We start from the raw sequence: 65,000 nt of genomic DNA on the forward strand, positions 1-65,000 counted from the left end.
ACATCGTTAAACAGAAGTGCGCATTGAGATTCGTTTGTGCGCCTTGTTGCTTTACGTGGGACGAAAGATGTGATTTATTCCCTCGTGACAAGCGGAGACGTTTGAAATAACGGGAAGGTGATTTGTTGTTTTAATCTTGGTAATTAGAGAGTGATTTAATGAATTGAGATATGTTACGGTTACTTACGTTTTGATAATCTACTCAACACAACTTTTTAAAGTCACAGTGTGCAATAATTTAAGTGGGTTTAATTAAAATAATATATTATACCCCTGAATACCCGATCACAGATCCAAAAATAGAGCTATATTGTAGATACCTTTAAGTGGTTATAACTATTTTACCCTATCATAGCCGAAAGACTAACTATTATGTAGCCTACATGTATACATATACATATAGGCCTATACAAGAGGTTTGGTGAGGCTGCATTCTCATTTTATGCACCCAGATTGTGGAATACTGCCAGTTTACATTAGGGATAGAACCTCAGCAAATATATTCAAGTCAAGATTAAAAACCCATCTTTTTAATATTGCCTTTAAATGACTAAATAATTAAATGATGATTATATAATGATTGGAGCACTTTGAGCTGCAACGTTTGCAGGAAAAGCGCTATACAAATAAAGTTATTATTATTAATATTATTATTATTATTATACTTTTGATGTCAGAGTACTTCTTCTGTTCTTTTTAGTTGTAGATAGGAGGCAACTTAATGCATGTGTGTGTGTGTGTGTGTGTGTGTGTGTGTGTGTGTGTGTGTGTGTGTGTGTGTGTGCGCGCGCGTGTGTGTACACGCGCGTCAGTCTGTGTGTGTGCGCGCGTTATGTACTGTCACTCATTTTATGAAAACCAAGTGCTATGTAGGCCAACCCACGCTGCTGCTCGTTTCTATGGAAACCATTGCCCTGGCACAGGCTGAGTGGGCTGATGGATACATGTGTGTTGAAGTGTGTGTGTGTGTGTGTGTGTATGTGTGTGTGTATGTGTGTGTGTATATGAGGTGAAAGAAAGCTACAAATAGTTCCCCAAAAACGTACGCCATGGTCTCTTTAGACTCTGAATAAAACAATACACACTCTCTCTCTCCCTCTCTCTTTCTCTCTTTCTCTTTCCCTTCCTCTCTCTCTCTCTCCCTCTCTCTCTCTCTCTCTCTCTCTCTCCCTCTCTCTCTCTCTCTCCCTCTCTCTTTCTCTCTTTCTCTTTCCCATCCTCTCTCTCTCTCTCTCCCTCTCCCTCTCTCTCTCTCTCTCTCCTTCTCTCTCTCTCTCTCTCTCTCTCTCCCACCCTCTCTCTCCCTCTCTCTCTCCCTCTCTCTCTCTCTTTCTCTCCCCCCCCCCTCTCTCTCCCCCTCTATCTCTCTCTCAGATGGCCTTCAGCCCCGCCATCCTCTTCCTCCTCTCCCTGATCGGCTACGGCCAGTCCCGGGACGGCGGCGACATCGGCGACAGCGGCGACGACGCCGTCGCCTTCGCCGTGGAAGCCCCCTTCCCCCCCCACCACCCCCACTACCGCCCTCCCCCGCGGGGCTGCGGCCCCGACGTGCACCCCCTCTACCGGGTCCTGTGCGACCTGGAGTCCGTGTGGGGGGTGGTGCTGGAGGCCGTGGCCTGCGGCGGCGCCCTGACCTCCCTGGTCCTCGCCTCCGTCCTGGTGGCCCGGCTGCGCCACGTGCTGGACCCCGACCGGCGCTCGGGCGTGGGGCCCCTGCTCCTCCTCCTGGCCTCCCTGCTGGGCCTCTTCGCCCTCTCCCTGGCCTTCCTGGTGGGGCGCACCGAGGCCCTGTGCCTGGCCCGCCGCGCCCTGTGGGCCCCGCTCTTCGCCCTGTGCTTCTCCTCCCTCCTGGTCCAGGCGGTGAGGCTGAGGAGGCTGGCGTCGGGCCGCGGTAGCCCAGGGGGGGCCACCCTGGCCGGGCTGGGCCTGGTGCTCGCCCTGGTGCAGGGGATCATCTCCGGGGAGTGGCTGCTGCTGACGGTGGTGAGGGAGGGCCACGGGGCGTGCGACTACCCGCCGCTGGACTTCGCCCTGGCCTGCCTCTACACCCTGGGCCTGCTGCTGATCGCCATGGGGCTGTCGCTGGGCGTGGTGCTCTGCGACGGCGACGGCGAGGGGGGGGATTGGGAGGCGGACGGGGGCGGGGGGGGCGGGGGCGGGGGCGGGGGGGAGGGAGACGGCGGCGGCGGCACGCGGAGGTGGCGGTGTAACGGCGTGTGGCTGTTCCTGTCGTGTCTGGCGTCCGCCCTGCTGTGGGTGGCCTGGCTGGGGTTCTACCTCTTCGGCGAGGAGGCGCTGATGAAGGGGGGGGCCGGTAGGCGGGCCGGGGGAGGGGGTGGGGGGGGGCGGAGGGTCCAGGACGACTGGGACGAGCCGGCGTTGGCGGTGGCCCTGGTGTCGCAGGGCTGGCTCCTCCTGCTCTTCCACGCTATCCCAGAGGCCCACCTGTGTCTGCGGGACCCCCCCCCCAACGCAGCCGCCGCCGCCGCGCACGACTACTTCGACACCAGCCGGCCCCCGCTGCCGCGCTTCGGAGAGGACCTGCCCCCCCCCCACCCCCTCAGGGCCTACGCAGAGAACCAGGCCTTCTCTATCGAGGAGCACAGCGCAGGTGTGTGTGTGTGTGTGTGTGTCTGTGTGTGTGTGTGTGTGTATCAGTGTGTGTGTATGTATCTGTCTGTCTGTTTGTGTGGGTGTATGTATCTGTGTGTGTGTGTGTGTGTGTGTATCTGTGTGTGTGTCTGTGTGTGTGTGTGTGTGTGTTGTGTCTGTGTGTGTGTCTGTGTGTGTGTGTATCTGTGTGTGTGTGTGTCTGTCTGTGTGTGTGTGTGTGTGTGTGTGTGTGTGTGTGTGTGTGCGTGCGTGTGTGTGTGTGTGTGTGTGTGTGTGTGTGCGTGCGTGTGTGTGTGTGTGTGCGCACTAGCCCCTTAGCACGCGCACACACACAGACATACACACAGATGTGCACACACTCGCACACACCCACACACACACACACGTCTGTGTTCTCTCCTTCATGTGTGTGTTCTCTCCTTCATGTGTGTGTTCTCTCCTGCCTGTCGGTCCTCAGCACTGCGGGGCGGGGCGTACCATAATGGCGGCGGGGGGGTGCGGCCGGGGATCCCCTTCCGCGGTCACATGTACCAGCCCACTGAGATGGCCCTGGTGATGAACGGGGGGACGGTAAGTGTAGACAGACACACGCACACACACACACACACACACACAGACAGGCGCACGCAGATGTGCACACACACACAGGCATACACACAGGCGCACAGACACACACACAGACACACACAGGTGCACAGACACACACACACAGACAGGCGCATAGACAGGCGCACGCAGATGTGCACACACACACAGACATAGACACAGACGCACAGACACACACACACTCACAGGCGCACAGACACACACACAGGCGCACAGACACACACACACAGACAGGCGCACAGACACACACACACACACACACAGACAGGCGCACAGACACACACACACACACACACACACAGACGCGCACACACACACACACACACACACACACACACACACACACTAACCCCTTGCATGCGTCACACAGATTCCCACGGCTCCTATCAACTACACAGGCAGACAGCTGTGGTGAGGCAGCGGAACCTTGGGCCGGTCTCCACGACGACAAAGACCAACGGAAAAAACTAAAAAGGACACGCTTGTCTCCAAGACAACAGGACAGACAGCAGACAGACACATGGAAACATCCGGAACGTAGCGAATGTCAGCTGAAGGCCTTCACTACCTCCTCCTCCACCACCACCACGGCAGCAGAAAGACAGACCGGAGAGAGAGATTCTAAGCGAGAGGATGTTGTGGTCCAGAGGCACGGATCTAGGTTCCACACCCCCCTTCCCCAACAGGACGCGCGCCCCACGGGGAGGTAGAGGCTGGGGGGGGGGGGGGGGGGGGGGGAGCTGGGAGGAAGGGGGGACCACCTCTCACATTCATAGACGGAGCTACGAGCTAAGACTGAGCCTCCCGTCAGAGAGATCACAATGACAATATTTATAATATTTATATGAATATAAAGGTTTTAACCACGTGTTTGTACGCAGCTGTCCAGTGTTTACAATGACATTGTTCCCAGGCGACGGAGGAAAATGAGCTCATGCTGCTTATATTCGAGACGAGGGCGTATTAACGGATTAAATTCCTAATCTGACCTCCGTACCTCCATGGCCGCCTAATTACCCCTGATTACTAATTGGCTCCGTGATTCAGTCCTCGCCTCACCGCTGACAGAGCCGTAATGGCCGCTGTTGCGTCACTCACAAGTGGCGGCCTTGGTGATGTGAGGTCCCACAATGTAAAGCAGTTTTGGGTGTCTCGAAAAGGCGCTATATAAATGCAATCAATGATTATTATTATTGTGGTTGTTATTATTCTGAGGGGGTGTGACAGTTGAACTCGGCGTTTAGAAGTTATATTCTTCAAGAATCGACGGTTGCATAACTGTATCAAACATTTTTTTTAATCGAACCCAAATTGCCCCTTTAATAGCAACCTCTTACAGTGGATAGGGTTCAAAAAGGGGTTCAGGGACGATGGACGTGGCTCCGGTCCATGCAGCCTGGACGATGCCTCCTGTGATGATGTTGACGTTAAAGCTTGCTCTGTGAAAATGTCATTCTGTGTTTTGATATTCTTCGCTGCGGTACATTTCGTGATTGCTTTGAAAAGTTAGCAAGTTGGCTCCCAGACACACACACACACACACACACACACACACACACACACACACACACACGTATGAGACAGGCCACAGGAGGCGGTTATATTTATGTAAATTGCATCCATCCAACCCACGCATGTTCTCTACACACATGATGAGATTTTGTGCGATCAATAAGCAGAACTATTTATATAAGACTATATATATATAACGATTATATATTGACTGCAGTTTTTATACTGGTGGTGGTCAAGGATGTATTTTTTGAGGCTTAATCTATTTTTTGGTCAGGTAGAGTTGTTGTGATTCGCACTTCATGAACAAATGCCCTAGTCCAAGTATTATCCCACTGTATGTAAAGTGTGTTATATTTTAAAGATGGCTGCATTTTGAAGTTGATTATTTGAACTCAATGTTGTCACAAATGACTGCTGTATTTTTGTAGTAGTTATATTAGTATGTTTGGTGTGTGTTAACTTATGCCTTTGGACACTATTTAAATGGTTTCATTCAGTGTCAGTGTTGTTATGTATTACACATAAACTTTGCTGGCCTGATTTGCACAATCTATGATACATAATATTGTATTATATTGTATTTTCTTTGCTCTTTACCTGTAATATGTTCCTCACACTTGAACAGGCGCCCTTTTGTCCATGAATGGACTTTCCATCTGCCTCTTAACCAGTGGCGGACTCAGGCTGTTTGAAGGGCAGGGGCGAAAAGAAAAAAAGGGCACCTACTGCACAACATGGGACCCCATCAGTGCACATGGTCAAGTTTAGACAATTGGAGGGGCACCAATAGGGCACATCCTCTCATTTTTTAAACTCAAAAGGGCACTTAAGCGAGACGTTTTTCAACCGTGGGGGCACCAGGAGGGGCGGTCGCCCCCCTTGCCCCCCCCCCCCTGAGTCCGCCAGTGCTCTTAACCCCTATGGTGCTCTAACCTAGGACTAACCTAGGACTAACCTAGGACTAACCCATGTAGGGTAACTGATAGGGTCATTGGTATTAGTGACTTTGCTGTGACAGAGCATGCGGGTGTATTTGTGTGTTTGCTGTTTGGAAGCACATTTCTCACACAAATAATTCAATGAAATAAAATATCTTTGTAGTTTTCACAGTTCAAAGGGTTTGTTTTTGCTAGTGAAAAATGACATCTCGTTTGCATTTTGATCTAGGCTATTATTGGAGACAATGGAGTTAATATGTGTATCACATCGAGAGGTCACACATCAGACTTCTGGTATGAAGTTTCAAAACATTAATCTTAGGTACCGGTCATTGATGAAAATTATTGAAAATTATTGTTTTGAGTGACGTATGAGTGTTCTTGTCTGCTGCACGCAGGCAGCTATATCTCTCTCTGTCTGGGTGATCATGTGACATACAGTAACCAATCAACAATAACGGTAACATAAACAACAACAACAGGGAAAGCCATCCATGGTGGACTGTCTCACAATATGCACATATTTTGCTACCAGGGTTGCCAGACGGAATTGACAATTTCCAGCCCAACCAGTCTAAAAGCTGCCGAATCCACCCGTCCAGTGTGACCAAAAGTAGCCGAATCTGGCAACACTGCTTGCTCCGACTTTACATGCAGCTTGCGTGAAGCTGTATTGGTTCAAAACGGGACGCATCTTTTAACTGTCAGATACTAACGGACAAGAACTGGAGAGATGAAGAACTGCGACTGAAACTGAACTGAGACTGAAAAAGTGAGTTTTCCATAATATCACCCCTTTATATCTTAGCTATGTTTTCTCTTTAGATCCTAGCTAGTTACTAGCCTTTATAATTCAGAGTTTTTCTACGATTCTGTTTCATTTGACATGTAGCAACATTCAAATAAGCATATCTTCTTCAACTATTTTCAACTGATTTCAATAGGCTATATGACACATCATCAAGGCTTACAATTTGCACTTTCATAAACTATAAACAACTACAACAACAACAACAAAAACGACTTGGGGACCAAAACACATCAGACTTGTCCCATATTATCTCAATATGATTGATATCTGGCTAAGCTTGACTTAAGAGGTGTGTTGCTGTGCAGGGCTGGACTGGGACAAAAATTAGGCCCTGGCATTTTTGGCCCAGACAGGCCCACCCCAATCGGTCGGACCACACCCACCAGCACAAAAATACTTGCCTTATATACTCGTCTTATATACTGTGCTGTACAGTCATATGACAAACTGTAGTATTCCCCCAAACCACTACAAAGACGACTACATACAGTAAGCAATGGTACCAGTGCAAGTAGACCAGTGTACTCAGTGATCAGATTCCAGAGCGAATTTACGAACGCAGCCTTGTTGTTCTAGATTTTTTTTCCCATTATCAACCTATCATTGCGCTTTAGAGTAAAACAAAGCACGCAACTGTCGCGTCTATCTATTCATGGCAACTCTACATTGTGATTTACAAGGGATATTAACTAATATTAAGTAATATTATTACTTGGTTACATTTTGCAATTGATCCGCGGTACACATGCGTGCCGAACCGTGGGGGGCGATCCGTTACACCCCTAACAGCTACCTATATTTTCCTTACCGGGTCAACGGTTACAGGCTGACTCGGCCCGCTTCTTCTGTATCCTCTCTATCCTCTGTATCTGTCCCCTGCTCCCGCTCCTCCCTGCTAGCCTCCTCTTCAACCCTAACCCTAAACCTCTGTATCTGTACCCTGCTCCCGCTCCTCCCTGCCAGCCTCCTCTTCAACCTGTTGCTGTTGCTGCTGTGGTAAACTTGAGGGTGCAGCAAACATGTCCCTAATGTTTACACATTTGGCAGCATCTGCCTCGAGTTTCTTTTTGTTTTTCTCCCTAAGTTTTTCCCAGCCTCCCTTCCGTTTTAGTGTGCTTTTGCGCTCCATCTCTCTCAGTATCCACTATCCAGGCTAACTAAATTTATTTTGCCGGCCGGCTCTGCCCAAAACTACCGCGAAACTGAGACGGAGGTCTGGTGCTGCGTGCGTGCGTGACCCCTGACCCCCCCCCCCTTCTCTCTGTTGATTGGGCCAGCCCAGTGTCTGTATAGAAAATTGACCAATGGGCCGCTGTCCCTGATTTATGGGCCGTTCAATGGTAGCTTTCGATTTATGGGCCGTTCGATGGTAGCTTTCGGCCAGGCCGGCTGGTAAAATTTTTTTTTTTTTTTTTTTTTTTTTTTTTTTTGCTGGTCGGCTCGGCCCAAAACTACCGCGGCCCACCGGGCAAATGCCCGGTATGCCAGATGGCCAGTCCAGCCCTGTTGCTGTGGGAACAAGTCAGTAAGTGTCTTAAGTGTCTGTTGGAAAAGTGGTTCAATGCAAAACAACTGACTAAGCCTGCAAATAAACGCATTCATTGCTTATAATTTAGCTACTATTAACGTTACTCGTAGCTGGCAAGCCCATGGTTTATGGAGCAGTTTGGTTTTGTTTGTCAAGTAGCTAGCTAGATAGCCCCATGGTTAAAGCTTGGTGTCAGTTATGGGGCTAGTAGCTAGCTAACACTGTAACGGTGCGGTTAACTACTTCACTGGTTAAAACTGCTATTCAATATACTTTTCTTCACATTATATTCCTCCAATATACATACGTTTTCAGCAGAAGAAAATGTAGTTTATCTCTCATATCCTCTGACGCTAGGTGTAACTGTTTCGGCTGTCATGTTTTTTCAAGTGTCTTATTTTACCGAGAAAGCATTGCGTGACGGGCTATTTAAGTTGCCAAAAGTCGCCAAGTTGGCAACACTGCCTGTAGCCTAACCACAATTTTGTCTGTAAGCTGCATTCCATTATGTTTTGTGAGATGGAGCCTTTGTATTTTATTAATTACTAACTAAAACATTTCAACATTTTTAAAATAACACCACACAGGCATTAACTTCGTATTGACGTATTGACTTATTTAGCATTATAGCTTTAGTTGAGCTTTCACATAAAGCCAGTGATACGGTTGATTGCTTTTTTATCAGACGTGTATAAAGCATTTCAGCATTTCCAACGCGTATTATTTATTTCAAACATGAAGACACTGCTTTTTAGGGATTAGTCATAATTTAGTGTTGCGGGCAGGGCTGCCAAATTTCACCAAAAGTTTGGAGTGAGATTTTGTGACCCAAAACCGCGGCCCCTTTCTCCCACCCAATTATTTGTGCTAGTTATCTGCAATTTGACATACTTAACCACAACATTCACACCTCCCACCCAGTGGCGTACCGCAAAATCCCGAGGCCCCCCCGCAAGGTGGCGGCGGGGGCCCTTTCGCAACGGAGGTTGTTTTTTTTGTTGCGTTTTTTAGAGTCCGATGCGCGAAATTTCGCAATATGCACTCTACATTCTAAATGCTTGACTTAGCAAAAGGTACAAACAAGTGAGAGCAATAGCCTATAACTAAAACCAAATGGTAGACTACATCAGTAGAATGTATTATAAGTAGAAAAGTACAAGCTTTATTTCTTTTAACAAAGTGTGGTGTGCACAGCAGTGCGATATCTGTAAACATCTGTAGACTCTCCGCTAAGGGTTGCCAGATGGGATTGAGAATTTCCAACCTAACCAATCTAAAAACTGCTAAATCCACCAAAAACCAGCCAATCTGGCAACCCTGTCTCCGCTGCATCAGAGTCTACTTGTTGCGCAAAATAGGCCAGGGTTTTGTCAAATCCTTTGTTGGACATCTCGTTTCTTAAGTCCTGGTATATTGTGGCATTTCTTTACTGTTTGCCATCTGGAATACCCAGGGAGACGCAGACAGCAGAAGTAGAATAGAATAGTAGAATAGAAAAAGAAACCGCTATAACCAGCTGCCCTTCTGCCTGAGTTTGAGTATGATGCTGCCCAAATGAATGTTATTGTTTAGTGATGCTGCCCAAATGAATGTTATTGTTTAGTGATGCTGCCCAAATGAATGTTATTGTTTAGTGATGCTGCCCAAAGAAATGTTATTGTTTAGTGCCGTACGCTTTCGTGGTATTATATTGTGTGAATTATCATCTGTATGTTGTTTTCTTTCACTCGACTAACCGCCGAGATAATACTTGAGACATGTACTTCCGTAAGCATTAATCCAACTGTCCTGCAGTTCTAATTTGACGATGCGTCCCTCTACCATGGCGGAGTGGTCAATAACAACTCTCAAAAGGCTTTTGACGGACGCGAAAAACGCAGAAAATCGAACCTGTTCCGATTTTTTTGGGGACGGACGAATATTACGGATTCGGTGTGCAAGCGTGATTGACACAACATGAGTTCTAATTTATTTTTTTAACGGACGTAAAAAACGCACGTGAAAAACGCATTGGTGTGCAAGGGCCAGAAGCTGCATTGGGTAAAAGAAAAGATGAAATTTTTCCAAGTTTCACTGAATTTTGTTCCTTTTTATAGGAAAGTTCCCGTTTTTGCGCACCGCTGAGGTATTTTCGCTTGCTCATTTTCGTGTGACGTCAAAGTCATGTTGCTATTGGATACGGCTAACTATGTTTATATTTTTTTTATTAAAAAAAACAAAAAACGTTTGTATCCGATGTTAGGGGGCCCCCTAGTGGCTGGGGCCCCCCCGCGGTGCGTCGCTTGCGGGCCCGTCCGCTACGCCACTGCTCCCACCCTAACCTAAGTATAACAACCATGTCACAGTTGGTGATGAGGGTGTTGGCCACTTCTCTTAAAAATACATACATCGCGTGTATGTGAGTCGAAGAAATTGCAGCTCACAGACAAGTTTATTTCGTGCAAAAAACCTTGTGATATTAATAATCAACTTGCGGTTTGAAAGTACCAGTAGGCTACCAGATACGATGTTGTATGCACATACTGGCTACGTTCTTACATGCAGCTCGCGTGAACACAGATTCTTCCATCAGCGCCTCCCGCTTCGATTGCAGACTCAAGTTAACGCACGTGCAGAAAGATGCCCGTTTCCAGTCAGATGAATTTTTATTTTTTTAACCCCAAATATATATATATATATATTTTAACCCAGTGGCGGCTGGCCGATAGAGGGCGCTGGGGCGCCGCCCCCACCTTCACTTCCTAGTTGCGATTTGTAAAAGTTTTTTTTTTTAAATAAACATTGTTTATTCACAAAATGCGGCTGATATTCTGTCGGCGCCTATCAGCATTCATTAAAAATCCTCCAATACAATAAACATTTTTATCTGTGTGTGTGTAAAATTCACTGTTCAAATACATAGGGGGAGGACGCGGGGCGCCGGTCAATGCAAGTCTATGGCACTGCAAATACTTTTGGCTTACACGTGAGCTGTAGCAGCGCTCCAATTGGCTGTGTCTATTTCTTGGCCGGGGCGCAAAAATGTGCGTCCTGAATATCCGGTTGTATATCCAGCATAAGATGTGGTGTGTGGTGTTTGCCATCTTTCATTTGTCTTCCACTTCCTACTTCCGGTGGCGCTGCTCTGTAGCGACTCGGGCCGGTGATACTGCTGGTTTGCTTCAAGTGTTTTTATTTGTTTTGTTCGTTTTGTGTTTTGTGTAATACACACAAACACAGATCACGGTATCCAACGGTATTTAATCTCACAGTGGGGAAAGCAATTTCGTCTAAACCCATAAATCCTTTCACGTCAGATGGCTCGGATTTTCTCCTATGGATCGATTGGACTATAGCGTTTTCCCGTTTTCCGTCGGTAAAGAGCAGATTCATTCGCACAAGGTAAGATACAGACAACAGGCTGTTCACATAAATTAGAGTTTACTGTTCATCTTCTACACATATTTACGCAACTAGACACGATGCCCAAGAGAAGCTGATAGTGTGGCGGGCATTATTGTTGCATTAATAATCTATGCGCCTAATCATATTTCTGTTGTTAATTCATTCGTTTTAGGCATTTATAAAGAGATTATGTTTTAAGCTTCAGAGAGCCCACGTGAGAGTGTTTTAAGGCTTCAAGCTGTTTTTATATTTTTTGGTTTAAATTAGGCTACATTTTACAATTTAGCAGATGCTTTATCTAAAACGACGGACAATTAGAGATTAGCCTACAGGGACAGTCTCCCTGGCGTAATTGAGGGCTAAGTGCCTATAATCGTAACACAGACGGGGTGAATTTCATGAATGAAAGTGAAAGTTCTGTCACAAAACGCCGTTACGTATCCTCACACATGTTTAAGTGGGTATTGCGTGGGTAAAGTGAAATTACGCGCTGCGCGCGCGAAAGAGGACCCCCCGCCACTAATGTGAAAAATCCTGGAGGAAACACTGCTGTGCCCCACCCAAATTTTTTTGCACCAGCCGCCACTGTTTTAACCCAAATCAACATAACAGGGGGTAATTTCCGTATGACATTTTCTCTTATCTTTTTGACTCCAAGACCCAAGATAATGAATGTGATATGATGTTCAAAATTGGTGAAGTGTCCCTTTAACCAAACTGTTACGACGGTCCAGATGAGTTGATTAGTTAGTTTAATTAAGCTCATTTTTAGTAATTAATAATTAATAAGAATTTAGCTTGTCCCCGCCCAGCTCCCCCCCCCTTTTTTCTCTCTGATTTCGTTTATTGTTTTCTTGCCATTTGCCTAAAACACATGTTGTGTGTCCAAGTAATGATGCCGTAGTTCAGTTGGCGGTTTTTGATGTGTGTGTGTGTGTGTGTGTGTGTGTGTGTGTGTGTGTGTGTGTGTGTGCCTCGCGCGAGGGTCGAGATACGTTGAGATGTGAGTGAGCTGAGGAGAGAGAAGAGAGCAGCGAGTGAATGTGAGAAAATAGTAACCAACGTTTGTGGTTACTATAATATATAGTTTGGACTGTCAGCTGCCTTGCGTGCAGCGAAGAGACGGGGAGGCGTTAGCTAGCTACTAACGGAGCTTCCAACAGTAGCTAGCCATAGCCGCACCAACGCATCGCGGACCTTGGGACGCCGATTATGGAGCTATTTTAGTGCCAGCAGAAATGGAATTGTATTTGACAGATTGAATTGAATATGAGCACAAATTGAATTGTATTTCACAGATCTGAATTGTATTTGAGAGATTGAATTGAATCTGAGCACAAACTGAATTGTATTCGACAGATTGAATTGTATTCAATTCAGTTTTCATTATTTTCATTCAGTTTTCAAATTCAGTTTCTCTAAATACAATTCGTTTTTTCTCAAAATACAATTCAGTTCTCTAAATACAATTCAGTTTTACTCAAGTTTATACTAATTCTCTAACCTCTGCTTTTGTTAATTGTCTTGACAGTTGCCTGAGACTACTATACTGCTCAACTGTCGTCCGGCTCCCTCAACCAGGATTGATGTCATCAGCTCTAGGAAGACAGCCACTGGACTCTGAATATGGAACACCCCCCAATGGATTACTCTAGCTATGTTGAGCCAGATGGAGAAGCAAGTGCCTTCATCTGCACAGAATGTGGCGATGACTTTATCCGCTACCCAGAATTCCTCAACCACATGGTTACACATGGACCATTGGATTCGTTTTCCTTAGATGGTTCTTCAAATGGGTTCGAAGTCCCCCGTGAGTATGTGCTCCATGAAAATGGAACACTCACATTGGTCGACAGGTATTCGGTCAAACCACCTTCCGCCAAACCACCTTCCTTTAGACCACCATCCCCGACTCCGCCAGTGAGGAGACCGCCATCCCCACCTCCCAAAGTGAGGCCAGTATCTCCATATCGACGTGCACGTTTTTCTACGTTGGCAGCACCAACCAACCCACCACGCGTTAACACCTCTCTTCCGGTGAAGTCTTCACCATGCCGATGTGAAACATGTGGCATGTCCTTTAATGGCCAGCAGGGTTTACGACAGCACCAGCAGTATGGGAATGCAGAGAGAGGTTTTAAGTGCACCTTGTGTTGCAAGGTCTTTGAAAGCAGAGAGGAGCTAAAGAAACATCTTCAAGAGCACAGCGATCAGAGATTTTACTGCTGTGGTCAGTGTGGAAAACGCTTCCTGAAACGGGAGAGCTTGAATGCTCATCGGACAGAGCAACACAGTTGGCTCAGGCAAGAGAGAAGGTCGGAACACGATCAAGAGAACAAAGAGAGAACGTATCCTTGTAAGAAGTGCAACTTATGTTTCTTCTGGCTCTCCGACTTGCAGAGCCACTTAATCAACCATTCCAAGAAAAAATCGGACCTACACACCGTTGACTCTTCAATAGACACCAAACGCCAGCCTCAGCAAGACCTTAAGTCACACACACCCCGTCAGAACATCGACAAATCTATTGATCTGAAGAACCGGAATGGCAATTCTGTGACCTCTTCTGGACACAACGATGACACATCTGTCAATGTGAAGAACAGCAATGGCATCGTTTTATCCTCTTTAAGACACAACGATGATACTGTTGACACGAAGAACCTCAATGGCGCTGGTGGCACTTCCGTCAGTGTGGTTTGTGTGGCGCCAGTTTCCAGCATTTAAAAGACTTAAAGGAGCACCACCTCTCCCGTCAAACTGATGAAGACATTGAAAGAGAAAAACAAGAATCAGAAGCCACACCTAGTCGGCGCATGTTCGGGGTCCACCATGCGTCTGATCTGGAGTCAGACCCGCTACCGTTGCGCCACGAGGTCTGAGATAACATGGGAACAATTTTATATATGAACAATTTGTATAGTATTAAACGATGTTGCTGTTTATTTCTCACATCAGTAGTCTATGTAGAGATTGTAATCGAGAGTTGGGTTGTTAACGCTACCGTTCACTTGCATTGGCCCCATTCATTGTCTATGGTAGCTTTATGGTAGCTTTTTTGTTTGCACTTTATTCCATGACATTTTCACCTGACCCACTTCTTTAGGTCATTGTTTTGTTTTATCTCTTGTTGTGTTATTGCTCTTATGCCCTTATGTGCCTTGTGTTAACTTGTTTTTACCTGATTGTTTTTATGTGATGTCCACTGTACAGCACTTTGTAACTTTGTTTCGAAAGGTGCTTTATAAATAAAATGTACTTACTTACTTACTTACCGGTACTTTATAGATCTCGTTCACTTGCATTGCCCCATTCATTGTCTATGGTAGCTTTAGACCAGTGTCATATATTTCCGGCCACTGGATGGTTTTGTGGCGCACTGGCTGGAGCAGTGACGTCACGTCACAACTTCAGAAACAGTTTAGGCTACTGTACATCTTCGGACAAGTTCCACAATTTCCTTCTACAAGGTTATTTTCTTCGTTTGGTAAAAAGGTAAGTCACAAACATTATCTGTAATCATCTGTCTAAGTAGATCCTCCATCAACAGTAGTGTGTAGTATTATAGTAGATTAGATTATTACAGTAGATGATGTACATCGCTGCATCGCATAACAGACATAGCCTACTCGGACATTTCTATCGTACAATATTTAGGCTAAGCAGTTGTTAATAACAGTAAAACAGATTATAACAGATAACAGAGTATAACAGATAGCCTACTACTGCAATGATAGTCTACACAGTTCTGCACAATGATAGCCTGGCTAGCCTGCACAGTAGGCTACTGTACATCATGTTTAGACTACATTCCAGTGGGCATTTTAGCCAATGATATGACTGCTGCCTACCAATGTTGTCATTCAATAAAGCTCCCAACAAGTGTAATTTATATTATAGGGCAATTAAGTGTAAATATATATTGTTTCTTTATTTACAAGTTTAGTTAGCTACATTTATTTACAATGCATTTATGCTCTGTACAGTACATGTGTATTTGTATGTTTTATTACATTCCATATTGTATCTATTTGTAGGAGGAGGATAAGTGTTCATATGAGTTCTCTTTTTGCATGCCTTTTGAAGATGTGTTTGAAGGGTTTGGCATGTACATATATGTAGCAATGACAATAAAGACCATTCATTCATTCATTCATTCATTCACATTACAGTATGGGCAAAAGATACATTTTGAGCAGGTGTGAGTATGTAGTGTACATGTGGAGAGCTCAAAATGACACCCATACAATTTAGAAAATGCCTGTTAACATACCAAACCCTTGATTTCACAATCAATGTTTAAACATGCATACGGTATTGTATGCTTTACCTGCTTTAAAGAGGTGAACATTGAACTAAATATTCATTCATAACAATAGCCTATATACCATAGTAATTCTCATGAGACATTCACATGATCAGAGTAGACATACTGAGTCTTATTAATGTTCAAATCAGCTTGACAGACAATAACAGGTAATGACAGAATGTGGCTATAACCCATTTACAAGCAAGATGAATAAGCCAGGCGTTAGTGAGGGAGAGAATAACACTTTATTTTCTTTTACAGTGAGGAGCAAACTGACTGACTGCTTCAGTTACACACTTGAGACCAGCTGAGGATGATGAATCCAATGTGACTGCGTCTCCTTTGCAAGGTTAATACATGTGCATACAGTACTGTGTGTCCCATCTTTATTCACTGTCAAAGTGATGTCCAGTTGTGTGAAGTTTCATGTTACCTGCTCCTTCAGCTCCAGTGAAGGTCCTGCTGCCGATACCTCCTCAGCTGCTTGCCTAGGCCCCATCCTTATAGGCCTACAGCCTAGAACCTGCCATGTGGGAATACAGTATGTTGAATGAATAACTGAAAGTATTTCAGTTTATTTATACTGCGCACATGTACTATAACATAGTATTTACCTAATTCTAAGGAATCGGTTTCAGCCAAGTCTGTTATTTTGATTGAAAGTCATCCGTAAATGTTGGTACTGGGATATTTAACAAACTATTGACTTTTGCATCCTATTACCTTAGATCCTACTTTACATGTGAGGCACCCTGCCCCTACCAGAGCAGAGCAGGACACAGTGCTGCCTCAAGGAGTGACATACTCTCTGGCATGTTTTTGAACTGAAGTCTATGCACAGCTCCTTTTTGATTCAACATGTGTTTCCTATTTATTTATTTTGTCATGTAGCACTGCCACACCATGCTCCTCCATCACAGCCTGCAGCCTCTCTCCCTCCGCTCAGCTCTGCTGGCCCCGTCAGAGCATCTGGATGAAGATGGAGCTGGATGGCCATGGGGCTGTGGCCAGGGTCCTGATCAGTGTGGCACCTTAGAAGGGAAAGAGACTGTGCACACACACACACACACACACACACACACACAATCTTCCTGTGTATTGCAGTATATTGTACTTTTTTGTTAGTTATTATTTACAATGAAATTGTTAATTCATGTTGTAACACTGTTGCAAATTGTTTTAAATATGCAACTTTTGTTTTAGTTCGATACAACCAAGGTTTAATCCGTTTAGTTTATTTGTTATGTACATGGTTTAGCAGTTGTGCGTGTGTGCTTTTTAATAAATCAAGTGAGGAGTTCAATACATACACGTGTCAAAGTATGTTTTAAAACAGTATAATGGTTACATTAACATCAACAGTATGTTTTAAAACAGTATAATGGTTACATTAACATCAACAGTATGTTTTAAAACAGTATAATGGTTACCGTACATTAACATCAACAATATGTCTTAAAACAGTATAATGGTTACATTAACATCAACATTATGTTTTAAAACAGTATAATGGTTACATTAACATCAACAGTATGTTTTAAAACAGTATAATGGTTACATTAACATCAACAGTATGTTTTAAAACAGTATAATGGTTAGATTAACATCAACAGTATGTTTTAAAAAAGTATAATGGTTACATTAACATCAACAGTAGGTTTTAAAACAGTACAATGGTTACATTAACATCAACAGTATGTTTTAAAACAGTATAATGGTTACATTAACATCAACAGTTTGTTTTAAAACAGTATAATGGTTACATTAACATCAACAGTATGTTTTAAAACAGTATAATGGTTACCGTACATTAACATCAACAATATGTCTTAAAACAGTATAATGGTTACATTAACATCAACATTATGTTTTAAAACAGTATAATGGTTACATTAACATCAACAGTATGTTTTAAAACAGTATAATGGTTACATTAACATCAACAGTATGTTTTAAAACAGTATAATGGTTAGATTAACATCAACAGTATGTTTTAAAAAAGTATAATGGTTACATTAACATCAACAGTAGGTTTTAAAACAGTACAATGGTTACATTAACATCAACAGTATGTTTTAAAACAGTATAATGGTTACATTAACATCAACAGTATGTTTTAAAACAGTATAATGGTTACATTAACATCAACAGTATGTTTTAAAACAGTATAATGGCGTGAGAGCGTGAGAACTGGTTGAAATGCGTGAGTCTCACGGCGATTGCGTGAGACTTGGCAGCTCTGGTGCAGTAGGCATTTAAAACACGAGTGCCACATCTAGACTCCAAACTCCTACTTTAAATTAATCAAAGTGGCACTGTTGTCGTTAGTCTGGTATGTTTTATAATATGTACTATGTGTATAATATGTGCACGTTTTGGCAGCGGCGTGGGAGAGATACCCTCTCTCCCACCCAATTATTTGTGCTAGTTTCCTGCAATTTTACATGTTGTTCATAATAAACCAGCACAAGAAATTAAAATAATTAACATTTTATAAAACAAGAAAAAAATTCAGACAATATATCATATTTATGAAATCTTAATAAACATATACAGTAGCCTACAGACTCTAAAAGAAAAATTGGGCCCCATCAACAGGACTCAGCACCTTGGTCAGCAGCAGAAAGACCCGTGGTCATCATCTTATATACAGTGCATTGCTCATAGATGGCTATCATGTTATACAGTACATACCAGGGTTTTTCCTGGGTCAGAATGAGGGCTTGGTGGGTGATTTTGTGCGCGCATGGCGCGCCCACATTTTTTTGAGGGACCCCCAATTGTTGTATTTGTATTGTAAATTGTAATTATTAATAATAATTATTATTATTATTAATGTACCTGGTTATGTTACAGTAGAGAAACAAAAAACAGTTACCAAAACTGAGTATTTACTAGCTAAGATTGGCAAAAGATTGGCGTGGTGCAACCGAAATTAGTAAACAACTAGTTTGAAACTAGCTAGTAACAACTAGGGGTTTAGTAACTACTAAATGCCTGCATTTAGTAATGACTTACGCCATATTGGTGCAACCCAGTCCAGTAGGCTACCAGATACGATGTTGTAATGTATGCACATATTTTGCTACCACGGTTGCCAGACGGAATTGACAATGTCCAGCCCAACCAGTCTAAAAGCTGCCGAATCCACCCGTCCAGTGTGACCAAAAGTAGCCCAATCTGGCAACACTGCTTGCTACGTTCTTGCAGCTCGCGTGAACACAGGTTCTTCCATCAGCGCTCGCCTGCCGCTTCGATTGCAGACTCAAGTTAACGCGCGTGCAGAAAGATGCCACGAAACTCATGTCCGGTAGCTTTCTTTCAAGGAATTTCAAAAATAAAAGTCCCGTAAAACAATTGTTATTTCTCGCCGTGAGAAATAGAGATGCGGCGTGAGAGCGTGAGAACTGGTTGAAATGCGTGAGTCTCACGGCGATTGCGTGAGACTTGGCAGCTCTGGTTGCGGGGAAATGTAGGCAGCTTCTTGGGATTACTAGGGACGCTTTGGTGACCACAGCAAACCCAATGAATGCACTCGGATCGGAGAAAGAGGGACCCTAGTTCGTGAGCTTAGAATTATAAGGTTCTATCTCCGTTTAGGGTAGTTTAGAGATATTGAGCGTCAACGTTTTTGACATTCCATTATGTTTTGTGAGATGGAACCTTTGTATTTTATGAATTACTAACTCAAAAATGTCAACATTTTAAAGATAACACCACACAGGCATTAATAAACACCTAATGGATCAGATTATGTAAAAAACTAAATTTTGACAAAAATGGAGATAGAACCTTATCATTCTAACGTCACAGATTGTTGAGAATTTTTGGAAAGCGCCCTCTTGCGGCGACGTTGGGGATTACTTCAACAGGGGGGTAACTTAAGGCCGATTTAAAGTTCTGCGTAAAGTCGACGCCGTAGGCTACGCGTAAGCTTACGTAGTCCCGCGTGACCGTGCGTAGTCTTGACGTGCTCCTCTCAAAAAATCTAAGTACGCGTCAGATCGTACGCGTACGCGTCAGCGCTTCAGCTCTGTGATTGGTCCGCTTGGTAGCACATGATTCAGACAAGATTCCGACTCTCTCCTCGGCCAAAATGCGGAAGCCATGATAGAAATGTCATTTACTTTTTCTGTAATTACTTATTAATAAAGATTAGAAAAAGTATGATAACCATCGTATTATCTTAGTTTAATGTCATTTCAATGCATCATAGAACTTTTATTTACAACAAGCATAACAACAAAAAGATCGCTATTATGCCGCTTTGAGCAAGTATATCCAGCTGCGGACATCACGCCTATCATCCGGAAGCTTGATGGACCATATTTGGTTGGAGTGGCTGGAGCGCGTCATCATACCGCGCCTGCATATTTGCATAGACTACGTCATCGCCTTACTACGGTGGAAACCAAATAAACACATTTTTTCTACAGTTAGGCCCATATATATATTTGGTCACAGACAGAATTTGTGTTATTTTAGCTGTTTACCAAAACATCTTAGTTACAGTCATACACAAGTTACAGTCATATAATGAATATGAATGAATGAATGAATCTTTATTTCGAACATGATTTAAAAATAAAAATAATAAATAACAAATAACTAATATGTAGAGTACAGTCCTATCAATTGTTCGAAAAGGAGTAGGAAGAAGCCTGTCCTACCCCTGTTTATACTTAACAATTATGCTTACATTATATAATCCAATTAATTAATACATATATTTCAGTATCATCCGTTCTAATACTTTTTCATTCTTAATATTGACACAAAATAAATAAATAAACATAATTTTTCTATTCTTAATACTGAAACAACACAAAATAAATAACAAGCATCAGTATCCACAATGTAATACAGAAGAAAAAGACACAGAAAACCACACCTTAGTTTCCAGAAGATTAACAACCTTCCCTTTCCTCATTTTGGTATTTAACAAAAAAAAGCAATATTTCTGCTTTCCTTCATATTTTCCTCTAGCCCATTCCATATGGTAACTCTGTAGAATGATATGCACCTGCTCCTGAGATGGGTGCGAGCATAACCCTTGTTAAAGTTGTGGTTACCTCTCAAATGACCTCTCCCCTTATCCCTCTCTATAAATCATTTGTTAATGTTACGTGGGAGTTCTTGAGTCTTTGCTTTATACATTAACTGTGCCAATTTAAATTTGAATAAGTCCATGAGCTTTAAGGCATTTGACATTAGGAACAAGTTATTAGTGTGATCACGATATCCGACCTTATGTACAATCCTCATAGCTTTTTTCTGTAGTGTAATCAATGGGTTTAAAGTGCTTTTATATTCATTTCCCCATATCTCCACACAGTAACTCAAATAGGGTAAGACAAGACAACAATATAGAGTATACAACATCCTCTGTTCCAGAATATGTTTTGCCCTGCACAATACTGCAATACTCCTTGATACTTTGGATCTAACGTATCTTATATGAGATTTCCAACAGAATTTACTGGGCTTAAAGTGCAGACTCTCAGCTTTAGGTTAATGGTATTCACATCCAAATTGAAGGAAGGGTTTATGAATTATAGCTCTTTTATATATAATAACCAAAAGTAATTAGACAATTGACTCAAAAGCTGTTTCATGGGCCAGTGTGGGCTATTTATTCCTTCATTATTTCTTTATCAATTAAGCAGGTAAAAGGTCTGAGTTGATTCCAAGTGTGGCATTTGCATTTGGAGGCTGTTGCTGTATACGCACAACATGCAGTCAACAGAGCTCTCAATGCAAGTGAAACAGGCCATCCTTAGGCTGTAAAAACAAAACAAAAATCCATCAGAGAGATAGTGGGAACATTGACTTCCTAACCGGAAGAGGCACAGCACAGGGGCATAGAAAACACACTGCCACCTAGCGATGTGACGGTGTAATTGCAGCACGGCCTACGCAGAAGTGTAAGATGCGAGAGCCCTTACGTAGGGAACGTAAGCTACGCACATAAATACGACGCAGAACTTTCAATCGGCCTTTACTTTCGTTTCCGGGTATTGCTGGGCATGCACGCCAGGTAGTGAAGCACATCATGAAGAAAGCTTGTTGACTGGAATCAAATCTTACACGTTCCAAGAAGGGTTTCCTGTGAGTATATGCTTTCTAATAAGTATTTATTTAATATCATAAAGTGTAAACAGGCACTAAGTAGTTCGTAATATGTACCACAACAACGAGCCTCTGCGAAAGCTAGCCAAGGCAAGCAGTTGATATTATTACAACGTTTATGTTTGTCAAAAATGCTTACTGCTTATACGGTATTGTTTGTTTGTATGAAGAAAACAGTTTTCTGCAGGAAGTGTAAGCATAACATTAATTAACAGGTACATGTACACTATTTCGCATTATTTGGGATATTTCGAACAGTTTAAAATGTCCCCCTATTTTGCTTAACAACGGATTTAGAACTCTCAACTCGTCCCCATGGGGATAGTATGGCGAGTGGATGTAACTACCTACATGTTGAGATGTAACTACCTACATGTTGAGATGTAACTACCTACATGTTGAGATGTAACTACCTACATGTTGAGATGTAACTACCTACATGTTGAGATGTAACTACCTACATGTTGAGATGTAACTACCTACATGTTGAGATGTAACTACCTACATGTTGAGATGTAACTACCTACATGTTGAGATGTAACTACGGTACCTAAATGTTGAGTGCTTAAGGCCAATGCACACGGCGTGCGATGCGACGTCGCACGACAACATTCGATTCAGGCTGATTACTATTGGCTCTACCAATCCAATCCTACCCAATATTGCTTGCCTTGCTTCCACAATTTCTCCAATATTTTTTTCTCTCTAGTTTGATTGTGTGATAGATAACTTGATATTTTGAAAGTGTGATAGATCAATAGATAGATAGATAAATAAAGAAGTGTAAACAAAAACAAAAAGGTATGTCTATCAACTTGCATTGCCATCATCACAGTGGTGTGTTTGGCGCAGGGGTTAAGGCAGCCAGCTAGAGGTCTGAAGGTTGCCTGTTCGATACTTGATTTAATTTAATGTTTTTTTTTTACATTTAACCGAAGCCTTCATGCAAATCGATTTACAATATATATATATATCTGTCTAAGTGAATCACCGTGGCATTCTTAATCCAACATCCACCACAGAGGGGTTAGCTACACTTCTTTACTAATCCAAACGTTTCCCCCCCCCCCCCCCCATCACGTCTCAGTTTGGAAGAGGAAAAGAGGTTAGAAGACCACAGAACACCTAATTCGTCCAAGATGAGCCGGAGAGCAGTAAACAGAGGTGAAGAGTCCACGGCCAGACAGAATGGGAGAGCGGAGAAGGGCGGAGACACAGGTGGTGATGATGATGAGGCAGGATGCAGTCCGGTAGACTTGAGGGATGATGATGACCCGGCTCGAAGGAGAGAGATCCGGAGCAAGTACCGAGACCTCATCAGCACGGTTCAACGTGAGTGGAGGACACTTAAGCAATATCACACGAGAGGGAGTGTGTTATACTGAATATCAGCACGGCTGTGATTCGGTCGTAGGTACGAGGCCGCAGACCTCGAGTGTGATATTGCTTTTATACAACAGTTCTACAGCGCGATTTATTAGTTAACAGTAATAAGCGACAACAGATTATGATTTGTTTGTTTATTTAATCATAAAAATAAACAAAAAATAGTTCCGCTACTGAACTTCAAATGGACGGTTGCCTAGTAACCTGAACACAAACATGTAGTCTAATTAACGGTCATTTAGTAGAACATCTGTGCGGCGGAGTGATACATAGTTAAAGGTCCCAGTGCTGTTATACTGTATATCAGCACTCATGGAATGCCTCTTGTCCAATCAAATTACTTGGTCGGAACTAACTGTTGTATAAAGCATGATAGTCTTGTTTAGGACTGCCATATTTCCCCCACTTTGTGTAACTATTTTGACACCTTTCAGGGTTACTGAGTTGGCTTGACCATTGATTATATCTGTTCACAGAAAACCGAGAGGACATGTTGAAACCTAACAACAACAAACTCACTGAGGTTCTGGAGGAGGCCAACAAACTTTTTAAAGAAGGTATGCTATGATAAATATTCTCTCTCACCTTTCTGCATAAGGCATGGGCCGGAGTCCAAAATTGTGAAGTTCATTTTCGCCCTAAGTATTTTGTCGACGGTCTCTTTTACGCCATGGAAAAGGCAGAAATCAGAATGAAGAAGTAAACAATGTTAGTGAGCCCATCTGTTCGGTACATGATAGATCTATTTTGGGAGTTGCACTTGAATTATGAAATGCCATCGTCGCGGAGTAAGTGGCTTTGTTCAAGCCTGTTTTCTATTGTCAAACATTGTAATGATCTGAGAAATTGGCTAAGCAGACAATCTACCGGTATATCCTCAGGGCTGTGGTTATAGTTTCTAAATAATGTGCATAATCTTTACTGTTCAAAGAAACAACTTCACCTGTTTATTTGTGTGCGTCTCTCGTCTATCTTGGTTTACTAAACTTTATTTAAACCACACAATACCAACGATGGCATCAGTGATGTTAGTCCAGTGAATGCAAGTAAACTGTTTGAACCTTTTTATCTTAGTGAATAGAGTTTACCCACCTTGCTTTGTGTGCTATTTGTTTTAGGGTTTTCCAACCTATTCAATCCATGGTGTTCAGGGTTTAACCTACTATATTAAAAAAAGGGGGGTCACATGTAGAAACTGTTGAAATTCCTACACTGTTCATCTGATTACCCTCAATCAATGTTGAAAGTCTGCACATCTTGATTGTTTCATTTCAAGTCTATTGTGGTGGTGTAAAGAGCCAAAATTATGAACGTTCTGTCAGTGTCCAAATATATATGGACCTATGAACTGTATAAGCAAAGTGCCTCTTCCCACCACCTTTCACAGTCCATTTCTCCTCCTGCTTTAATAATGACGTCACACTTTGTTTTCCCTCACAGTTCGTCAGGCCCGGGAGGCAGCGCTGGATGCCCAGCTCCTCGTTCTAGCAACAGACCTTGGCAAAGAGAAGGCCAGCCAACTGCATGCTGGGGGATCTACCTTTGACCCGGCTGCCTTTACTGAGAACCTTGTGAGTCAGAGTAGGAGGTGGTGGAGGATGAGGATACTAGTTACTCTGATAGAAATCATCTCTAGTAATCTCCCAGAAGCAAAGTATCTTTGTCAGGGACCATATCATTGTATCTGCATTTAGCTAGCCAGATGTCAGGATGTCTATTGATATGGTTGTCACAAGTCTTGTCAAATTTGCTTGTTCAGGACTTTGTATAAGTCTGATTGCTGAAACACTGTTTGTGTTTTGGATGGATTACCCAGCTCTCCTTCATGGGGCTGAATCGATTGGAGGATGAGGAGGAGGACGAAGAGAATGATGGCGCAACCGGCGGCTACCTACCCGCTGATGCCTGGCAGAAGTTGGCTAAGAGAGCAGAGTGCTGCTTCAGGACAGCCCCGACCTTCCACTACATGTGAGTGTCTCCTTCTCCTTCACCTCTTTGTGAGGATCGAGACAAAGGTGTCTACCGTACTGACCAACATGTGTCTTGTTATCCGACCAGCATATAAACCTGACTCAATTGTCACCCTATGTTCAGTCCTGAGCCTTCACTGTCGTATGTATCTGTATTTACCTGAGTTTCCTAGTAAAGTACCTACGATTTGGATTATTGTGAACCTTGACGCCTGCGTTATTGCAGCACTTGGGTACACACACACCACTCCATCTCGTTATGTGCATGGAAGAAATTGATCAAGTTGACTAATAATAACTCATTGTTATCGTCTTGGATGATTTTCCCCTGTATTTTTGCATGGAGAGTATATCTCTGATTAATCCCAGTGTCTGTTATCTACCAGGCTGGGCTCGTTTCTGGCAGAGCCACCTCCACCAAGGCAACGGGTAGAGAGGCAGAGGAAGGTGCCCGGCCAGGAAGCCAAGAGGACCATGCCCATGCAGGTCTCTGTACTTCACACACTCAACATATCGTGGCGTTAGAATTATAAGGTTCTATCTCCATTTGTCAAAATTGAGTTTTTTTACATAATCTGATCCATTAGGTGTTTATTAATGCCTGTGTGGTGTTATTTTTTAAATGTTGACATTTTTGAGTTAGTTATTCATAAAATACAAAGGTTCCATCTGACAAAACATAATGGAATGTAAAAACGTTGACGCTCAATATCTCTGAACTACCCTAGACGGAGATAGAACCTTATAATTCTAAGCTCACGATTTGTGTTTGGAGGATAGTGATGTTACCTAATTTATGTATTTTTTAGAGGGGGGGGGGTCTACGTCTCATCCAAGTCACATGATGCGTGAGCTAACATCTTCCTGTCTGCTAAACTCCACTGCTGTTGGAATAACGTTTAGCTTCAGGCAGCTAGGTACAAGTCCAGACAGTGTGGAGTATCATTGTTAGACCACCATTAGTGCTATCTATTTATAGCACCACTATAACTAGTGCTACTAGTTATATATCACATATCAGACTCCATCTTTTGGCCAGCAACGGTAACTTTTCCGCCTACCTCAAATCTATGGACCGCTTTCAAATAAACACAACAACTCTGTAAAAAGCAAAGGAGCACAACACTTTCTGGTAGCTTTTTAGTCATACGTTTGAATAATTGTTACCAATTCACACACGGTGTGGCGCTACATCATTTGTGGAGGACGACATGTTTACACTTGTTTGTCATTTTAAGTGAGGTCACCCAGAGTCCAAGATGGGGGAAATAGGTCATGTTTTTTAACTGTAGTTTGCTTGACTTTATCTTGTAGTTGAAGAAATTGGAAGAATCCCACCAGGAGGCAACTGAGAAGGAGGTAGAGAGGATTCTGGGATACTTGAGAAGCTACTTTGCTGATGACCGTGAGTTTTGACTGTTGTTTTGATATATATTATATTGTATTATATATATCGACTTGATGTTTACATTTAAGTTAATAATTGTATATCAGATCGATAGCCGTTGTGTCTCTCTTCACAGCGACATCACCTATCTCATATTATGAGTTTGTGATCGATCCCAACTCGTTCTCGCGGACAGTGGAGAACATTTTCCATACGTCTTTTCTGATCAGGGTGAGTGGCTTATGTTTGATAGGTATAGTTATCAATCGATGGGGGGGGGGCAACCACCACTGCAGCACTGCTACTCATTTATGAGATGCAGATAGTACTGTATATACATAGGGAGATGCAACTTTAAGATTCCTACATTTACTATTACATAGCCAATGGAAGAATTATTGTATTCCTATATTTTGTGTTCCTTAGGATGGTTTGGCAAGGATGTACCTGGATAACGACAAGTTGCCTTGTATCGGTAAGAAAAAAACTACATTTCCCATCACACCTTCCGTACGCATGTGTATGAGTCTTTTTTTTTTTACTTTACATTTTTATTATCATTTTCTTTTATCAAGTGCAGTCAAACAATATTTCACAACATATTGATGTTACATAAAGGTGTCACGGGTAAGTCGCAAAAGAATAACAGTCCATGAATATCTTTCTTAAAAATAAATAATAACAATAAAGTAAAAGAAGAAAAAACAAACAACAACAACAAAAATAATCCCTAATTTCCTCGCTGGCATTAACAACCACAACTGCCAATAAACATAATCATTATCACCATTATCAACAACAACAGCAGTGTGACAACAGTAACAATAACAACAACCAACCATGGTAAGAGAAAAGAAAGGGAAAAATAAAATAAAAAATAAATAAACACATCTGCATATCAGTCAGATCAAATGAAAATGTAGTGCAATGGATGACCATCTATTAAGGAATGTGTCTAATTTTAATTTCAATAGTGCTGTTGTACGTTCCATGTTATACTTATACTTATATACTTATACTTTCTATTCTTCCTATCAAGGAGAGTGGTAGGATTTCCCATCTTGCAAGGTCCTCTTTTATGTGGCCCATCAATTTCCCATAGTTGGCTTTAAACAATTTCGATAAGTCTGTTGTTATAATAATTCCCAAGTATTTAAATCCCTGCGACCAGTGGAAGTCAAGCCTACCTGACAATTGATTTGGCCAATGTCCAACCAACATCATTGCCTCTGATTTTGATTGGTTGATCTGATAACCAGAGAGTTCTCCATATTTCTTTATGGTATCTATCAGCGCAGGGACCGAAAGGACCGGGTCGCTTACATAAGTCAGAATATCATCCGCATAAAGGGAAATCTTGTGCTCCTTGTTTCCCCATGTCCTTTATGCCTTTTATTTCCTTATTCTGTCTTATAGATGCTGCCAGGGGTTCAATATTTATAGCGAACAGCAGGGGGCTAAGACAGTCCCCTTGTCTCACCCCTCTTTGTAAGTCAAAGAACCCAGAACAGCATCCATTTACTCTGACACGTGATTTTGGATTTCTGTAAATAACTCTGACCCAATCTATAAATTCTTTGACCCAATTCACGGTGTCAAATGCTTTCTGTGCGTCAAAGCTTATTAACATTGATGTTTGCTTATTTCTTTTAGCGCAAGTAATGATGTTTAGGGTTCTTCTTATATTGTTCGCACCTTGCCGATTAGGGATGAATCCTGTTTGATCTGGGTTGATCAAAGTAGTAATATGTTTTTGAACTCTTTGTGCCAAAATACTTTTCAGTAATTTCTGGTCGTTTCATAACAAACTGATGGGTCTGTATCCTTCACATAGAGTTGGGTCTTTCCCTTCTTTATGAATTACAGATATAATGGCCTGTGACCATGTCTCTGGAGGGTTGTTCTTGGAGAGGGAGTAGCTAAACACCTTAGTTAGTATGGGCGCTAGGTCATTTACGAAGCATTTATAGAATTCTCCAGGGAATCCATCAACCCCTGGAGACTTATTGCTTTTAACTTTTTTTATTGCATCTCTTATTTCTGTTTCCGTAATTGGTTCTATCATCTGTTTTGATGCTTCTTCTGATAATGTGGGGAGGTTTAAACCGGTGAGGAAGGTCTCCGTATTCTCTGCTGATGTTTGTTGTCTGGGATCTTTGTATACATTTTGGTAGAATGATGCAAAGGCATCTGCTATCTCTTTGGGTTGAGACACTGTTTTGTTCTGTGTAGGGTGACAGATTTTGGAGACAGTGCGATTGGCTTGGGCTTTACGAAGTTGGAAAGCTAGAAGGCGGCTAGCCCTATTCCCCATCTCGTAGTATCTCTGTCTGGAGAATCTTAAAGCCCCTTCTGCCTTAAATGATAAGAGTTTGTCTAAGGCTTTTCTTGCCTCCTTAAGTTCTGTAGCAATGTTACTTGTTCTTGTGGTTTTGTGTTGTGTCTTTAGGAGCTTTATTTTGTTTTCCAGAATTCATTGTTCCTCAAGTCGCTGTCTCTTTATTTTTGATGATATCTGTATGATTTTTCCTCTGATAACTGCTTTTGCCCCCTCCCACAAAATTGAAGGATTAACTTCGCCATTTTCATTTATCTCAAAATATTCTTTTAGAGTATTACTTAATTCTTCCACTGTTTCTGACTTATTTAGCAGTGATACATTTAACCTCCAGTATCTGAAAAAGGAATGCAAGCCTAGATCCACCTTCAGCACAATGGGTGCGTGATCGCTCAGAGTTATAGGTTCAATGGTACATTCTCTTACTTTATACATGTATTGTTGGGGGAGACAGAAAAAGTCAATCCTTGAATAGCTATTATGCACGTTAGAAAAAAAACTGAAATCCTTCCTCCCTGGGTTTTTGGTTCTCCATGGATCCGTAAGACCCAGTTCGGACATAAAGTTATTCAATGCTTTTGTTTTGGGGCACTGAATTCCCTTCTCATTGGGCATCCTGTCCATTTTCCCATCCTGCACTGCATTAAAGTCCCCTCCTATTATTAGTATCCCTTTTGAGTTGCCAGCAATGATGTTAGCTATTTCTCTAAAGAACATTGGGTCACACTCATTTGGAGCGTATACATTCAATAAAGATACCTCAGTTCCTCCAGCGGTCCCAATGACCATGACATACCGCCCTGATTTATCCTGTATAACCTTCTCTGCACTAAAGGCCAAATTTCCTATTTTTTTCCCATATGAGGCACTATATACTAGGTTAACCCATTCCCTTTTTAATTTGATGTGCTCATTCTCTGATAAATGAGTTTCTTGTAGTAAGGCAATTGAACATTGCATTTTTTTAAACTGAGAGTATTTTCTTCCTTTTAATAGGATGGTTTAATCCATGGACGTTATAACTCACTACTGTCAATTTATCCATGTGAATACAAGTATCCCATGATTGTGTCCATCAAAGTTAACAATACAAAAAATGTAGACTTGTACCCGTGATAACAGAGCCCCTTATGTGACTGCATAGTAAGGGGAATAACATAGAACGTCCACAATTGTGGAGAATAAGAACACACAAATAGAACAACAGAAAAATAAACTTCCAAAAGCCCAACTGTTCTAACAAACATAGAATCAGTCTCAACAAGGACGGAGAGTTGTGACCGTTCTCTCCGGGGATGTGCACAGAGTGCCGTCGCAACTATAGCCTACGCTGATAAGTCGCCTTGTGAAAAATAAAAAAGAGGAAAAGAAAAAAAGCCCCTCGAGTGAGGAGAACAGTTTCTTATTGATTAACTTTAAATCATAACATTACGAAACTAGCCAAAATATATGTTCATTGCATAGTGCATCTTGTCACGTTCCTATCATCATATCTCCTAGTATCAGAAGTACTCACAACTCTTATTGTTTCATTCACTCTTCAATGGCCCGATTCACCATTGAGAATGTTCTGCAAATCAGCGTTGGTCATCAAATTCGTCCGGTTTGAGACTGAAGTCCCAGACCTGTTGCTTTGCGTTAGCTTCGCCTGGAGTTTCTCCCGCTCGTCGAGCCGGACATGGATACCCAACTCTCCGAGTGTTGTGGCCGCGTCTGCAAGCGTCATGAAGGTCTTCGTTCCGGAGTTGAGGTAGATTTTCAGCTTGGCAGGGAAGGGGGATTGAGCTTTAATGTTTTTCTCTTTGAGCAGTTTCATCACGTCTCTTACTTGCTTCTGTTTCTTTTGTGTATCTGAAGTGTAGTCCTGGTCAAAGAATATCTTCCCCCCGTTGTATGGCACTCCTCCGCGATGTTTCCAAGCCTCTTGGATGACCGTTTCTTTGATTCTGTAGTCCAGAAATCTGACTATGATGGACCTCGGGGGGCTCGCGGGATCTTTCGGTTTCATAGTGAGTGAACGGTGAGCCCTCACTACATTTAGGTGCACCTCCTCTGGTAGTGTCAGTGAGGATCGGATGAGATCACTTGTGAACTTCAGCATATCCATGTTACTTTCCTCATCCTCTTTCACCCCATATATGCGAACGTTATTCCGCCTGGCCCTGGATTCTAGGTCATCACATTTAGCTGACAGGCTAGCTTCTCTGTGTAGCATGTGGTGAAGGACTCGTTCAGCTCTTTGGGTTTTCTCTTCCGCGTCATTCAGCCTCTGTTCGTATTCGGTCATTCGTTGTTCCAATTTTGTCGTCCTTTCAGCTACGTGCAGCTACGTGAATCAGCCAGTGCGGATTCTACTCTTGTTAATGATTCTTTAGTCTCTTTAGAGGCTTCACCGTGCTCCTTCCTTAGCGTGCGTAGCTCTGCTAGTACGGCAGCCATGCTGTCTTCCCCCTCGTCTGGTTTCTGTTGCTCCTCTTTTTTCGTTAGTTTGCTCTTCTTCTCAATGTCTTTTCGACTGTTGGCCATTATGTTTGGTAGTTGTGAGTTTTTTTTTTACATAAAATAAAATATATAATAGGTGTTTGGCTAGTTTTTTAAAGTTCTCCTCGGGAGCTCAAGATTCAAGCTGCTGCTTTGGCCATGACGTCACAGGAAGTCTGTGTACGAGTCTTTAATGAGTCATAAATATGTGTGCAGGTCGTGAGCTTAGAATGATAAGGTTCTAGGTCTATCTCCGTTTAGGGTAGTTCAGAGATATTGAGCGTCAAAGTTTTTACATTCCATTATGTTTTGTGAGATGGAACCTTTGTATTTTATGAATTACTAACTAAAACATTTCAACATTTAAAAAATAACACCACACAGGCATTAGTAAACACCTAATGGATCAGATTATGTAAAAAACTCAATTTTGACAAAAATGGAGATAGAACCTTATAATTCTAACGTCACGAGGTGTTGTGGTTGTATTAGCCGCCCTGGTAGGAGTAATATCTGTGAAGTTTCATGTTTACGAGTCCTGTTCTTGATGTTGTTTTTATCCTTGTTTTCGCAAGAATAATCCTCTAACTTCCTTCCCATTATTCTGCAATAATTATCTCAGGTTGTTCTGCAGGAATAACAGGTCGTTATTAATGTGAGTGCATGTGATTCAATAATACTGGGTCATTATTAATGTGAGTGCTTCATGTGATTCAGCTCCTGTGGAGGAAGGGGAGGTGGAGGCTGGAGGGTCGTCCAGCCGACAGCAGTGCGTCATCTCCATCAGCCCTAAGAGCTGGAAGGTACGGGATGCTCTAGCTCTATACCCACCGCTCTAGCTCTATACCCACCGCTCTAGCTCTATACCCATCACTCTAGCTCTATACCCATCACTCTAGCTCTATACCCATCACTCTAGCTCTATACCCATCACTCTAGCTCTATACTCATCACTCTAGCTCTATACCCATCACTCTAGCTCTATACCCATCACTCTAGCTCTATACCCATCACTCTAGCTATATACTCATCACTCTAGCTCTATACTCATCACTCTAGCTATATACCCACCACTCTAGCTCTATACTCATCACTCTATACCCATCACTCTAGCTATATACCCATCACTCTAGCTATATACTCATCACTCTAGCTATATACTCATCACTCTAGCTATATACTCATCACTCTAGCTATATACTCATCACTCTAGCTCTATACTCATCACTCTAGTTCTATACCCATCACTCTGTACCCACCACTCTAGCTCTATACCCATCACTCTAGCTCTATACCCATCACTCTAGCTCTATACCCATCACTCTAGCTCTATACCCATCACTCTAGCTCTATACTCATCACTCTAGCTCTATACCCATCACTCTAGCTCTGTACCCATCAGACCCTTTGTATCTTAAGGGCTCTGCACACAGCGTGCGATTTCTGTTGCGCGTCAACATTCCATTTTGAAGTTTGAATGGAAGTCTATGAGAACATCGCATTTCAACACACACGGCCCCGATTTTAATCGCACGGCGAAAATTCGATTCCATTCATTTTGAATGGGACAAAGCACACGGCGTGCGAGTTTTGTCGCACTGTCAAATTTGTGCTTTTTCCCATTCAAAATGAATGGAACAGAATTTTCGCCGTGCGATTGAAATCGGGGCCGTGTGTGTTGAAATGCGATGTTCTCATAGACTTCCATTCAAACTTCAAAATGGAATGTTGACGCGCAACAGAAATCGCACGCTGTGTGCAGAGCCCTTTACTCACTAAGCTCATCTATCTCACACACCAAACATCATATTTTTGTTCATAACTTAAAGGACTTTTTTAATGCTCTTTTTCAACAAGTTAATATAATTTATGTTCACACATTTGACAACCAGCTGATTGTAAAAAGGTTGTTTTATTTGATGTCATCTCATGCTTTGTTGTTTTCTGTCTCCTAGGAACTTATTGACGCCTTTGAGATAAAGGAGCCCTTTATCCATGCTCCCAGCACACAGGTTCAGTCAGATTGAGGCATCAAATCAAATCGTTTTATAACAGAATTTAACAGAAGCTGTAAATATTATTTTTTTGGGAAATGTTCATTTGTTTAATACCACAGAGAAGGAGAGAACCACATTTCTCTCAAATGTTTTTTTTGTTTGTATTTTGTTCTTGTTCAGACCCATGCACATGTTGTAATATTGTGTCATAACTCCACAGATGGGTGGACGATGGGAGCTACTGAAAGTATTTGTGAATTAATGATTGGCCATCAGTTAGAAACATATGTTAATGTTAATGTTAATAACATATGTGTGTGATGTTTGAATTGTGAAAAACCTAATAAAAACATGGCATTGTCTTGGCTGGGGATGTCCCAGTCTTAATGCAGAGGAATATTCTGTCTATGCCGTATCTGTTTCTAAGCATGAAAAGATCAAGATAAGATTAATCTTAAGAGTATACAGCGTATACAGCGTATTATTTTTCCACTGCCCTATTGGGACCCTATATGGTCGACTGCACTTTCACCTTGTAATAAAGCTATTTTGTCACATGAATGCAAGCACATGATCACGTCAAGCTGCTGTTAGCCCCATGGTCTTTTAAAGAGCTAGGTACTTTTTGCCATGCTCCATCTCCCCCTCTCTTAGGGCTTTCACAATGCCACGGAACCGTTCCCACTCTGGAACCTCCGAACCTTGGTGCTGTCTGGAGAACCAGCCCGTGTTCATACCAGTGGAACCGGAACCATCAGTCTCTAATGGGGCTTTTCCTCTAGAAGGCTGACCCGGGTCAGCCCGGGCTGGCCTGCTTCTTTGGCGCTTTTCCATTTGTCGGCCTGGGTCGGGTCGGGTCGGGTCGCTTCTTTAGCTACCCATCGAGGGCAGGAACCTTTTTTGAGACCCGGAACCTTTTTGCCAGGCTGCGTGTGACGCTGCACACCGTTGATTGGTCAATGGAAATCGTCATCCCATGTTCATAGATTTCATCACTAACCGCCATTTTTAAATACCACATTCGCTCTTGGAAAATGTCACTACAGTTTCTGTAATAGCTTATTAATAAAGATTAGAAAAATTATGCTGACCATCGTATTATCTTAGTTTAATGTCATTTCAATGCATCATAGAACTTTTATTTACAACAAGCATAACACAAAAATCGCTATTATGCATCGTCTTTGCCCGTGAATAACACCGGCTGTGAAGGTGGTAGAAACACAATACTCCTTTGCTAACTTCACCATCGGTATACGGTGATTTTGAGCCCTTAGCCACCGCGCTGACACCCCGAGTAGATATGCTTTTACCGTAAACTCAATGAACCGGGAGTTCACCCGCTGCTGCTCGCAGCACCGCGCCAGCTGGTTGAAACTCCCTCTGACAGCGGGGCGAGAGAATCGTTTTAACAGGGAATTCGCTCCGCGCTGTGTCGACCGTGATAGGAGTGTAGTATCGACACCATTCAAATGGTTTTGGATTCCCTGTCCTCTCCGGACACGTTTGAATTGTTATCCTAACTCACGGTAAACCGAAGTTATTAACCCGCAAAGGGTGCCTCCAGTAGCCATCTCATATGCTCATACAGTTCATAAAGCAGACAAGTGAAGGCAGTGGTTTTAAGGGTTCAAAAAACATGACTTTATTATGTGTACATAGCTTCCTCTCTCTCTCCCTCTCTCTTCCTCTCCAAAAAACCACGGTTAATAATATACCACATGCCGAGGGAAAGGCATACGATAGCTTCAAGTTCCTCCATGTTGCTATTGTTGTGGCTGTGTTGTGTCTCGTGAAAATATACGTCACCACCATGGCGTGCTTTTATGACGCGTAACTCCGCCTACTATCTCCTACTCCTCCTACTCGATCCTGGTCTGTTGTGTATAGTGGAAAAGCGCCATAAGCAGTCTCAAGCTCATTCCACCACTGGGGCTCCAAGACAGAAGAGATGGAAGAACAGAATGATCAGGCTGGAGTTTAGGGGCTGACCATGGTTTGCAGATAGGGAGGGGCTGTTCCCTTTACTGCTCTATAGGTGAGCACCAGGGTCTTGAATCTGATGCAAGCTGCTACTGGGAGCCAGTGAAGGGTACACCTGCACTAGACACCTGCACTAGACAATTTGCACTCGCCTCACCACATCACATGCATATACCACATGAGTTATTATTGATTGTATTTAGTATTTACTGCCATTAGTACTTTACTGCCTTATTGCCCATCGTGTTTATTATTCTTTTATTTCCACTACTTTTGAGAGGTTGCTCATTTCAAGCATTTCATTGTACTGTTTACATCTGTATCCTGTTTCTATGATAAATATATGTTACGGTACATGTGGGAATACGGTACATGTGGGAAAACTATGGTTAGGGTTAGGTGCTATGTCGACTTGGTACATGCTGGCATGTCTAACCCTAACCTTAACCCTAACCCTAGTTTTCCCACATGTACCGTATTCCCACATGTACCGTAACATATACACTGATTTTAATTTGATTTAAGTAGTTACATTTCCCTGACCCATCCCTCAATTGTTTACCAAAACAGTTGGCAGGGTGACCACTTTGGTGTTGTTTGAAACAGATTGCCTCATTAAATCTTAAATGTCTAATGCGGTGTGTGATGTTGTAAGGAGATATTGTAGCTAAAAAAAAGGGAGTTAGACAAAGGATGCGATTTTGCATTGTTTTTAATTCATAAACATTAACAAAAACAAACAAAGCTTTTTCACACAACTACATGGTGAGTTAATGAAAGGCAGTGTGCTTCAGATCCTAGGGGGCACTTAAGCATTTACTCCATCAAATACTTTATTATCCATCTAAAACAGATACACATTTCTTTCAGGATACAGAATCAAATGAAAATGACAATGTTGTGATAAGATTTTGTCCTTGCATTTGTTTCAAACAGAAAGCAACTGTAAAAAGTCAAAAGAGAACCAAACCTCTTACGATGCAACAAAGTTATCTGTTAAACTATAGGTAAACAAACATAATTCATCACAAGAGATAATCACTCATATTGATCTGTGTTTAAGGTTCTGAAAAAACTGTCTTTAGGACATAAGCTATAATTTCTCTTTCATGCAAGACACATGTAAAACCTGCCCTTGAAATGCCTGCCAGGATCTGAGTTGCTCTATGGCACTCTGCACAATTTCCAATCAACTAATGCCTCTACCATTATGACTATGAAACTAGAACTCCAGCACCACCTTTAGACCCGCCCCCTTCACTGGAGGCTGATGCCGATTTGCCCCCATGTCCCTCGTCTTCTCCCACCAATCGGATGTTGTAGCGTTCCCGGTACTCTGTGAGTTCCCGACCTTTTGTCTGCATTTGTGTGTTGAGGGTCTCTACAATCTTTGAGATCTTTGAGGAAGATAGAGGGGGAGAGTGAAGGATGTTATTCTTGATTAAGGCACTGAAGGTCTGGGCTTAAAAAACGATAACATTTCTCAATAATCTAATCATGATGCCTGCGTGATGCACACAGCGAGACGGCATATTGATAGTTGATATAATAATAATAATAATAATAATACATTAGACTTATATAGCGCTTTTCTAGACACTCACAGACACTTGAAAAGATTGGGTAGTAAAATAAAAAGAAACAAAAATAGATAAAAGAAAGTATAGGGGTCTAATACAGTTTTAGATTACTAAATCTAAATCTAAGTGTCTTTGTAGGACAATCTACTCTGGATACTGCAATTACACCTAGATTTCGGGCGGAGAAGCGGTGAACAAGCAACGCCAGCGTCCTCTCTTGACCTGCATTTTTTTTTAAAGTGATCATATCATATCTATCATATAAATAGCATCTTACCTGTTCTTTGTTGTTTTCCAACGCTGGTAGAACCTCCTTCACTGTTCTCTCCACAAGCACGCCCCCCACAAGACGAAAGCACTTCCTAGCAGGGTCGACTTCTTTCAGAGTGTCAATCACTAAGCTGAGAAAGATTGCATGAAGAAAATAAGAATCAGTTAAGGCCAATGCACACAGCGTGCGATTTTGTCGCACCGCCAAATTCGATTCCATTGTTTTGAATGAGACAATGCACACGGTGTGCGATGCGATATTGTCGCACGACAACATTCGATTCTCAATTCACACCAATGCACTTCGGTTCCTACCTGTGCTCGTTGATTTCCATCTCAAACTCTGCAGCTTTGGAGGCCATGCCGCGCTGTTCCTGACGCATCCTCTGGAACGAAGCCACGACCTGTCAGTCACACACACACACACACACACACACACACAAACACACACACACACACACACACACACACACACACACACACACACACACACACACACACACACAGACACACAGACACACAGACACACAGACACACACACACACACACACACACACACACACACACACACACACACACACACACACATTAAGATCAAGCAGCTTTACATCAATGGCTGTAGTCTCTGCTGTTTTCCAGAACCAATAGCAGAAGAAGCAGACATTTCGTCCAGGTTTCATCCAAGTCATGTAAAAATTAACCACATATATGTAATGGGACTAACAACAATACAATCTGACTGTCCCCGGATGGTATGTACAGTACACGAACTGACTGGATCTTTGTGATTATTACCCACTCTACAAATTGACAATATTACACGGTATAGCCTGACATGAGCCTACACAGGCTAGTTGTGGTTGAGAGTGACAAGCAGAAATAGCTTTGCCATCTACCCACCAGAAGCAAAACCATGCCATATTTGAGACGTTCCCTCCCTAGCCGGGGTGTGATGATCGCAGAGAGAAACGTTGACACACAGCAGTAGCTGGGTAATATTTACCCATCCCATGTCAAAAACATCTATTGGTATGGCAGGTTAGAGATTGTTCATTTGATCTCAGGAGCATAATCCATGAGATCTAGTTAATAAACACCCAATGGATCAGATTATGTAAAAAAATACATTTTGACCAAAAATGGAGATAGAACCTTATAATTCTAACGTCACGACTGGTTGACGTACTGAGTGTGCTTTACTAGCAGCTTCGCTTCCACCTGTCTGTGAGCAGTGTTGCCAGATGGGATTGTTTTCCAGGCTAATCAATCACAGTCTAAAAACCCGCCCAGTGTGATCAATAAGTAGCCCCAATTGGGCTGGAAATTCCCACCGCTGGACTGGCCATACAATCTACCTGCCCGCTGGCAGATGGGCCGCGCTAGTTTTGGGCCGGTCGGGCCGCCTGACCCCCCCCCCCCCCCCCCCAAAAAAAAAAAACTAGCGCGGCCGAGCCCAAACTAGCGCGGCCCAAAATTGCGCGGCATCAACTAGCGCTGAATCAAGAGGCGGCCCCCGTTTATACTAACACATGGGCTGGCCCAATCACATGCTTAGGCCCTGCTGTCCATCGGCCCCCTCCCCCACTCTGATCCCTCGGCCGACAACCCAAGTACAGTGTCATGTCCGTAGATAAGATAGTGAAAGGGGGTGCCCAGAAAATTAGGGAGAAAAAAAGTAAGAAGCTAGCAGAGGATGCCTCAAAATGTCAGAAACTGACAGATATGTTCTCTGCATCGACTGTGGGGGGGGCTAGGCCTACTACAGCTGCGGCTGCCACAGCAAAATCTTTACCGCTAACTAACGTTAGCACTGATGTGCCGTTAGCAATTGAGGAGGAGACAGAGGACACAGCTAGAGAGGTAAGCAATGTTGTTACTTGGTTTTACAAAAGCAAAGTTATGTTAGTCGCTTGCATTGGCCAGATTAAGGGAGCAGCAGCAGAGAATGTCTTATGACTAACCCGTACAGGCAGCATGATTGCATTGCGCTTCACCAGGACTTGGCTGGAATTCATGCACACACAGTGATCTCTCTCGTGGTGTAACGTTAGTGCTGCTTGGCTGTGGACTCTATAGTGTAAGGCGATCAACTTCTCCAGTATCGATTTAATTGAGTCGTCACTTTACAAGCGAGTTCGTTTAATCTCAACGAGACGTCCTTGATATCACTTCTTAAGATGATATGATCCAATCAAATATTAGGCACCACTACTGAACTGTTCATTAAGATAATATTTATTCAAGCACATCAGCAAGCAATAATAGTTCATTTCCATGGAAAAGTGGTCTCATCTAGTTTCACCTCTGCAGGCCCGTCTCAGCTAGCCGTCAACAAGTTAACTGCAAGAGCTCCACCAGACAAGAGTCCCCTTTTTCCCTGGTACATAGTGTTTATACATTTGATTCAACATTTGGGGCCGGGTGGTGCCTCCCCCCCCCCCCTATCTAGTAGCTTTCCACTTGTCCGTACAAAATCCGTTGCAGCTGCTCGTTAGCATTGGCCTTCAATTCCTCCTGTGTGGGTGCGAAAATGCACTGTATGTTATCAGCTTGAGTGTCCTGCTAGCGTCTCGTTCCCATGGTGATATCATACTTTTGTGAGGAGAGCAGTGAGTTGAGTTCTTATCAGTAGCTTGTGAAAACATTTGAAGTTGCACAGTAATATGAGTTAGGATTCGATTTACAAGTTAAAGTATAGTATAGAAGAATAGACTTATCATTAATCATTAGTTATGAAAGTATAAAATCAGTACAGAAAAATAGAATATCATAACAGCAGGTATACAATGGTTGTTAGCACATAGGTAAAAATAAGTAATTTATAAGCAGTTTGAATCATAAAACGTTCTTTTAGTCAGGAGCTTGTCTTCTTCTTGTCGCTCAAAAACAGAACCTCTCTTTTGGCTTTGCGTGACCTTCCTATTGTTCTCAACTGACCGCATTCACATATTATTTAAATGAGCACATAGTACATGATTTATCACTTCTAGTGATTTTAATACAAATTCCCAACAAATCCCCCCTTTGGTCATTAAAACAAAATTATGACCATTACAGAGAATTTGTAGCCAGAAAGGTGAGATGGGTCGTAGACCGCAAATGCCTTTATTTACACCATTCCTTCACAAACCTCCTTAATTACAACATATCTTCAACTCCTGTATCATGATCCATCTCCTCACCCTCCAACAGTGACTGCTGCTGCTCAGCAATAAGCATTTGTAAGTGCATCTGTGTTCCAGCATCAACCTTGGTTAGGGCCGTAGTAATCAGTCGCTGTGCCAGGCCTCTAATGCAAGGGACAATGCAGCAGCCAAACAGGATCAGCACTGTGGCAGAGATGAGGAGGGCAGAGAGCATAGACATAGCCAGATTTTTCCATTTACCAAAAACAGATTCGAACCACTCTCCAATAACATTGTTAACTCCAGCGTTTGCATACACCTCTGCACGGAGCATACGCAGACCCTTCAGTGCTCTTGTGACGGAGCCATCAGGAGCGGTGTTATTGGGTATGACCGTGCAGCAAGTGTCACCAAACATAGTGCACACACCTCCTGAGGAGGCTAGCAGAAAATCAAGCGCAATCCTGTTTTGATAAGCGGTAAGGGTGGTTGCATCTAACTGTGCCGCGAGCCCTGTAAGAGCATCCTCAGTAAAGTTAATAAATCTCTGTTGGTTATAGTATATGTAATTTATCCAGTCTACATTTTTATTAATAGTGCACCACCAGCACAGGACCGACTCAAACCGGCGGCAATCTGATCCCGAGCCTTGAAGTCGTTCGGAACGCCGCGTGGCACTCCTATCGCATCAATGTATACCTGAGTGTCATATGACCCTTTAGGAGCGTCGCGTTTGTGTCTAGCAGTAGTGGGAGATGCGAGGGCCATAACAGTACTGCTATCCAGTATCTCCATCTTAACAACCATTACCACGCGTGTACATAATCCCTGCCAATCTAAAGGCAGATATCTATATAGCTGTGAACCCCCACATTTCCAAAACATGTCTGCTACAGGTTGTGTCTGATTCCCTGTCACCTGACCAGTCGGAATACCATAGCCATTAAAAGTACAAGTAGTGCTGTTACCGCTCTGGCACAAAGTCCTACAGAAGCGCGTAGCATTAAGGCGTCCCACATCGCCCCCCTTGCCCGTCCTGTCAAGGCAGTCGTAGGCTTTTTCTAAGTGTAAAGGGTGATGTCCCTCATATATCATGGGGCCTTTAGTGCTAGTCATACCGGGGCAGTTTTTCCTAGAGAGAGAGTGGCTGACAGGTAGGCCCATCAACAAATTGCAGTCGTACATACAGTATATCCCCCCTCTACCAATGTCAATTGAGAACTCGTCACTATCAGCTATTCGTTTTCCCCCTCGTCCCATCCCTACTCTATAACTTGAACAATCATCAGGTTTGTAGGGGGAGGGAAACAGTCTAGTATCTCTAGGTTGTTTCAAGCAGACTACACATGTCTCCTTAGAGATGGTGGACATTGTGTAGTTTACCCAGTTGTACCAAACATTATTTGAGGCTAAGTTATGAAATGCTTCGTCGGAACCCAACCCCCCCCCTGGGACCCCAGTAAACATCCCCATTGAAAGGAGGGTGCATGCTGACAGAATCGCCAGGAATTTGAAAATTTTACACATTTTCTAGGCGTTCTCTGATTTCAGCCAAAGTTCTATGTGGTGGGTCTGCTTTGGTGCAGTGTGACAGGTGATGCCAATCTGCACCTGGTTTACCTTTGACTTTGACTGCGTGTGAGGTGGTCAATACTACCTCCCACGGTCCTGTCCACCGTGGCTCGTTCCACTTCCTTTTGTGGACTCTGATTCTTACCCAGTCGCCTGGGTCTAGAATAGGAGTCTGTTTTTCGCCGATGTCTGCTTTCTCCGCTGCATTCAGTACCTGTGAAGACAATACTCGATTTAGATTAGTTAGAGCCCTGACATATACATTCATTTCCATGGAGAGGAGGTCCAATCCTGGGCCCACCTCCCTCTGTCTCTGTATCATGCCTGTCGGCACCAACATCGGTCTACCAGTTATGATCTCATGGGGTGTCAAATGAGTCATTGAATTGGTCTTATTTCTCATTGCCATCAACACCATGGGCAATGCCCCCACCCACGACAGTCCTGTCGAGGCACAGGTTTTAGCAAGCTTTCTTTTAATAGATTGGTTAGCCCGTTCAACTAGCCCCTGTGACTGGGGGTGATAGACTGAACCAAATCGATGCTTAATCCCCATTGCTGTCTCAATTGCAGCCATATGGACATTTTTAAAATGTGACCCATTATCAGAGTGTATCATTGTAGGGAAGCCAAACCGTGGTATGAAATCCTGTAAAAGGCACTTTATTACAGACGCAGCATCCTCCCGTTTACACGGATATGCTTCAGGCCACCTTGAAAACCTATCAATCACCACCAACAAGTATCTCTTGCCTTGTACTCTATTGTCTAATCCCATGTCCGTGAAGTCAATACATATCTCTCGAAATGGGCAGGGAGGCACTGGATATGTGCCCATTGGGCATTTAAGTACTGTTTTTGGGTTGTGCTTATTGCACACATCACAGTCTGAGATGAAATTCTTAACCATCTCCAAACCATAAGGGGTCCACCAATCTCTCATTATCAGTGCCCAAGTGTCTCGCACCGACCCATGAGTGGGACCGTGTGCTTCAGCTATCAGCATATTCATTAGGCCTGCAGGGGCCACTAGTCTTCCGTCATGCGCTCTCCACAACCCGTAGCCCTTTTCAGAGGACCCGCCTCGCGTCGCCCCCCTTTTTACCCACACTGATTTTTCTTGGGGGGAGGCGGCCCCCTGTATTTCCTCTATAGTCTGCACAGAGCATTTAGGTTTGTCTAGCTGGATTGAAACCAGCTGGTGTTCTCTGGGGACATATCCCCCTGCTAATTTAGCGGCTGCATCTGCAGCATCATTTCCTTTGGCTTCGTCTGTGTCGGCTTTCGAGTGCCCCTTGCACTTTATAACCGACACCTGGAATGGCATCTGTACTGCTGCCATTAAATTTTTTAGAGCCATCTCATGTTTGACTGGATCACCATTCGAGGTCACCCATCCTCTCCTGACCCATTGGGGGCCGTCCATCATTAATGCCCCATGGGCATATGCTGAGTCAGTGTAAATATTGACACTGCGTCCTTTAGCATGGCGCAGTGCTTCCGTGAGCCCCACTACTTCTGCTTTTTGGGCTGACGCAGGCTGCGGAATTATTCCACTGACTACCGTGTTGTAAGAGCCATTGACCATTCTTTTCACTACTGCAAATGACGCAATATTACCATCCGGGCCTCTATAACAACATCCATCACAATACAGTGTCAGTTCAGCACATGAATTTGCCTGTGCTTCTAAGTCAGGTCGTATCTTGTGTTCTTTTCTTGCTCTCAACTCACAAATGTGTGTTACACTATTTGCGGGGAGTCCTTCTGCCATATTTACCCCTAGTGACGTATATGTGACATGTGGTTGAGTCAGTATTCGTTCTAGCTTTTCTTCTCTCGAGCTGGATAGAGAGAAGGCCTTAGATTCTAAAAATGCCACCACACCATGGTTGGTGTGGACTATTATGGGGTGACACATAGTCATTGATGCTGTCTTTTCTAGGGCCGTACTTATTGCTATCAGGTGTCGTGTACAAGTAGTCTGTCCCATTCCTACACTGTCCAGTCTGCTGCTGTGATAGAGTAACACTGCCCTTCCTTCTGGTCTTTTCTGAAATAGTACTGCATTTATCACTCCTTTATTCTCTCCTACATCTAAGTGAAAAGGTTCTTCATAATTTGGTACTGCCAACTGTTCAGCCTGTGCCAAGGCCTGCTTCATGTTTATGAATGCTTCCTCAGCGGCGATGTTCCAATCCAATGTTGCTTTTAGGTCTCGGTGGCCTGCTGTCGCCACTATGTCTCTTAATGCCGCTCCAGTCTCCACATAATGAGGTATGTATTGTCTGCTGTAGCCTGTCAGCCCTAAAAATCCCAACATGTCTTTCACCGTCACAGGCTTGGGGTAAGTCAACGCTGCTGATCTTTGGGATTCCACCACTTGCTTCGTGTTGGCTGCTATCACTCGTCCGAGGAAGATTACTTTTCTCCGGCAGCCTTGTACCTTTTCTTTCTTGACTTTGTATCCTGCCTCTTCTACTGTTCTCAGCACGGTTTCTGAGGCCATCAAGCAGTCCTGTGCATTTTCACTTGCTATCAAAATGTCGTCCACGTATTGAATTACTGTGGTTCCTTCTGGGAGAGTGATGCCTTGTAGGTCTTCTTTTAGTGCCTTATTGAACAGGCCAGGGCTCTGTTTGTAGCCCTGAGGCAAACGATTGTATGTATATTTGGACCCTTGGTAGGAGAACCCAAATATTTCTTGACTGTTTGGGTGCAGAGGCAGGCAAAAGAAAGCATTAGCCAGGTCTATGACTGTGAATCTGACTTGTTTGGGGGTCAGGCAATTCAATGCAACGTACGGGTTTGGGACGGCGATGTCATGGCCTGCCACTGCGTCATTTATTCTTCTGAGATCATGGACCATCCTCCAGGTCCCGTTAGGTTTCTTTACTGGTAGTATTGGTGTGTTCCACGGGGAGCAGCTGGGCCGCAACACCCCCGTTGCAGTCAGTCCTCCAATGGTTTCTGATATCCCTTGGGTGGCCGCTGGGGAGATTTTGTATTGTGGCTGCCAGATCACTGCTTGGCCTTCTTTTAGTTTTACTTCGATCTGGTGATGGGGCACCAGACCCACATCATGGTCTCCTTTGGACCAAAGTCTTGGGTTTATTCTGTTCACCATCCCATCCCAGTCCTGGTGATTGTCATTCTCTCGGCCATGGTCTCTTTCGAGATCTTGTCTTGGGGAGCGAACAGGTAGTTGTGTGACAATTTCTGGTGGCCTATTTCTGTTTCTAGGGGGATTGTGTATTTCTGTGTCTGTGCCTGCCCGGAGTAGCCTACTGTCGTCATGGCCAGATTTTCCGACAGAGGAGGAACTCTACCCTTGTGGTTTCTCATGGTGGACGCTGCTGCTCCAGTATCTACCATGAACTGTTTTTTCTCTCCTCCCACCAGTATTTCAATCATTGGTTCTTCGTTCGGGTGGAAGTGGTAGGTTCCTCTTTCGCCTCCCGGGCATCCCTATAGGCTTTGACCATAAGGAGCCCCTCCTTGTGGTTGATTCATCATGGGGGCCATCATGGTTGGTGCCGGTTGGCCTGGCATCGGGCCCCCCCACTGTTGCTGTGTGGGGGGTTGAAACTGCTGGGGCTGCCATTGCTGCTGCGATGTTGGTCCCGATGACTGCTGTTGGCCCTCTTGGTTAGGGCATTCATTCCTCCAGTGTCCTGTTCCTCCACATGTGTGGCAGGCACCTGCTCCTGGTGTTCTTGGTCCTCCACGGCCTCTCCCGCGGCCTCCTCGCCCACGTCCTCTCCCTCCGCCTCTCTGTTGATATTCGGGGAAGGATTGGTACTGAGCCGGGGGCTGTGGTGCTGCAGAGGCCTGCGGCACCTCTCCAAGCTGGACCAATATCTTGCCTTCTTTACATTCCTTCTTCCTTGCCGTAGCCACAGCGTCAGCTTCGGTCACCTGCATTTTCAACAACCTCTCACGCTGCACGGCCTGTTTCTCCTCGGTCTCGTCGGTTTTTCTTTCTTCCTGGTTGCTATGATGAGTGAGATTTTGTACCCATAGGCTCTCTCCCATAGAGCCCAGGCCTACTACCGTGCTCAGCCTTTCTTGGATTGCTTTGCCTAGGCCTCGGCCCACCTCTGCTCGGAACAACATTTCCGTCGCTTGGCTGTGATCATATCTGGCCCCAGTTCCTTCCTCCCATGCCTCAGCGGCCCTCTTGATGAACTTATGGATGTCTTCGTCCGGCTTCCGCTTTATCCCTGTCATGGCTGCTGTATCCGGGGTGTGGGGCCACAGTGTCCTGAGCGCGGTCCACAGGGCCGTCCTGTGTTGGTTCAGTGGTGTTTCTCCGGGGATATTTCCCATTCCCACCAGGTCTTCCACCTGGTTCCATTTTCCTTTTCCCTCCGTAGAGGCAATGAGGGCCTTCACATCCCCCCAGGCCACCCTATCTGCCATGGTTCGGGCCTCAAACGCTCGTATCCACGGGGCGGCCCCTCTGGGGAGGGAGGGGAGGCTGTTCTGGAGAGCCTCCATGTCCCGATGTCCCCATGGTTGGTAAAGTAATCCTCCTCCTGCTACGGCAACTAAAGGGAACATGCCTGGTCGCTGCTCTTTCTCTGTGGCAGGGGGCATGCCTCTTGTTTTCATATCACACGTCTGAAGGTACTGCTGTGGTTGTTTCTTGACTCGTGTGGATCTTCTGGGGAGTGGGGTCCGTGCTCGTGCCTCGCTTGCCCTCTCCTCTTCTGTGTTTGACTCACCGCTGCAGCTATAGGTTTCCCACTCGCTGCTTTCTTCCTTTTCTCCTTCTGTCACCCCTGCCCTTTTAAACTCGCCCCTGAGTCTCAGCGTGAGTCCTTGTTTCCCCCTGTTCGCCTTCTTCTTTCGGCGTTTCTTTTTCTTCTCTTCCTCCTTCCATTCCTCTTGGCTCCGTTCGGAGTGCCTTCTGCGCAAGTCGTCTTCTTTTATTTGCACATTCAGTTCGTTCAGTCGGTCAGCCAGCTGTTTTTCTATGTCCTCCATCAAGTCACTTCTCCCTGGTGGGCCGTTTCCTCCGTGGGGCGTGCCGATGGTGTATGGCGATGCTCTTGGAAGGCCCATCGATCCTGACGTATTCCAAAGCAGGTCGTCGCATTGTCCTCCAGGGCTGTGATCCTGGGTAGAGTGGAGAGTGTTGTGCGCCTCCTCTGATCGCGCTTGCACTGCCACTGTCCCACTCATAATGTCAAAGACTGGTGCCTGTATGGGGGTTGGCCCTGTCAGGTATTCTTTGGTAGGTTTCAGAGGGTTCACATCCCAGGCATATGGGGGAGGGGTTGAGCTCAGTCCCTTTCGTACCTCCAGGGGCCAGGTGCTTTTTAGGGGAAGGGGGTGTTTTTCTGCCTCCGACCCCCACCTTGCTGCTTGTAGCAATGCGGACAGGGGATACAGTTCTCTTGGAGGAACCACAGCGACTGAGGCCGTCTCCATGGGCACGTCGGCTGTCGGAGCCACAGTGTCTGTGCCTTTCTCCCCCGCCTGTGCTTCGACTGTCTGTTTGGCTTGGCGTTGAGAGTGTTCTGCTCCTCTGAGCCATCCGACCACTCGTCTTGTTCTCACCTCCTTTTCCTCCGCCTTCTTTGCCTCTCGTCGTGCTCCAGACCACCTTCCCTTGCCTACGGCAGCACTCTCCTTTTCTTTTGATTTTTCTATGGCCTCTTCAATGATCGCCAGTCTTTGCTCTGGGGTGGGTGGCCCTTCTGGGGGGAACAGACCTGCCTTCTTCCATTTAGCTACTGCTTTTACCATCTTCTTTTCCTCTTGCTCTCTTCCGTCATGGTCTGTCCTTCTATGCATTTCCTTCAGGGCCTGAAGCCACCACTGTGGAGTCTCTTTCATGGTCATATTGTTTCTTAACTATACCCCTTGGGGTGTCTTAATGCTGTGTCTTAATGCTGTGTCTGAGAGAAATAAAAATAAAATAAAGAAAGAAAGGAAAAAATAAAATAATAATAATAATAATAATAATGCCTTTGGTAGTATTCAGAGCCTTTCACTTTTTAAAAATGGATTCAATAAAATGTGCCATCAATCTAACACACAACACAGAGTCAGAATGACAAAGCGAAAACTTTTTTTTTTTTTTTTTTTTTTTTGTGTAAATGTATTAACAATTAAATGCAATAGTTCATGTATTTATTTTTCTTATTCTTTTGTATTTGTTTTTGTTAGTTTTTTTGAATTAATTAAGGTCTTATATTATATTTTATAGGGTCTCTGTGTATCTATCCTGTCGGTCCTCTATGTATTCCCTGAATTATGTGTTCTGCATTATCTGCTCATCTAGATAGTCATTCTACTGAAGGTCCACTGTATCGTGTGGCTATGCTGCCACCCTTATCATCAATATTATTATTGCCAACCAATACTAAACAAACTGAACAACTAAACAAAACCACCCTCACCCAATATGTCAATATCAGAACACACCAAAAATACTACTATTATACAACCCGTGAGACATACATCACCGTGCGTCAACAGAGGCACTCCTAGTGAGCTTTTTTTTTTCCTGCTGTCTGCGCTTCAATGGTGGGTCACACCCGCAGCACAACACTTCTTTAAACACCTTGAACGAGGCATAACATATTTTATAAAGTTTGCAAGTGATATTTGAGTGATACCAAGCCAGGGAGCACTCAGCCTAGACCAGTTGCTCCAGGGCGCTTTACTCAACTATCCCTTTTAATAGTAATAATAACAATTCTAACACTATTATTTACACACAATATTACGTAACATATTGCGTGAGTTTAGAATTATAAGGTTATATCTCCGCTTAGGGTAGTTCAGAGATATTGAGCGTCGACGTTTTTACATTCCATTATGTTTTGTGAGATGGAACCTTTGTATTTTATGAATTACCCACTCAAAATGTCAACATTTTAAAAATAACACCACACATTAATAAACCACTTAATGGATCAGATTATGCAAAAAACTCAATTTTGACTAAAACGATGATAGAACCTTATAATCCTAACGTCACAATTGTTTTAGCGCCCGCTGTGAGAGGAGGCACGCTAATACTAGGACCTCTACCGGACTGCAGTCCTGCCGTAGACGCTACCCTACTCGCAATGACCTCACTTCTCACTTGGTTTGCAAGGTATTTCAACCTTCGGGACACCGTCCTTTCTTTAGACCTCGTCGGGTCTATCCTGGGGGCTGGTTACCTCTTAATATCCAGGACTGTCGTGTCTTTCCTTACCTTAGACCTCGGCGGGTCTATCCTGGGGACTGGTTACCCCTTTATATCCAGGACTTAGCTACTGTCCCTTCCTTAAACCTCGGCGGGTCTATTACACGTTAATACAAGATGTGCTTAAATATCAGACAGTGGTGTTCAATAATGTATAGAATGTCAATTTAATTAATGATTATCCTTACTTTTGACGGATTCTTCACAGACACAGATCAGAATGGGTTTGACACACGATTCATGGCCCAGCACTTCCACCTAGAATACTATTGTCTACCTAAGCAGATTTCATTAAATGGCTCTGCTCACCTTTTTTGTCTTGGTACCGTGGAAGTGCTCAGTCCGAATCCAGCCTCGCCCACTCCTCCTTGCATCCCGTTGAAGATCACGTCGGGGTCACCAATTTTGTAAGGCGATCAACTTCTCCAGTATCGATTTAATTGAGTCGTCACTTTACAAGCGAGTTCGTTTAATCTCAACGAGACGTCCTTGATATCACTTCTTAAGATGATATGATCCAATCAAATATTAGGCACCACTACTGAACTGTTCATTAAGATAATATTTATTCAAGCACATCAGCAAGCAATAATAGTTCATTTCCATGGAAAAGTGGTCTCATCTAGTTTCACCTCTGCAGGCCCGTCTCAGCTAGCCGTCAACAAGTTAACTGCAAGAGCTCCACCAGACAAGAGTCCCCTTTTTCCCTGGTACATAGTGTTTATACATTTGATTCAACATTTGGGGCCGGGTGGTGCCTCCCCCCCCCCCCTATCTAGTAGCTTTCCACTTGTCCGTACAAAATCTGTTGCAGCTGCTCGTTAGCATTGGCCTTCAATTCCTCCTGTGTGGGTGCGAAAATGCACTGTATGTTATCAGCTTGAGTGTCCTGCTAGCGTCTCGTTCCCATGGTGATATCATACTTTTGTGAGGAGAGCAGTGAGTTGAGTTCTTATCAGTAGCTTGTGAAAACATTTGAAGTTGCACAGTAATATGAGTTAGGATTCGATTTACAAGTTAAAGTATAGTATAGAAGAATAGACTTATCATTAATCATTAGTTATGAAAGTATAAAATCAGTACAGAAAAATAGAATATCATAACAGCAGGTATACAATGGTTGTTAGCACATAGGTAAAAATAAGTAATTTATAAGCAGTTTGAATCATAAAACGTTCTTTTAGTCAGGAGCTTGTCTTCTTCTTGTCGCTCAAAAACAGAACCTCTCTTTTGGCTTTGCGTGACCTTCCTATTGTTCTCAACTGACCGCATTCACATATTATTTAAATGAGCACATAGTACATGATTTATCACTTCTAGTGATTTTAATACAAATTCCCAACAATAGCTAACGTTAGATGGGGGTGTTCTGCATTTTGTGACTTTCTATTTTGTTGCTAGCTAGCAAGTTAAGGTATCACTGTCACTGACATAAATGCAATACCAACAATGGGTGTTAATAATACTTTTTATTTGAAAATCTACACTAGCCTAGTTCAGAACTAATGAATGCTTTTTATTGCATGGAGAAATAAAACTCATGCAGTCTGCAACCCAATAATGTTGTCTTGCAACCTTCCATTTGAAATGACTGGGCTTCTGGTGTAACATAATGCAATCATGCAGCCTGTGTGTACATGTAAATGAGAACTTTGCTGATTTTGACAACCAGTTAGTTTACTTCTCTGTCCATGTCTTGTTGAACCAGGTTGAGCTGCTGCTGCCCTCCCCAGAAAAGCAGAGTGTCAGGGAAAGAGAGGAAAAGGAGAGAGAAAAAGATGAAACAGAGGAAACAGAGTGCCACGTTCAGGACTTCAATTACTTTGCCTACAGGTCCTGAGCCTTCCATGCTAGATCACTTTTTAGATTACCACCCTCAGCAGAGAACCAAAAATACAGCGGCACAAAAGTATTTCACATGTGCAGATGGCACCAGTAGGAAGTGGCTCACATATTGCGAAGAACAGCATACATTGTTTTGTTTTGTCTGTATGGCATTTGGCAAAAGCACTGACCCCAGAACATTTATTACTGGAATGACAGGATGGAGACGTGCGCAACAGAATGTGGAGGAGCATGAAAAGAGTGCTACACACCGAAAGTGTGCTGAAGCCTATTTTCTAAGAAGTAGAAAAGGAGATATCCAGAGCAAGTTTGCTGGCAGTCAGATGTCTGCTCATAGGCAGCAAGTAAGAAAGAAACGCCAGGTTTTGGAGTGTGTTGTGGATGTGGTGAAGGTGATAGGCAAGAGGGGCTTGAGCTACAGGCATGTGGAGAACGAGGCAGCATACAAGTGGGACGACAGTACCCTGGATCATGGCAACTTTTTGGAGCTCACCCTTATAATAGGAAAGTGCAATGTTAGCCTCAAAGAGCATCTTGAGGAGTGCATTAAAAAGAGCAAAGAATTGCATGCATCCAGTGGAACAAAAGGTAGAGGGTCCCTCGTCACCTTACTGTCCAAGACCACTGTAAACTCAGTGATAGACAGTATTGGTCATCTCATTCAGGAGACCATCGCAAGTGACATACAAAAAGCTGGAATGTTCACTGTTTAGCTCGACACCACACAGGACATAACCAGCCAGGATCAGTGTGCCGTCGTTATTCGGTACGTGACAGAGGAAGTCCATGAGAGGCTGGTTGCTGTGGTGAAGTGCCATGCATCCACAGGGCAATACTTTGTGGAATTGCTCTCTGGGGTCCTGGATGGTCTGAAACTGGACAAGGCCATGTGCATCGGCAACTCAACAGATGGAGCATCAAATATGCAGGGTCAGTACAGAGGCTTTTCAGCACTTATGGCTTCCCAGTCTCCTACTCATGTCCATGTATGGTGCTATGCCCATGTACAGAATCTTGTCCTGGCAGACACGACTGGAAGTGTTTTGGAAAGTGGATCTTTGTTCAGTCTACTAAACGACGTGGCAGTCTTCATCAAGGACTCATATCAGAGGGTCATACTGTGGGACAATGAAGCCCAAGACAAAAGGCACAGACGACTATCTCCAATAGGAGAAACACGGTAGTTGTCCAAGCATGATGCAGTTGGAAAAGTGTTTGGACACTTTAATAAACCGACAAGCAGCCTCTACCTCGAAACAGTGCTCACACTGACAGCCATAGAACAGCAGGCAAAGGAGAAGCCAACCATCCGTGCCAAAGCAAGAGGATTCAAAGAGGGCCTCCTCAAATACGAAACCGTCTTAACAGCACAGATCTTCCTCAGAATATTTGAGCTGACCACGCCACTCTCCAAGTACCTCCAGACCAGTGGGATGGAAATCCTCTCCGCCCATCGGATGGTGATAGCCACACAAGACAGCCTCAAAAACATCTCACTTCACTACTGTGAAGGCGGCTGCAGACACCTTTGTAAAGTGGGCCAACGAGAACTTGGAAGAGAGAGAGGGAGGAGCAGACATCGAAGTGGAGACTTCACTCCCCAAGAAAAGAATAAGGAAGAGGAAGAACATGCCGGGAGAGAAGGCTCTAGATGAGGTACCTGACAATGCTCTCAGAGCATACGAGGTGAATGTCCACAACCTAATTCTGGACACAGCCAGCGAGGTAATCCAGAGAAGGTTTTTAACAAACGGCACTCTCATTAATGATTTGGCATGCCTGGACCCCAGGAACAACAATTTCAAGACGACAGACCTTCCTCACAATGCTTTCCAAGACCTCAGCAAATGTCTAATCAGATTTGACAGCAGGGCTACAGTGGAAAACCTTCAGATGGAAATGAAGAACTTCGCTCTGCAGTGGGACAGGCTTAAGGCATCCCACATGGAGGAATACACTGCCAGAACAGTGGAAGAAGATGGGTCTGCAGGAGAGGATAACGAGCCAGATATTGTCAGCAAAAGCTGCGCCTCCTGCAGAAACTGCCCACTCTGCTGCTTTCAGGTACTTCGACAGTTCAACATGCTCTCAGATGCCTACCATGTCCTTGGGCTTGCCTACAAGTACCTGCTGACGCTCTCCGTAACCCAGGTGGCCTGCGAGAGAACATTTTCAACACTCAAGTTCATCAAGAACAGACTGAGGAGCACCCTGTCTGCAGACAAGCTGGAGACGTTCTTGTTGATGGCGACCGAAAAAGATGTCCTCATGGGGTTGGACTCTGACACCATCATTGACAGGGTAGCTGAGAAGAGTGACCTCATGAGAAAGATGCTCCTCTAGCTTAAAAAGGTGAGACATATATTTAAAAATATCTAAATTCTCATCACTAGGCTAGTCCAGTCTCAGGGATGTGTGTGCCACACACCGCCACCTACTGTGCGGGAGTGTGCCACAGACTTGCCAAACAAATGCTAATCTCTCTCCTTTTCTCTCTCTCTTTCTCTCTATGTCTCATAGGATGCCTTCCCTTGTCATGTTTTAAAGACTGCAGCCTTTCCGTTTGTGTTGGTTGATCTGGAGTTCACAGGCAGTGTTTTGACTTGGTGAGTATATACACTATATAGACATGCTGCAAATCTGTTTTTTGATTCCCAGAAGATTCTGATCTGAATCTGTCATGTAATCATTCCTCTCTCCTTCTCTCTCTCTTGCTCTCTCTCTCTCTCTCTCTCTCTCTCTCTCTCTCTCTCTCTCTCTCTCTCTCTCTCTCTCTCTATGTCTCATAGGATGCCTTCCCTTGTCATGTTTTAAAGACTGCAGCCTTTCCGTTTGTGTTGGTTGATCTGGAGTTCACAGGCAGCGTTTTGACTTGGTGAGTATACACTATATAGACATGCTGCAAATCTGTTTTTTGATTCCCAGAAGATTCTGATCTGAATCAGTTATGTAATCACTTATCATGTCTTCTCACTCCTTGTCTCTTTATCTCTGCCCCTCCCTCTACTCTGTTCCTCTCACTAGCTTTCGGATATGGCCATTAATTGTCCAGGTGGAGATTGAAAGGGCTGAGCCTTTCGGAACTGGGTGAGTATCCAATCTTTTCAGCTATAGCCATCTTTTACATGTGTTGCTGTACCATGTCTCACATTTCTCTTGTGTGTGTGTGTGTGTGTGTGTGTCTTTCTCTCTCTTCCCTATTGCATTGTCTGCAATTTTTTTACAGTGGTGTTATATTGAGTGATATTTGATATTGTTTGTATTTAAAATGTTAATAAATAATTGTAATTATTCCTATGACTGCAGAGCTTTTTGTTATACAACTACTTAACAGTATTAAAATGTTAATAAATAATTGTAATTATTCCTATGACTGCCGAGCTTTTTGTTATACAACTACTTAACAGTATTGAGTATGGGTATTGTTTGCTCAGCACAGCAGCCATGTCTCATCACGTGGAGTACGTCAACAGTGAGTGAGTACACTGGTTCACACTTGCATTGGTATACTTGCTGTCCATGTCACTTACTCCGCTCTATAGGGGGTTTTACAAATGGTATATTCAACAGACTGCCAGCATGTTGATCGGCGGTGTCGGACCGATTGGGTTGGGCCGGTCTGAGCCACATGGCAGGGCCTAATTTTTGTCCCAGTCCAGCCCTGGGCAGAGGTACAGGAAGTCCAGGATAACACAGTGAAGGGAGGAGATGAGGCAGAGGTACAAGAAGTCCAGGATAACACAGAGAAGGGAGGAGAGGAGGCAGAGGTACAGGAAGTCCAGGATAACACAGTGAAGGGAGGAGAGGAGGCAGAGGTACAGGAAGTCCAGGATAACACAGTGAAGGGAGGAGAGGAGGCAGGGGTACAGGAAGTCCAGGATAACACAGTGAAGGGAGGAGAGGAGGCAGAGGTACAGGAAGTCCAGGATAACACAGTGAAGGGAGGAGAGGAGGCAGAGGTACAGGAAGTCCAGGATAACACAGTGAAGGGAGGAGAGGAGGCAGAGGTACAGGAAGTCCAGGATAACACAGTGAAGGGAGGAGAGGAGGCAGAGGTACAGGAAGTCCAGGATAACACAGTGAAGGGAGGAGAGGAGGCAGAGGTACAGGAAGTCCAGGATAACACAGTGAAGGGAGGAGAGGAGGCAGTGGTACAGGAAGTCCAGGATAACACAGTGAAGGGAGGAGAGGAGGCAGAGGTACAGGAAGTCCAGGATAACACAGTGAAGGGAGGAGAGGAGGCAGAGGTACAGGAAGTCCAGGATAACACAGTGAAGGGAGGAGAGGAGGCAGAGGTACAGGAAGTCCAGGATAACACAGTGAAGGGAGGAGAGGAGGCAGTGGTACAGGAAGTCCAGGATAACACAGTGAAGGGAGGAGAGGAGGCAGAGGTACAGGAAGTCCAGGATAACACAGTGAAGGGAGGAGAGGAGGCAGAGGTACAGGAAGTCCAGGATAACACAGTGAAGGGAGGAGAGGAGGCAGAGGTACAGGAAGTCCAGGATAACACAGTGAAGGGAGGAGAGGAGGCAGAGGTACAGGAAGTCCAGGATAACACAGTGAAGGGAGGAGAGGAGGCAGAGGTACAGGAAGTCCAGGATAACACAGTGAAGGGAGGAGAGGAGGCAGAGGTACAGGAAGTCCAGGATAACACAGAGAAGGGAGGAGATGAGGCAGAGGTACAGGAAGTCCAGGATAACACAGTGAAGGGAGGAGAGGAGGCAGAGGTACAGGAAGTCCAGGATAACACAGTGAAGGGAGGAGAGGAGGCAGAGGTACAGGAAGTCCAGGATAACACAGTGAAGGGAGGAGAGGAGGCAGAGGTACAGGAAGTCCAGGATAACACAGTGAAGGGAGGAGAGGAGGCAGAGGTACAGGAAGTCCAGGATAACACAGTGAAGGGAGGAGAGGAGGCAGAGGTACAGGAAGTCCAGGATAACACAGTGAAGGGAGGAGAGGAGGCAGAGGTACAGGAAGTCCAGGATAACACAGTGAAGGGAGGAGATGAGGCAGAGGTACAGGAAGTCCAGGATAACACAGTGAAGGGAGGAGAGGAGGCAGAGGTACAGGAAGTCCAGGATAACACAGTGAAGGGAGGAGAGGAGGCAGAGGTACAGGAAGTCCAGGATAACAGAAGAGGGGTATTGTTTGCTGTTTGGAAGCACATTTGTCACACAAATAATTCAATGAAATAAAATATCTTTGTAGTTTTCACAGTTCAAAGGGTTTGTTTTTGCTAGTGAAAAATGACATCTCGTTTGCATTTTGATCTAGGCTATTATTGGAGACAATGGAGTTAATATGTGTATCACATCGAGAGGTCACACATCAGACTTCTGGTATGAAGTTTCAAAACATTAATCTGAGGTACCGGTCATTGATGAAAATTATTGAAAATTATTGTTTTGAGTGACGTATGAGTGTTCTTGTCTGCTGCACGCAGGCTGCGGGCTTTGCTGGAGTGTCTGGCGCCCTCTAGTGTCACACACACACACACACACACACACACACACACACACACACGCACACACACACAGTGAAGGGTGGTGCTTGTTGCTAGGCACGCTTTTGGATCACTAAGGAAGTAGTATAGTAATATCTCCGGGTCAAACAGACACCATACAGGTCTCCACGTGAATCGACAAAGTAAGTAAACCTACACTAAACTACGAAGTTATGAGTAAATATGTCATATGTCACCACCAAACCTTCAGGTAGTGTTATGCGCAACACAATGCTGAGCTTACTCTAACGCGGAGAGCAATGATATAGGACAGTAATATGTAATGGTTAGCTAGCTAGTTAGCTAACGCTGCTACGAAGCTGATATACCAACATATGAATGAATGAATGAATGGTCTTTATTGTCATTGATATAGTACAGGTACCAAACAACGAAATTTGGGAGGGGGGGGCTCCCCTGGTGCTAGGAAAAAAACTAAAAACAAGAAGGGAAATGAGCTGGTTTACATAAATAAAGGCTATGTACACAATCCACTATACTATACTGTACAGATAAAACACTGTGCTGTACGCTATGCTATACCTATTCTAACATTTCCTATCTCTGAACCTTATGTACCCGAGGGTTGTCATATTGCACATAGTGTTATTGCACATTCATTTAAAGTGTCGCAGTTTGCAGGTTTGAAATGTTCACAGTTGTGTATACATATAACATAACATAACGATGCACAATGAATCAACCTGTCTTTATCTCAGACGGCATCCGATGACGAAGTGATCTTTGTGGCTGAGAAGATCGGAAGTACGGCCAAACCCATCCATACTGACCAGGTAGCAACATTGATCACATCTAACACTAGAACAGCCAAACCCATCCATACTGACCAGGTAGCGACATTGATCACATCTAACACTAGAACAGCCAAACCCATCCATACTGACCAGGTAGCGACATTGATCACATCTAACACTAGAACAGCCAAACCCATCCATACTGACCAGGTAGCAACATTGATCACATCTAACACTAGAACAGCCAAACCCATCCATACTGACCAGGTAGCGACATTGATCACATCTAACACTAGAACAGCCAAACCCATCCATACTGACCAGGTAGCGACATTGATCACATCTAACACTAGAACAGCCAAACCCATCCATACTGACCAGGTAGCAACATTGATCACATCTAACACTAGAACAGCCAAACCCATCCATACTGACCAGGTAGCGACATTGATCACATCTAACACTAGAACAGCCAAACCCATCCATACTGACCAGGTAGCGACATTGATCACATCTAACACTAGAACAGCCAAACCCATCCATACTGACCAGGTAGCGACATTGATCACATCTAACACTAGAACAGCCAAACCCATCCATACTGACCAGGTAGCAACATTGATCACATCTAACACTAGAACAGCCAAACCCATCCATACTGACCAGGTAGCAACATTGATCACATCTAACACTAGAACAGCCAAACCCATCCGTACTGACCAGGTAGCAACATTGATCACATCTAACACTAGAACCCATACATACTGACCAGGTAGCAACATTGATCACATCTAACACTAGAACCCATCCATACTGACCAGGTAGCAACATTGATCACATCTAACACTAGAACAGCCATGAGTGAATAAAAAACTGTGAGTACAAAAAAAAGTGATATCTTTGCACTCGATCACATTTCAGGACCCTCCTTTCATGACTTTTCCTAGATATGTGCGTTCTACCACCCAGTATCCATACATTTTCAAAATCACATCAGGATAAGCTAGTATGAAGCTATTTTGCCGTTTTTTCTGTGTAGGAGGCAGGCTGATTTACAAGATGCGCCAACTAGTGGTCTTTGTGTGTAAATAGCAACTTTCCACTGTAAAGACTATGGTCATTTGACCCAGGAGGCGGCTCTTATAGTAGGTACAATAGGCACGGCTGTTCTAGTGCTAATCAAATAGGTTAGTTTGCCATCATGTCTGATTGGACTGAGTCGATTGAAATCAAATAAAAGTTTTTGTCATATCCAAAAAATAATACAGCCTTAGACGATGTAATGAAATGGACAAGCTTGCTCCTCAACAGTGCCACAATGAAGTCATAATAAAACTATGTTGATATGTCGGCCTTTGTGATTTGGCAAGCAGTGTTTTTGAACCTTTTGTCCCAAGCACTGGCAAACTATAGTCAGCAACCGACAAAATACGTTTGTGTACAGTTGTGTCAGGTAACCCTCTATTAACACTATAAGAGCCGTGATGGGGTCACGGTGACCCCTGTGAGTAGAAAACAATTCTATCTTTGCACTTGATCAAATTTCAGGGCCCTCCTTTCATGACTTTTCCTAGATATGTGCGTTCTACCACCCAGTATCCTTACATTTTCAAAATCACACCAGGATAAGCTAGTATGAAGCTATTTTGCAGTTTTTCTGTGTAGGCTAAAAAAAGAAGCGCCCTCTAGTGATCTCTGTGTGTAAATAGCAGATTTACATTCTAAAAAGGGGGTCTATTTGACCCCTAAGTACTACTAGTACTTACTAGAAGGTAAAATGGCTCTTGTAGTGTTAATGGACCTGAAGCTTAGAAACATGTAGCCTTTCAGAACCAAAGTTGTCAAATCAACACGCATCTACTGAAACATGACATTTGTATCAAGTATGTTCAGGTGATGATGAGGCATGTAAAACACATGCTATATGTATGACCATTGACCACCAAGGGTTCGTTCTCTACAGGCAAGGCTGCTGGCCCTACAGAGGGATATTGACAAGGCGTCCCGGCCCAAAGCATCCAGCAGGTCATTGGTACGTGTCCTCTGTTCTCCAGCAGTCAGTATTTGACACTGCGTGAGCTTAGAATGATAAGGGTCTATCTCCGTCTAGGGCAGTTCAGAGATATTGAGCGTCAAAGTTCTTACATTCCATTATGTTTTGTGAGATGGAGCCTTTGTATTTTATTAATTACTAACTAAAAAATTTCAACATGTTTAAAATAACACCACACAGGCATTAATAAACACCCAATGGTTCAGATTATGTAAAAAAATACATTTTGACCAAAAATGGAGATAGAACCTTATAATTCTAACGTCACGGTTGACGTACTGAGTGTGCTTTACTAGCAGCTTCGCTTCCACCTGTCTGTGAGCAGTGTTGCCAGATGGGATTGTTTTCCAGGCTAATCAATCACAGTCTAAAAACCCGCCCAGTGTGATCAATAAGTAGCCCCAATTGGGCTGGAATAGTAGCCCAATCTGGCAACACTGTCTGTGAGATGAATCCATTAGTAATGATATTATGGGATGTGTCCTGTCTCAGGTGGCCCGAGCTGCCGACACGGACGACAAGAAGACGGTTGCCATGGCGAAGGTGAAGAAGGTGAAGAAGGAAGTGGCCAAGCAGCAGGAGGAGGAGGAGGAGCAGAACATAGAAGAAGAAGAAAGCCCTGTGAAGAAAGAGAAGAAGAAGAAGAAGAAAGGAGAGACTCCGGTGAAGGAGGAGCAGGTGGTGGTTTCGAGCGCAGACGAGAACGAAGGAGGCGAGAAGGACATGAAGAAGAGAAGGAAGCTCCTGTCGTCCGCCGGACCGCCGGAGGCAGGACAGGACGGAGAGGGGGAAGACACGAAGAAGACAAAGAAGACAAAGGGCAAGAAGAGAGCGGCTGCCGCCAACGGGGAGAACGCCGGGACGAACAGGGGAGAGGCGGAGGAGGAAGAAGGGCTGGTGAAAAGCAAGAAAAAGAAGAAGAAAGGGCTGACTGTAACAGTGAAGGGAGGAGAGGAGGCAGAGGTACAGGAAGTCCAGGATAACCCAAAGAAGAACCACAAGAAGAAGAAGAAGGCCAAGTCCTCCGACACCACTGCAGTCATTAGCATAGACTCAGAGGCGGAGGGAAAGGCGGAGGCGGAGGAGAGCAAGAAGAAGAAGACGGCGCTAAAGAAGGAGAAGAGGAGGAAGCCCTCGTTGCAAACAGAGGAGGAGGAGGAGGAGGGTGTGATAGTGGTAGAAGAGGAGGGGCCGGAGAAGAAGAAGAGAAGGACTGCTGTGAAAGGAGGGAAGGAGAAGAAGAAGAGGAAGACTGCTGTGAAAGGAGGGAAGGAGAAGAAGACGCTCCAAAAGACAGAAGAGGAGGAGGAGGAGGGAGGGAGAGGTGGAGCTGCTGCCGTCGCCAACGGCACGAAAGGAAAGAAAAAGAAAGGGAAGAAAGAGGCAGCGGGAGAGGAGGAGGAGGAGGAGGAAACGATAGAGGTGAGCATACCACAGAAGAAAGGAAAGAAGAAAGGAGACACTCCAGCGAAGGAGAAGAAGGAGGAGAAGAACATCAAGGTGGAATATTGTGACCCTGAAGACCAGGGGGTGAGTTGATGGGGTCAAGGGGTCATCAAAGCCTGCCATGATATGGTGTTACGTGGACACACCCAAGAACCTAACGCCACGTTATAGGAATGAAATGGCAAAACAAAGCTAACTCAATCAGCATCGCAACTGATTCAACAGTTTATACTGAGTCCATCACCCACTTCTACCAGGTTAAGCAGACACACACTTCTAACTACCATGTTAAGCAGACACACACTTCTACCAGGTTAAGCAGACACACACTTCTACCATGTTAAGCAGACACACACTTCTACCATGTTAAGCAGACACACACTTCTACCATGTTAAGCAGACACACACTTCTACCATGTTAAGCAGACACACTTCTACCAGGTTAAGCAGACACACACTTCTAACTACCAGGTTAAGCAGACACATGGCTCTCTACATGATCATCCACATTCAGGACCATTGAAAGATCGCCCCAGTCTGTGACATTAACTTAATTCTATTGGCATTTAACCTTTTTAAAAAAAAATATCCAGGTTAGTCTCATCAAGATACTAACGTACGAACATCGAGAGGGGTGTCCTTATTGAATGTATTAAAAAACACTTTTCCTGATATGTTTTTTTCTGTGTGAGTGGGAAGTCTGAGGGGGGTATTCCATCAACGTCGCTAAAGGAAAACCCAGGCTTATTCTGATTAAATCTCACAAGATTTATCAAAAGAAAATCCAAGCGAATTTTGATAAATCTCGCGAGATTATCAAAAATAAGCCTGGATTTTCCTTTTAGCGACGTTGATGGAATACCCCCCTGATGTCTTGTGTCTCTGCTTCAGACGGACGCCCAGGTGGACGTTGTCTTCCTGTCTGAGAAGACGGGGAACACAGACGAGGTCAACATTGACCAGGTAGATCACTGACCCGTTAGATCACTGTCCGCTCCGGTTAGATCGACTAGTCTGGCCTACGCTACTACGCTACGACACATCGACAGCCTCGCTACCATGACAGGAAGTCCACTCCTAGTTTGTTGGTTGTGCTTAACTTTGAACATGTTGTGACGTTTTCCTGAATAAAACACAAGCTATAGGAGTGACCGCTGTTATCACTGAGAAACACATACTGCCTTCACACATAACCCTGAACGTGGCGGACATTCAGATATATATGTACCCTCGTTCTGAATACGAGAGAAAGGAGTGTAAAGACAAACGCACATCCTTATGAATGCGTCGAAGGCAAGGCAAGTTTATGTGTATAGCACATTTCATACAACAGAGGCAAGTCAAAGTGCTTTACATACAGCATACAAAAATCGGATAGTACGAATAGAGGATAGTAAGCAAATAAACATGACAAGAATAGATATATATATTTTATTTATTTGACCTTTATTTAACCAGATAAAATCAGTTGAGAACAAATTCTCATTTTCAATGATGATCTGGCCAAGAGGCCCCGGCAAGAATAAAAAAAACATATAAACAGAAATACTCAGGGTCAACATAGAACAATACATACAATACATTAGAACGGCAAAGACAGTGAAATATATATATATATATATATATATATATATAGAAAGTAAATAGATAAACATTTAACAAGGTAATAGACGTTGATTATGAATTCATCCTTATGAGTGCATCGTCATGGATACAGGGACACTAGCAATGTTATTCTTCTTCTACATGCTAAGCGCTGTACAGAAGTGGACTGTCTGAGTGTGAGGTAGAATAACACAGGTGTTTCATTATGCTCCATAGACCAGAAGGCTGGCGCTACAGAAGGAGATTGACCAGGAATCCAAACCCAAAGTAGCACCTGTCTCATCGGTCAGTACATAAATAAACAACAACTTATTTTTTTGCTTTTTACTTTTTTTTTTATAACCTCAATCATTATGATATTATTACAGGATGGAAGTGGATGGAACAAGCTTACATGTGTAACAAACATGCATCCCAACATTTAAACAGGCCCTCAAAACCCCCCTCTTCAAGCTCGCCTTCACCAGTTAACCCTCTCCCCCCCCCCTCCCCTTCCTATGTGTCCCCAGCACTACCTTAATTAGGCCCCTATACTTTATTTTATCAATTTTTTTGTTAATAATCTTTTATTAATACTACTCGATCTTTTTCAGTTTGTAAAGCATCTTTGAGTGTCTAGAAAAGCGCTATATACTGTAAGTCTAATGTAATATTATTATTATTATTATAACAAGCATGTGTCTCTCCCTCTCCAGGGCCTTGGCCAGTGGGGCTCCGCCCAGTTTGACAACGGAGACAAACAGCAGAAGTTCCTTCGGTTGATGGGCGGCTTCAAGAAGAGCAGCCAGCCAATGGCAGAAGGCCCTGGGCGGGCCAACATGGCGTTGGGGAAGGACGGGCAGCAGAGTTTGCAGCAAGGGCTTCTGGGGGAGTTTGAGCGTGCCCAGTCACGCCGCATGGACTTCGGTGGCAGGGGGGCGGGACTTGGGTTCTCTGCTCCGTCCAATAAGAAGTTTGCCATTGATGTCTACGCCACTCGGTCGGTCAAATTTGATGACTGAGACAAGAGGAATCCAGATGTGTGTGTGTGTGTCTGTGTGTGTCTGTGTGTGTGTGTGTGTGTGTGTCGATGGTAAGGGAAGTATTACCTGGGATGTTTAGCATCGTGTGTGTGTGTGCACACGACCAACCTGTGTTCCTTGGGAAGGCATGTTTGTGTTGTGTGCGTGTCTATGAGAGGTCTACCCATCAGAGGACAGACATCTAGAAGAACCCTGGACTCTCTGCATTGGAAGAGGACTCACCCAGGGCTGGTCTGGACCAGGGACTAACTAGGACTAAATACGTTTAGCACAGCTCAAGTAGCCTGTACTGTATTTGACCGAGATCTGATTGTGATTAAGGCTACACGGCTCATTGTATAATGACTTGTATGATAAAGCAATTCCTTAAAACCAAACATGACTTTAAAAAATGTATGGTTGGTTGACTATAAAGTGTGTACTATTAATGTTACAAATGTGGTCAAAATGAGAACTACCGGTAATTGTGTTTAGTCACATAGTCTACAAATATCTATTGACAGCTAGTTCCGTCCATTAAACGCTTAACAACAGTACACGGTTTATTCTCTGATTGAATATCGATTATCACCATTCTGATCGTTCATATACAGTGGGGAGAACAAGTATTTGATACACTGCTGATTTTGCACGTTTTCCCACTTAGAAAGAATGTAGAGGTCTGTAATTTTTATCATAGGTACACTTCAACTGTGAGAGACAGAATCTAAAGAAAAATTCCAGAAAATCAAATTGTATGATTTTAAAGTAATTCATTTACATTTTATTGCATGAAATAAGTATTTGATACATCAGAAAAACAGAACTTAATATTTGGTAAAGAAACCTTTGTTTGCAATTACAGAGATCAGACGTTTCCTCTAGTTCTTGACCAGGTTTGCACACACTGCAGCAGGGATTTGGGCCCACTCCTCCATACAGATCTTCTCCAGATCCTTCAGGTTTCGGGGCTGTCGCTGGGCAACACAGACTTTCAGCTCCCTCCAAAGATTTTCTATTGGGTTCAGGTCTGGAGACTGGCTAGGCCACTCCAGGACCTTGAGATGCTTCTTACGGAGCCACTCCTTAGTTGCCCTGGCTGTGTGTTTCGGGTCGTTGTCATGCTGGAAGACCCAGCCACGACCCATCTTCAATGCTCTTACTGAGGGAAGGAGGTTATTGGCCAAGATCTCGCGATACTTGGCCCCATCCATCCTCCCCTCAATACGGTGCATTCGTCCTGTCCCCTTTGCAGAAAAGCATCCCCAAAGAATGATGTTTCCACCTCCATGCTTCACGGTTGGGATGGTGTTCTTGGGGTTGTACTCATCCTTCTTCTTCCTCCAAACACGGCGAGTGGAGTTTATGCCAAAAAGCTCTATTTTGGTCTCATCAGACCACATGACCTTCTCCCATTCCTCCTCTGGATCATCCAGATGATCATTGGCAAACCTCAGACGGGCCTGGACATGCGCTGGCTTGAGCAGGGGGACCTTGCGTGCGCTACAGGATTTTAATCCCTGACGGCGTAGTGTGTTACTGATAGTTTTCTTTGAGACTGTGGTCCCAGCTCTCTTCAGGTCATTGACCAGGTCCTGCCGTGTAGTTCTGGGCTGATCCCTCACCTTTCTTATGATCATTGATGCCCCACGAGGTGAGATCT

At 43.9% G+C, this 65,000-nt stretch overlaps 4 protein-coding genes across 4 annotated transcripts in view; 3 read left to right on the forward strand and 1 right to left on the reverse strand.

Annotated features, from left to right (window-relative positions):
* gprc5bb (G protein-coupled receptor, class C, group 5, member Bb) overlaps positions 1-3,634 on the forward strand; it is a gene marked incomplete at both ends in the record, with an annotated part of 4,043 nt that extends 409 nt beyond the window's left edge. Inside the window, 3 exons of the mRNA XM_080522959.1 lie at positions 1,375-2,611; positions 3,071-3,183; positions 3,590-3,634. Of these exons, the coding sequence (XP_080379085.1) occupies positions 1,375-2,611; positions 3,071-3,183; positions 3,590-3,634 (1,395 nt within the window). The remainder of the gene's footprint in view (positions 1-1,374; positions 2,612-3,070; positions 3,184-3,589) is intronic.
* An 18,080-nt stretch (positions 3,635-21,714) lies between these two features.
* Positions 21,715-33,789, forward strand: LOC308176090 (non-structural maintenance of chromosomes element 4 homolog A-like). Its single transcript, XM_080550695.1, has 11 exons — positions 21,715-21,812; positions 22,921-23,165; positions 23,696-23,776; positions 24,660-24,790; positions 25,036-25,187; positions 25,576-25,675; positions 26,504-26,594; positions 26,713-26,807; positions 27,003-27,051; positions 32,113-32,198; positions 33,351-33,789. Exons 2-11 carry the CDS (start codon positions 22,973-22,975, stop codon positions 33,420-33,422), a joined length of 1,050 nt encoding a protein of 349 aa, XP_080406821.1. The 5' UTR covers positions 21,715-21,812; positions 22,921-22,972; the 3' UTR covers positions 33,423-33,789.
* A 2,798-nt stretch (positions 33,790-36,587) lies between these two features.
* Positions 36,588-37,626, reverse strand: LOC308150955 (prefoldin subunit 2-like). The gene is made up of 3 exons (XM_080523744.1): positions 37,541-37,626; positions 37,233-37,356; positions 36,588-36,772 (listed from the first exon to the last, which is right to left on the reverse strand). Exons 1-3 carry the CDS (start codon positions 37,606-37,608, stop codon positions 36,590-36,592), a joined length of 375 nt encoding a protein of 124 aa, XP_080379870.1. The 5' UTR covers positions 37,609-37,626; the 3' UTR covers positions 36,588-36,589.
* Positions 37,627-58,044: 20,418 nt separating this feature from the next.
* On the forward strand, positions 58,045-63,337 carry knop1 (lysine-rich nucleolar protein 1; the record flags this gene model as incomplete). Its single annotated transcript, XM_080522960.1, has 6 exons — positions 58,045-58,053; positions 59,196-59,264; positions 59,778-60,815; positions 61,623-61,694; positions 62,553-62,621; positions 63,032-63,337. Exons 3-6 carry the CDS (start codon positions 59,820-59,822, stop codon positions 63,335-63,337), a joined length of 1,443 nt encoding a protein of 480 aa, XP_080379086.1. The 5' UTR covers positions 58,045-58,053; positions 59,196-59,264; positions 59,778-59,819.
* Between the last annotated feature and the right edge of the window lie 1,663 nt (positions 63,338-65,000).

Source organism: Nansenia antarctica, assembly GCF_963989245.1.
Source record: "Nansenia antarctica genome assembly, chromosome: 2".
NCBI classification, from domain to species: Eukaryota; Metazoa; Chordata; class Actinopteri; order Argentiniformes; family Microstomatidae; genus Nansenia; species Nansenia antarctica.

What these genes read in the sequence shown, in the direction of transcription:
- LOC308176090 (XM_080550695.1), top strand. Translation starts at nt 22,973, where the DNA reads ATGAGCCGGAGAGCAGTAAACAGAGGTGAAGAGTCCACGGCCAGACAG. An exon ending in CTGCCTTTACTGAGAACCTT is followed by an intron (nt 24,791 to 25,035) that starts GTGAGTCAGAGT and finishes TGGATTACCCAG; the next exon opens with CTCTCCTTCATGGGGCTGAA. An exon ending in AGAGGACCATGCCCATGCAG is followed by an intron (nt 25,676 to 26,503) that starts GTCTCTGTACTT and finishes TTTATCTTGTAG; the next exon opens with TTGAAGAAATTGGAAGAATC.
- LOC308150955 (XM_080523744.1), bottom strand. Translation starts at nt 37,608, where the DNA reads ATGCGTCAGGAACAGCGCGGCATGGCCTCCAAAGCTGCAGAGTTTGAG. An exon ending in ATGGAAATCAACGAGCACAG is followed by an intron (nt 37,357 to 37,540) that starts GTAGGAACCGAA and finishes AATCTTTCTCAG; the next exon opens with CTTAGTGATTGACACTCTGA. An exon ending in TGGAAAACAACAAAGAACAG is followed by an intron (nt 36,773 to 37,232) that starts GTAAGATGCTAT and finishes TCTTCCTCAAAG; the next exon opens with ATCTCAAAGATTGTAGAGAC.